Raw genomic sequence first — 72,089 nt, 5'->3', positions numbered from 1 at the left:
GGTACAGTATAGGGAAAATTTCTGTCCTTGAGGACAGGAGCTTCTGTTACAACATGGAAAAAAATCTATCAACAGTCCTGCCAAGTCTCTCCCCATGACCTCCATCAACTCAACCAGTCATTCAAAAGCCAAAGCAGTTCAAAGACTTTCCAGGGGCAAGATTTTACTCCAAATCACAATAATTATCTGCAAATTCTTCAGTGAGAAAAGAACAAAAAATGACAATAAAGTTAACATGTGCCTAGTGCTTTATATAGTCTCTTAGCTTTTTCATATGCATTTTCATTTAATCATCAATGCACTCTGTAAGGGAGTTTATTTAAAGAACTTTCTTCTTTTTTGATATTTACTTATTTGGCTGGGTCTTAGTTGCAGCACACATACTCTCTAGTTGTGGTATATCAGTTCTCTAGTTGCAGCATGCAGGCTTAGTTGCCCCTTGGCATGTGGGATCTTAGTTCCTTGTCCAGGGATCAAACCCACATCCACTGCACTGCAAAGTGGATTTTTAACCACTGGACCACCAGGGAAGTCCTGGAATATACTTTAATTTTATGAGATGCAGGCACTGAGATTTAACAAAGCATAGTAACTTCTTAAAACTGACAGAAAGAGGAAGTAGTAAACTAGGACTTGAACTGAGACTTTCTAATATGAAATCCTATACTTTCCACTATACTAGGCCTATTGAGAAAGGCCTGGAAGAACTGACTTACCAGGACTCTGAGACAACTAAAAAATAGTAAAGAGAGAATAAATGAGCCAACACTATTGAGAGTGCCACACTATAATTGTGTTGTGGGCTAAGAAAATCTCCCAGCAAGGGCTGGTTTTAATGAGGACAGTCAAAATGTCCAAAACAGTGTCAAGGGGGCATGGGGAAAAAATTGGACAAACAGGTTAGTGATGGACAAAATCACACTGCAAATCATACTGCCTATCTTACGGTCAGAAAGACAATCATTTTTCTTATGCAATGTTCCAGGAGGACCCAACTGACGAACTGGGTATGGCACAACAGAATCCAATCAGTGAATCATACTGCCTAAGTCACATGAAACTGCATGCACCATACTTTTAACAGAATTATTTACAGCAATGTATTGTAGTTCTGAGCAGAACCTTCATCCGTGAGAGCAACTAGGAAAGGATACAGGGCAGGGTTAACTCCATGAAAACCATGACAGTCAGAAATGATAAAGCTCAACAGGTGCCTCTAGTATACCCATAGCATGTTAAATATCAAATCTGATGGCCACTATAACTTCATTCCAGAACAACCTCTTCCCTACTTCATAATACTGTTATTCTTTCTCGCTCCAGAAAGAACTGGCTCAGGGACTGGAGCAAACTTAAGCCTGGGTTCATCAGGAGATAAAGGTACGTAAAATTTTAGAGGGCAAATGGCTGGGCAGCAGGGAGGGTAAAAAGGCAAGAGATGACTAGATCATGCTAATCAAAAAAGGAATTTCCAACTTGATTCTGGTGAGGAAATACATCCAGCCTCATCCAGGGCACTAAACTTTAGAGACTAAAGGGTAGAATTATACTCACTCTGAACAAACTATAGCAGTAAGAGGACTATCTCAAAAAGCCACAACTCAGTCCTCTCAATCAACTGCACATTGTATAAATGTTTCAATGAATTTGGTATTTTATTTCTTTCACACACCTATAAAATGGAAGGTCAAAAACCAAACTCAACTCGTCAATTCATCCAATCCTACCCCTAAGTATCTGTATAGATTTACAAAGTCTCTGTATAAGTTTTACTCTCATTACATCCTCTTACCCATTGTAGCTGAGCCCTGTTGCTCGACTGAGTCTTTTATTCAGCTGAAATCTGGTTTTAGTTACCACCATATCAAAGGCTATTTCTATCTAAGTACTTAATTAACTTCTGTTTACATAGTGTTAACACATTAAAAAGCAGAGACATTACTTTGCCAACAAACGTCTGTCTAGTCAAGGCTATGGTTTTTCCAGTGGTCATGTATGGATGTGAGAGTTGGACTGTGAAGAAGGCTGAGGGCCGAAGAATTGATGCTTTTGAACTGTGGTGTTGGAAGACACTCTTCAGAGTCCCTTGGACTGCAAGGAGATCCAACCAGTCCATCCTAAAGGAGATCAGTCCTGGGTGTTCATTGGAAGGACTGATGCTGAGGCTGAAACTCCAATACTCTGGCCACCTGATGCGAAGAGCTGACTCATTAGAAAATAACCCTGATGCTGGGAGGACTTGGGGGCAGGAGGAGAAGGGGACGACAGAGGATGAGATGGCTGGAGGGCATCACCGACTTGATGGACATGAGTTTGGGTGAACTCCGGGAGTTGGTGATGGACAGAGAGGCCTGGCGTGCTGCAATTCATGGGGTCGCAAAGAGTCGGACATGACTGAGCGACTGAACTGAACTAAACAATGCACTAGGCACTGAAGACAGACTTATCTAAGCCACTTGCCCAGTAAATTCACATCTAAATCAGACCAGAAATAATAATACATGGAAAGGCTGGGAATGCAATAAGTAGACTATAACAACACAGTTGGAAGGTTAAAATGGGGTTAGCTAAGCTGAGTGTATTAAAGCAACTCTTACCAAACAAGTCTTTGAAGGAAGAAAAAAGTCTAAGTTGATTCAACTGTCTCTTTAGTTTCTTATCTCTACACTATTGTAAACTCCACACAATATACATAAAATAAAACTTGCCTGCAAAAGAGGTCAAATGTTTAATGAAATCAAACGAATGATGGTTAATTTTCCACACAAGATATCTTTAGCCTTTCCATTCCTAACAGAATGGCCTAGTTATTTAGAGGATTGCTAAGCAAAATGTCATAAATAATTAAGCATCTTATGAACTGCCTTCAATGGTGATAGAATAACACAGAAGAGTCTTATCTGAGCCCATGTACATTTCCAAATCATCACGAGAAATATACAGTATCATCCCTGGTGACAGTATTGCTATCCCTGTGGGCCATATGAACGAAATAGACATGTTTAATTCAATAAGCATTTAATGATAATCAAGTATTTTGTTAAACAAACCAAGAATAATGTAAACAAGACACAGTTCCCTCCCTTGAAGAGTTTAAACACATTTCCACTCAAGATATGTGTATATACAGGTATCAATCAACCAGCTATCCAGAGCTGTAAGTCACCTTAAAATTCTACTAACACACTCTAATTTTATAATTGATTAAGTTATAATTTTATAATTAATTGACCTATCAATGATTTTATCACTGATACAGAGAAGTGACAATTTTATAACTGATATAGAAGGCGGCCAAGATAAAAGCTATTAGCACAGCATGAACAAAATCCACAACTGTACTTCCTGCTTTGGCTGGTGTCTATGTCTCCTCGTAAAATTTAATACAACAAACATTCACTGAATGCTTAATATTAGGCACATACTAAGCATCATCCTGTTGGGTTTCCCTTGTGGTTCAGCTGGTAAAGAATATGCCTGCAATGCGGGAGACCTGGGTTCGATCCCTGGGTTGGGAAGATCCCCTGGAGAAGGCAAAGGCTACCCACTCTAGTATTCTGGCCTGGAGAATTCCATGGACTATATAGTCCATGTGATCACAAAGAGTTCCTTTGGCACTAAGCAACTTTCACTTCACTCAAGCATCCTGTTAGGAATACAAAGATGAGTGAAACTCTACACTGTCAAGTACATCACACTGTTAAGAGAAATTAAAAGGAGAAAACTTACAATATAAAATAAGTGCTGTGAGTTCAAGATGCTATGGGAGTATAAAGGAAGAATTAAGTAACTACCCATTTGAGAGTTGGGATATAGGGATGGCAGGATAGACTTCACTGAGGTGCTATCTAAGGTGGGTCCGGAAGGATCACTTAGAGATTGCCAGGCAACATGCCAAACACAGGGAGAAACATACAGGTGTAGAAATTTCAATAGGTTCAAATAATCATAAGCGACTATGTATGGCTGGAGAAAAAAAGTAAAAAAAAGTTACAGAAAACACAATTAGAAAGGTATATAGGGACCAGAGCTTGAAACACATTGTATGGCATATTAACAAAATTCAATGCTGTTAGTTATACCATCTCTTTATTTCATAAACCATCTTATTTCTACCTAATATGCGCATGCCAGGTGACTCCAACAAGACTATCAACAAGGTTTCTGCACAGGCCATATGGAAGCTGTGCTCATGACACATGGCACTCTTGGGACATATCCTAATAACTCTGTCATTCCTAATCTAAGGATATTACTGTGGCATTTAAAGGAATGGGAACAAATAGTTCAGGGAGGCTTTCAAATGAATAAAGTCCTCTGAGATTCAATGAAAGTCAATTATCTTGAGTGTGTTCTCCTACTAAAATTTTCAGTCTAGATTTGCAGTCTAAAATATTTCAGTAATTTTGGATACCGATTATATACTGAAATAATATTTTAGATATGTGGGGCTAAAAACATGGCACCAAAATTATTATTGTATTATTTAAAATAACTACCTGTTTCTGCTTTTTAAATGTGGCAACTAGAAATTTTTAAATTACATTTGTTCAGTTCAGTTCAGTCGCTCAGTCATGTCCGACTCTTTGCGATCCCATGGACTGCAGCATGCCAGGCCTCCCTGTCCATCACCAACTCCCAGAGTTTACTCAAACTCACATCCATCAAGTCAGTGATGTGATCCAACCATCTCATTCCCTGTTGTCCCCTTCTCCTCCTGCCCTCAATCTTTCCCAGCATCAGGGTCTTTTCCAATGAGTCAGTTCTTCGCTTTAGGTGGCCAAAGTATTGGGAGCTTCAGCCTCAGCACGAGTCCTTCAAAATTTAAATATTCAGCTACCAATTACATTTGTAGCTCACACTATATTTCTATTGGACAGGGCTGGTCTAAAGTATATACTGTCATTATCTTCTGAAGATTTAATGATACAAATTTTTAATATCTATCAATACTACTTTAACAGTCATCACAGATTTAACAGAAAAAAAAAAGAAGTAAAAACTTGGATATGTTATTAGACCTCAATTAACAGCAGGAAAGGGAAAGCTTGATAAAGTTGCCATTCTTTAAGAAGAAATAACCCTCATATTGAGAAGGACAATTGGGCTAAATTATCTTGGTACAACTATTCAACAACACAAACTTTTTGCTATTCCCATGTTAAGTCAACTTCTACTGTATATGGTCCTGGTGCTTATCAAAATGAGGAACTTTTTCTTCCTGAATCAAGCAGGATCATTTTAGGAACTGCTCCCAGCCCAGTTGTTATTGTTTCTTAAGAATTTGGGCCTTTTAAAACCTGTCTTCCAAAAAGGAAATACTCTAGAAATAAACTGTTGAAACCTGGTTAAAACACACTTTTTAATCTCAACAAATCCACTTCTAGATAATTTCCTCAAGAGAAATGAAAACTTAAATCACTTAAAACATATACATGAATATTCACAGTAATCTTATTCATAATATTCAAAAATATCCATCAACTGATGAAGAGATAAATTGTGGTCCAGTCATTAAGTAGAATGCTACTAAGCAATAAAAGAGATTAACTACTTACATATGAAATAGTATCAATGACTCTCAAAACGATTATGCTTAGTAAAAGACACCATAGAAAGAAAATACATACAGTATGATTTCATTTATAATCTGCAGTGAAAGAAATCAGAACAGTGGCTATCTGGGATAGAGGGTGGGGAGTCGATCGACAGCAAAGGAGTATGACAGACAGAATTCTCTGAGATGAAAATATTCTGTGTCTTGATTGTAATGGTGGCTACACAGGTTACATTTGCAAAAAAACAAACAAACAAACACATCAACCTATACACTTAAAATGTGAATTTTATTGCATGTAAATGACAACTCAAAGTTAATTCCTAAGAAAGGAATAAGAAAAGAAAAATGAAGGAGAAAGGGGAGGAGAGAGAAAAAAAGAGCAACTACTACAGAAACGAAATCCCTGCAGGCTGTAGGTCAGGAGCAGGATAGCATAGTGTGGCATTAAACTTTGTTCAACACCAAGAAGGCAGTTCAAAGGTGAACAGGAGGTTCATCCCATTTAACCACCCTCACCCATTTCCCTCATCCTTCTCCCCCAAAATTGTAACTATGTGAGGTGATAGATGCCTTAAACATTATTGTAGTAATCACTTTACAATATATACATATATAAAAATCACTATGCTGTATATCAAACTTACACAATATTATATGTCAATTATATCTCAATAAAGCTGAGGAGAAAGATGAATAGGAGGAATTGGTAACAGAAGTTCATATACAGAGAGCCTCAAGAGGCCTTCAAAGAGATGAACCAAATTCTAAATCTAGAGTTAAAGCCAAGTACAGAATAAGACAGTGGCCAGGCTTTGGAAACAGAAAATCAGGCAGGTTGAATAAGCATACTCAAGAGTACTTGAGCTCATCAATGAATTTGGTAAAGTTGCAAGATACAAAATGAATATATAGAAATCTCTTACATTCCTATATACTAACAACAAAAGATCAGAAAGAGAAATTAACGAAACAATTCCATTTATTATCCCATCAAAAGAAAAAATACCTTGGAATTAACCTATCTATGGAGGCAAAAGACCTCTACTCAGAAAACTATAAGATACTGATGAAATCAAAGATAACACAAACAGATAGAAAGATTTACCATGTTCTTGGATTGGAAGAATCAGTATTGTGAAAATGACTATATTACCCAAAGTAATCTACAGATTCAATATAATCGCTATCAAATTACCAATGCCAGTTTTTCACAGAACTAGAACCAAAAAAATTTATATTTTGTATGGAAACACTAAAGACCCAGAATACCCAAAGCAATCCTGAGAAAGAAAAATGGAGCAGGAGGAATCAGGTTTCCTGACTTCAGACTTATCCTACAAAGTTATAGTAATCAAAACAATGTGGTACTAGCATAAAAACAAATATAGATCAACAGAAAAGGATAGAAAGTCCAGAGATAAACCCACACACCTAAGATCACCTAATCTATGACAAGGGAGGCAAGAAGATACAATGGAAAAAAAGAACCTCATCAATAAGTAGTGCTGGGAAAACTGGACAGCTACATAAAAAAAAATGAGATCAGAACACTCTCTAATACCATACATAAAAATAAACTCAAAATAGATTAAAGACCTAAATGTAAGACCAGATACTATAAACCTCTTAGAGGAAAAGAAAGGTAGAACACTCTCTAACATAAACCACAGAATGATTTTTTTGATCCATTTCCTAGAGTAATGAAAATAAGGACGAAAATAAACAAATGAGACCTAATTAAACTTAAAAGCTTTTGCACAGCAAGGACTTCCCTGGCAGTCCAGTGGTTAAGACTCTGCGCTTTCAATGCAGGGAGTGTGGGTTTGATCCCTAGTCAGAGAATTAAAGATCCCACATGCTGGGGAGCAGCCAAAAAAAAAGGAATCCATAAACAAAATAAAAAGACAACACATTGAATGGAAGAAAATATACGCAAACCAAACGACCAATAAGGATTACTCTCTAAAATATACGAACAGCTCATGTAGCTCAATATCAAAGAAACAACCTAGTCAAAAACTGTACGGAAGACCTAAATAGACATTTCTCCAAATACAGAGGCTAAGAGGCACATGAAAAGATGCTCAACATCACTGATTATTAGAGAAATGCAAATCAAAACTACAATGAGGTATTACTTCACACAAGTCAGAATGGTCATCATCAAAATATCTACAAACATTAAATGTTGGAAAGGGTATGGTGGGAATGTAAATTGGTAGTCACTATGGAAAACAGTATGGAGATTCCTTAAAAAGGCAAATATAGAGCTACCATATGACCCAACAATCCCACTCATGGCCATATATCTGGAAAAAAACATAATTTGAAAAGATACATGTGCCCCAATGTTTACTACAGCACTATTTACAATACCCAGAGGTCATGGAAGCAACCTAAATGTCCATCAAAAGAGGAATGTGGTTATATATATACACACACAAACACACATACAGAGGAATATTACTCATCAAAAAAAATAGTAATAATAATTTCATCTGCAGCAAAATGGATGGACCTAGAGATTGTCACACTGAGTGAAGTCAGAAAAAGATAAATAACGTATGATATTGCTCATATGTGGAATCTAAAAAAAATGGTACAAATGAACCTATTTACAAAACAGCAATAGAGTCACAGATGTAGAAAACAGACTTTTAGTTACCAAGGGGGAAAAAGGGGGGAGGGATAAATTGGGAGACTGGGATTGACAGATACACACTACTTTATATAAAACAGATAACTAAAGAATCTACTATATAGCATAGGAAACGCTACTCAGTACTCTGCAGTGACCTGGGAATAGAAACTAAAAGAGTGGATACATATGCATATATAACTGATTCACTTTGCTATAAGCAGAAACCAGCAAAACACTGTAAATCAACTATACTCTAATAAAAATTAATTCAAAAAATAAATACTTTTTAAAAAAGCATACTCAGAGCTTGCTGCCTAATGAATTCATGTCAGTCTTAAGTTTTTAATAACATAACATTCTGCCCTTGGCTCTACTCTATTTAACAATTTTATCAATGATGTGCATGAAGAAGTTGAGAGAGAAACAGACAGGAAATAAGAGACAAGATATAATCAGAAACAAAAATTAAATCCCCAATTACAGAATGACATTAATGTAAGAAACAAAAAGTCCTGCATTTAAGTCTCTGAAACTAACTCTACCAATATATGACAGTCAAAATGTAGCTTAATATAAGCACGTATTAAAAAAAGACTGAGGGTCTTCTGGGGACCAAAAGCTCAAAATGAGTCATTAGTATGGTGTGATTGCCAGCTCCCAAAAAAAGGAAAAAAAAATTCAATCTTAGCTATAACAGTATCTAACGACAATAATGATCATTTCTAAATCTAAAGCAAAAGATTATTTTGACCTTATCATACTGAATCGAGAGAATTGTGTTCTGTTCTGTGTACCATACTTTAAGGAATAACATGAAAAAAACAGAGCATGTTCAGAGGACAGCACACAAAATGATGAGAGGACTAGAATCCACGTAACATGAGGAATGACTAAAAGAACTAAAAATGCTGAATCTGAAGAAGAGACATGCAGAAAAGGAGCTACAATTATTTAGACACGAGTATAATTTAGACCAATTTCTGTTCCTTTTTGACCTTGAAACTGACTAGAATTGTCGATATAAAAAGACAGATGTTATGTCAATTCTCCCTGAGAAGAAAATAAGCTAAGCCATCATATGGCCTTTTGTGATCCATTTTTATAAAACTTGACTGAAAAGGTTATGCACACAGAAGATAAAACTCAAATGAAAAATAAATATATGAAAATATACCCAACTTTGCTACTTAACAGATATGCAAATTAAAACATCCATGTAATACATTAGAGCAATCTAAAACATTAGAGCAAATGGAACTGGCTGAGGAGTATCTAAGAACTCTCTGTACTCTCTCTGTAACTACTCTGCAAATCTAAAACTGTCCTAAAATAAAATGTTACTTAAAAACAACAACACCCTTCAATCATGCACAATTTTTTAAGTCTGACAAAAGCAAATATTAGAAAGAACAATAGGGAAAGAGAAAGGAAGAGGCAGTATAAATTGTTCAACCTACTTTTGACAACGATTTGACAATATTTGTTAAGTTAAAGATGCTTATAGCATTTCACCCAGCAGTTCAAATTCTTAATTGCAATCCAGCACTGCCACTACAGGGTAGCCACTAGCCATATGAGACTATTGAGCACTTGAAATGTGGCAAGTCCAAAATGAGACATGCTTTAAGTATAAAATACATACTAGACTTCAATGATTTTGAATAGAAAAGAAAAAGAATGTAAACTATTTCATTAATAATTTTTATATTGATTACATGTTAAAATGATAGCATTTTGGATATACTGAGCTAAATAATTTGTATTGTTAAAATTAATTTCATCTGTTTAAGCTTTTTTAATGTGGTACAAAAACACAAAATTCTTTACATTTGCACTATGTTTCAATTGTACAGCACTGCCCTAGAGCTTCATCCACTAGTGTTCAAGAAATAAATGAGTCATAACCAACATTTACATTTTTAAAAGAAAAAGCATAGAAAATATTCAAAAAGCATAGAATAGAAAATATTACATACACATGCACTGTATGTAATAAGGGTAAAATGATTTCATTAAACTTTTGATACAGTGTGTATATACCAAGATGTGATGGAAAATACATTTCCTTTCCATAGGTGTTGGTGGTAGTCAAAAATGTTTGAAAGCTCCTGATAAAACTCTTCAAAACACAATGCTGTAATGCTGTTGAGATTAGATAAATAAATTCTGGTACACTTATAGTCAGTGTAATAATACTAATAAGCAGTGTAAATAAATGAACTAGAGCTAAAATATCTGTATGGGCAAATATCCAAAATATAATACAGAGCAAAAAAAAAATACAACTTGCAGGAAAAAAATCATACAAAATGATGCAATTTATGTAATATTTCAAAGATGAAAAAAAGGCACCTTAATCTTTTAGAGCATCGTTGGGGGCTCAGATGGTAAAGAATCCACCTGCAAGGCAGGAGACCTGGGTTCAATCCCTAGGTTGGGAAGATCCCCTAGAAAAGGGTATCGCAACCCACTCCAATATTCTTGCCCAGAGAATTCCCACGGACAGAGGAGCATGGGGTCGCAAAGAGTCGGACAAAACTGAGCGACTAAGCACAATCTTTTAGAAGTATGTGGCAAAATGTGAAGATTCAACAAAACTTAGTGGTAGTTTTACAGGTCTTCACTGTATTCTTAAACTTTTCTGTGTGCTTCAGATATTTATGTAAATACCAGGTCTCAAATACAATATATTTAAAAGTAATAATCCCTATTCAATGTTTTTAATCCTTAAGATGAAAGTGAAAATCACTCAGTCGTGTCCAACTTTTTGTGACCCCCATGGACTATACAGTCCATGGAATTCTCCAGGCCAGAACACTGGAGTGGGTAGCCATTCCTGTCTCCAGGGGATCTTCCCAACCCAGGGATCGAACCAAGGTCTCCCAAGTTGCCGGCGGATTCTTTACCAGCTGAGCCACAAGCGAAGCCCTAAAATAGCATATCCTAAATTAAAACTTAAGGTTAAGTGGTAGTGGGCTTTGTTGTTGTTGTAAAATGATAAGCATTAACAAAATACTGACCTAAACTTTTTAAAATCACAGATTTGTAGCCAATCTGGTTATGACGTATTTCATTATTATATGAACATGAATGCAAATGTACCATAGCTCTAATCATGTCCCCGCAAAAAAGAAATATGGTAAACTCTCCCATACCTGGCATGGTTGCGAAATCTGGTTTTCTAGTCAATTGAACTGCTTTTTTAGCTAAGAATTCCCACAAATAACATCCATTGAGTACCAATTTTCAAAAGAATTAAGATACAATAAAATGCACTTAAACCTAATGCTACACAAGATATAATTTATTTTTCACTGATGATTATGGACAGGTACTTCAGGATCTAGCAGTAATTTTTTTAATGTCCTTTTAACACAGATTTCTATTTCAGATTAAACCAGTGTTACTACGCACGTACAACAATCCCGAGAAAACAAGCTATAAATTGTGAAATTCTATTTCCCTACACTAGTTTATAAAAGGATTCCAGTATCTTAAACATTAACATTGTTTTCCAATACGTAAATGAGAAAACTTGGAGCTACGGATACTCTGAAGAGACAAAATTAGGAAACAAAATATATTCAGATAATCTTAGATAAGGCAGCAAATAGTTAAACATTTTCTTTACTATTTTTACATTTTCTAGTGTAAAGCTAGATACCTTTAAAGTCCATGAAACGAAAATCATTGCTGTCCATTTTGGAATCTCTGGCTCAGGCCTATGAAATAAGAAAATATTTTAATATTCTGTCCTTTATTCTCCAGCGTCGCAATAAATTTCTTTTCAAATTTTTCCTCTCAGTTATGTTCCAAAAGAAAAAATGCTGAGGAAATTTTTAAACCCAGAAAAAGTTAACGAAGGCCAGGGTCAAGCTCCTGCGACGTGAACTCGGCTGAGAAAATTTTCATCTCCAGTCTTCGGACAATCTGCCCCGCGACACAAAAACCGCCCTCCCTCTCCGCCCCGGGCTCGGGTTACCCTGTGATTGGTCTGTCTTCTTGTTGCCTCCTCTAATTGGTTCAAAATCTCCCACTCTTGCTGCTCATACCTTCAAAGCATCCAATCACTGACCATCCTTTTTCCCGCTCTCGGCAGACCCAGCTAGCGCCTCAGCTCCCTGCCCCCAACGGTCACGAGCCACGAAGCTCCCTGCCCCCAACAGCCACGAGCCACGAAGCTCCCTGCCCCCAACGGTCACGAGCCAGGAAGCTCCCCGCCCCCAACGGTCACGAGCCAGGAAGCTCCCCGCCCCCAACGGTCACGAGCCAGGAAGCTCCCCGCCCCCAACGGTCACGAGCCAGGAAGCTCCCTGCCCCCAACGGTCACGAGCCACGCAGCTCCCTGCCCCCAACGGTCACGAGCCACGAAGCTCCCTGCCCCCAACGGTCACTAACCATGCAGCTTCAACCAAATTTTAAGTCCTTCACATTCGAACTACAATAAGTATCTCCCACTTTCGGTGGCCCCACACCACTGTCCATACTTCATCCATGTCCCCAAACCCTGCCTTTTGCCCACCTTCCTTCACCCACGAGTCAGTTCCATAGTTCAAAATCACTACCTCAGAACCACTTTAAAAAGTATTTGCCTATGGCCGATTCATGTTAATGTCTGGCAGAGGCCATCATAATATTGTAAAGTAATGATCCTCTGATTAAAATAAATATTTTTTTAAGTGGTAACCTAACGGCAGCATCTCCTCGCTAATTAGAAACCACCCAACTAACTTGTACCTGACCCTCCTCTAGCACTTCCAACCAAAAAAGTCACTCACATCAGCCGGCACAGCCGACGCCACCGTGCTCCTCCGAGTCCACAGTGCGAGTCGAGTCGTCGAAGAAGAGAACAAGAGACGCTAGGAAAGCTCCTCCCCCAAAGTGACGTAAATCAAAGGACGTAAATCGTAAATCGCAGAGCCGTCGCAGAACGGATGTAGAGCCTGAGCTTCCAGGCACAGTCTGTACATGAAGTTCTGGGAATGCAGTTCAGAGGGCTGGGTAAGAATCACTGAGAGTGAGGGAGTATAGTGCAACACTAAAACATACTGCAGTTACTACGGGAAGAGTGCAGATGGTGAGGGTTACAGAAAAGAGGAGAGCAGGTCTTCGAAAGAAAAAAAAAGGAGAGAGGAAGGAAGGAAAGAAAAGTAAAATAAACAATGTTGCCCACTGATATTCAAGAGTAGCAAAGGTCAGAAATATCAGAAGTTGAGGAGACTGAAAAACCCTGAGTTCCAAGATATGTTTCTGCTGCCCTGCCCTTGTCAAGTCTTAAGAAAAATACCGAATGACTCCCCTGCAGGTTCACAGCAAGGGCATGGCACCTACCCATCTCCAAACAAATGATTTCATTGATGGTGTGTAATATATATATATGAATATGTTTGATTCCAGCTAAATCTATGGGTGATGCTTGCAAGGAAGGAATTGGCCTCTGCTGAAATCTCCACTCAGAGACAGCAGTGTTAAGACATGATGTCTCCATATTTGGAGACACCCCATATCAAAACATTAACAAGCCTCCCACCTCTTGCCTCACATACCCATTTTTTAAGCCCTGTGCATCTCACTCAAGCCAGATGCAGAGCTGGCTAACAAGATGAAGAGAAGAGATTATGGCTTCAAATCTGGGAACACTAAGAGCTTCCTCGCAACCCTGAGAGTCTCAGATTAGTCATTATTTACTATGGAAAAGATGAGATTTCTAAAAATAATTTCTTTTCCCTCTTCAAAATTTTCTGCATCTAAATCACATAGTATCACGAAGAAAAGGGGTAAAACAGGAAGTACTGCTGTTAAATACTTTTCTTTTGGATCCTCCTCTATTAAACCCTGGTATATAATTCACAATCCTAGATTGCTAAATTAGGGGAAGAAATATGGTAGAAAAGAGCAATGTGTGTGTGTGTTCAGTTGCTTAGTTGCGTCCAACTCTTTGTGACCCCATAGACTGTAGCCTACCAAGTTCCTCTGTCCATGGAATTTTCCAAACAAGAATACTAGAATGGTGTTTCCTCCTCCAGGGGATTTTCCTGACGGAGGGATCAAACCTGCATCTCCTGCATTAGCAGATGGATTCTTTGCCACCTGGAAAGCCCAAAAGCAGTAGAGTATCCCATAATTGACTGAATATGCACTACATACTGTGTGACCTGGAGCTAGCTACTTAGAATCTCAGTACGTCAATTTCCCCATCTGTGAAAGCGAAAAGTGAAAGTGAAGTCGCTCAGTCGTGTCCGACTCTTTGCGACCCCATGGACAGTAGCCTGCACCAGGCTCTTCCGTCCATTGGAATTTCTAGGCAAGAGTACTGGAGTGGATTGCCATTTCCTTCTCCAGGGAATCTTCCCGACCCAGGGATCGAATCCAGGTCTCCTGTGTTGTAGACAGACGCTTTACCGTCTGAGCCACCAGGGAAGTCTAATAAAAATCATTCGGAGAAGGCAATGGCACCCCACTCCAGTACTCTTGTCTGGAGAATTCCAGGGACGGGGGAGCCTGGAAGGCTGCAGTCGATGGGGTCGCGAAGAGTCAGACACGACTGAGCGACTTCACTTTCGCTTTACACTTTCATGCATTGGAGAAAGAAATGGCAACCCACTCCAGTACTCTTGCCTGGAGAATTCCAGGGACGGGGGAGCCTGGTGGGCTGCCGTCTATGGGGTCGCACAGAGTCGGGCACGACTGAAGTGACTTAGAAGCAGCAGCAGGCTTCTGGTTCAATGGAATAGTGTACATATTAACATCTAAAACAGTGGCTGGCATTTGGTAGGTACTCCCTGGTGGCTCAGACGGTAAAGCGTCTGTCTACAATGCGGGAGACCTGGGTTCAATCCCTGGGTCGGGAAGATTCCCTGGAGAAGGAAATGGCAATCCACTCCAGTACTCTTGCCTAGAAATTCCAATGGACGGAAGAGCCTGGTGCAGGCTACTGTCCATGGGGTCACAAAGAGTCGGACACGACTGAGCGACTTCACTTTCACTTTCACTTTATCAAATATAAGTTCCCATTGTAATTCCCTATTTCCTGGTTGGCAGTTAAGAGCTCCCAACTTCCATCATCCCACCCAAGCTCCTGGCTGTAGCATAACTCCTTTGTTCATGGATGAACTAATGAACAAACAGGACGATAATTAGACCTCAGTTCTCAAGCCTACAGTGGTCCTTTGAGAGCTTTTAGTTTCTAATAATGTCTATAATAGAATGGCTATTATATTATCCAAGATTATATAAGGCATCTAGGAATCAAGTGACTCAATTGATCAATACTGACTGCAAATATGACTCCAAAGTCAGGTCTACTTACTGAGCTGACACCACTGCATTGAAAGGCCCAGTGAAAAAAGGAAAATATGCAGAAATATGTTGTACGGGTATCTCCAATGTTTTTTTTTTTTTTTTTTTTGGTCTCGATAGCCTCTTTAGATGTTGCAAGTAAGTAAGATTAAGAGAAAAAAAAGTAAAAGAGAGAAGAGGAAAGGAGATAAAAGAAGCTGGTGTATGTTGAAAAGGACATGCAAGAGTGAGCAGTGAAATACCATTAAGCAGCACTCAACTGTCTGTAAATAATCTTCCCTTTCCCCTAGCATAAACTATAAATTTTCCACTCCAACCCTTTAACAAATTAGTGCAGAAATGGTGAGATAAGTACATAAGGCAGGTGAACAGCTTGGACTCTAATAAGAGCTTATTAAGACTCTCATTAATAGAGTGGATTAAAAGAGAATAAGCAACTGAGAATACAAATTAGTTAATAAGCATTACACCTTGTCAAAAGAAGAAAAAGACCTCTAGAATAAATATGTCAGTATAGGCTGGAAAATTCCAAAAAACAAATTAATAATGAAGCAAGGAATGGGCTTATTCTACTAGATATTAAAACTATCATAAATAAAATTGTATGGTAATAGTACATACAGAGAAATGGAACAAAATAGAGTCCAGAAATAGGTCCAAGTATATATAGAAAGGATTCAAATCAGTGGAGAAAAGAGTCAGGAAAAAGTACTGAAGTGCGATAGCCATTTAAAAAATATAATGAAACCAAATCCCTGACTTACTTCATATATCAAAATGAATTCTGAATTAATCAAAGGCTAAATTGAATCATAAAACTTCTAAAGGAAGTTTGAGTGAATATTTTAAAAACACAACAAGATTTAAACATGATCTGAAACCAGAATCAAAATGGAAAAATAATAAGTTTTACCACATAAAGATTAAAATCTTCCTAATGGTACTATAAGCAAGGTTGAAAGACAAACCAAAGATTAGAGAAAGGTACTTCCAACATATATAATAGATAAATAGTTAACATATCTAACATAAGTGCTCTTAAAGTTAAAAAAAAAAACAAATGTTCTAGCACATAAATCACCAAAGGACTTGATCAGACAGTTTGCACAGGAAGAAATATAAATAGCCAATAAACACATGAAGAGATATTCAGCCTCACCAGTAATCAAAGAAATCCAAATAAAGCAAGTGAATTTTTTTTCATTTATCAGATTGGCAAAGGTTAAAAAGATTAACAAAACTTCAAACTGATAAGATGTACAAAAGACCCACTCTTGTGCACTCTTCATAGGAGTATGAACGGGTATCAAAATCTTAAAAGTGGGGGCTTCCCTGGTGCTCCAGTGGCTGAGACTCCCATGTTCCCAATTCTGGGGGGTCTCAGGTTCAATCCCTGGTTGGAGAACTAAGATCTCATATGCCACAACTAAGACCCAGCACAGCCAAATAAATAAATGAATATATCTTTAAATCTTAGAATATATATACCCTGTTTCACAATTCCTCTTCTAGGAATTTTCCTAAAGAAATTGGAAAATTCTGCAAAGATAGATTAACAGAAATGTTCACTGACACATTGTAAACCTCTTAAATGTTCACCTAATTGAATCTAGACTATTTATACAGCCTAGTGTACATTAATACCATATAGTGGAATACTTATACAGCCTTTAAAGACACTGCTGAGAAAACAATCTAAATGTATAAGATGGGAAATGCCTGTATCCTACCATTGAATTTTAAAAAGAAAGAAGTTACTAACTGCTCAAAAAGGTGTAATTTTATAGATTTGAATAACTACAAAAACTATTATACAGGGAGTTCCCTGGTGGTCCAGTAGTTAGGACTCAGCACTTTCATTGCAGTGGCCCCAGGTTCTATCACTAGTTGGAGAACTAAGATCCCACAAGCTGTGCGGTGTGGCCAAAAAAAAAAAAAAAAAAAACTACTATACATACTATAGATATGCAACAAAGATTTACTGTATAGCACAGGGAATTATACCCAATGTCTTGCAATAACCTATAAATGGAAAAGAATCTGTAACAAAGCTGAATCACTATGCTGGACACCTGAAACTAACACAATTGTAAATCAAGTATATGTGTGTGTAGCTGCTAAATCATGTCCAACTTTTTGTGACCCCGTGGACTGTAGCCCGCCAGGCTCCTCTGTCCATGGGATTCTCCAGGCAAGAATACTAGAATGGGCTGCCATGCCCTCCTCCAGGGAATCTTCCCAACCCAGTGATCGAACCCAGGTCTTGGGCATCTCCTACAATGCCAGGTGGGTTCTTTACCAGCTGAGCCACAAGGGAAGCCTTAAATAAAAATAAATAAATATTTTAAAAAATAATAAATAAACTATTGGGATGGTTTCTGTCTGAGTATGAATGGAAAGAACATACATGGCTACAGGGACCAAGCAATCCCACTAATACATAAATTGAAAAAAGAAAACAGTTCACAGAAAGATAAACACTTATGTATGTATATTTTAACAAAAATGTGTGATGTGAAAGAATATTTACCAAAATATTAATGTTTATCTTTGAGTGTTGGGATTTGGGATTCTTTATATCTTTCAGTTTTTAAGTGTCCTACAATGAACACACTTTTATTATTAGGGGAAAAAAAGAAAAGCTATTTCCATTTTTAAAAATCCACAGGAAGATGAGGAAGTTTTTATCTGATGGGCATGTGTTTTTGCAATAAAGTATGAGACAAAGTCAACAGCAGATAGTAGGAGGGAGAGATCTGAAGAACATGAATAAGGTAAGAAATAGTTGTTTCAGAGAGCAGGGCAATCAGAGAGAAAAAGAGGATTTCCAGCACATTTGAGGGCCTGGTCAAACTTGATCGTTAACCCACCCACCTGTGTGATTGCCACCAACAATCTTGAACTACAGAGGTGAAAGTATGAAAAAGATGTTTGGATTCCTCTGGGTGGGGTAGAGAGTACTCTGGAGTATTGCCTAGTGAGATAAAGATATTCACAAGAATGATAATGATAATAAATTCAGAAATGTACGTGGAAAAGAGAACAAGCAAAGATTGGAGGAAACTGATAAAAAGAGAGAAAGTATATCTGGAGAACTGGGGAGTAGTGAATTGGAGGATTCATGAGGTCAGAATTGTAGCAGTGGGGTTACTTGGGCAAATGAGCTATAACTTGAGAAGATGTATACAGAAAAATTGATTTAAGTATCTGAGGTGTATGTAATTCACTGAAACAAATCACAGACCCACTCTCACCTTCACTTATTATAACACTAATCCACACACTTCCTGTCCTTTAGTTACAGGCCCTGGAATTAACTGAGTTCAAGAGTGACAGGAATCTACCTCTCCTTCTTTCTTTATCCACTTCAGTACTTCAAAATCCTAGGCTCTGGGGAAACAGAATTAAAAACTTTCCCATCTTCTTGCCTTTGGCACAACGTTCCCTCCTCCTGAAATGCTCTTCCATCATATCTGGGAGATACATATTTTATCCATCCTTTAAACCAGTTTAAAAGCTTCAACCTCCAGGAAGATTTCACAGAACTCCCTCATGTGACTGGTACTTCATGCATACCTCTTGATACTTGTTATTTCCCACTTTGTGTCTATAATTATTTGGGGCAATTTTCTCTGACTCTTTGAAGAGATTGATTAGACCATGCTTAAAGAAAATTTCTACTCCAGCTTCAAGCATAGCATCCTACAGAGATTATTCACTTTGTTACCTGTTTCCAAAATATGGTGTAGGCCATTATTTTAGGTAATGCACAGCCAAGCATTTCTTCATAGTTGGATATTTTAATGTATATTAGAAAAATTTTATTTTCCACTTATAACAGTGGTAAAATGTTTTCTTTTTTGATTAATTAATTTATTTTTCAGCTGTCCTTGCTCTTGGTTGCTGCACACAGGCTTTCTCTAATTTCAGCAAGTGGGGGCTACTCTCTAGTTCCAGGGGATGGGCTTCTAACTGTGGTAGCTTCTCTTGTTGTGGCGCACAGGCTTAGTTGCCCCATAGTATGTGGGATCGCCCCGGATCAGGGATTGAACCCATGTCCCCTGCATTGGCAGACGGATTCTTAACCACTGGGTTACCAGGGAAGTCCCCAACCAGTTTTTTTAAAGTATATTTAATCTTAAAAATGGTGTTTTTTAAATAAATTGTATATAGCACTTACACAAATAGAGAAAAATTCATTAAGTAACCTTATCTGTCTGAGATCTGGAAACACTGCACTGAAAGAAAAAAGACGTAGAGAACCAAATCAAAGATGATTTGTTTAAACAGTAGTGCCGGGAGGTATTGTGTTCTCTCCATTGACAATCTCTTTTAAGCATATAAATACAAGAATTGCTCATCTAAAAGAAAAAAAAAAGGAAATCTCTCCCTCAACTCCCTCCAGCTGTGCCTTGAAATGTTCACCTATAGCACACATCCTCCTCACCTTCCATTCAGGATCCACTGCAATCCCCTCTCCCCCACATCTGACCGTGCTCTTAAAATGATCAATTACCTACTAACTAACAAAATCAACGAAACCTTTCTGTCGTCATCTTATTTAACTTGACTCTCTAAGGCAGTGTTTGGCATTGTTGACTGCTCCTGAGAAGTTTCTTCCTCCCTCGACTGCCACATCACTCTCCTGTCTCCTCAGTCATTCCTTCTCCATCTCCTCCTGCACCACGTCCTCCTCCTCCTCCATCCCTTCAATGTTAGTTCCTCCAATTTTTTACTATGATTATAAAAGGAATTTTAAAAGTAATGTTTGTAGCTAGTAAAAAACTGAAAAAGTACATAAGAGAAATCAGAGGTTTCTGGCTAATTTTTCCACACACACACAAAATATATATAGATGCATTCTCTTTTGTTCTTTCACACAAATATTTTGCACCTTGGGGGTCTTTGTTCCATTTTGTTCTGTCTCTGCTTAAAATGTGTCTTGGATCTCTGTCCATCCATATCATCTCTTGGCACATATAATTCTATCTCATCTTTTTTTAAGTAAATACCATACTGTTTCATTTTATTTAGATTTATAAGCTTTATATTCAGAAAAGCAAGATCTTCTACCATGCTCTCTCATCTTTCTAATGGCTGTATTAAGTATTCCACTGAATTAATGTAACTTAACTATTTCCTGGCTGGTGCACATTAGGTGGTTTCCAACTTTGACACTATTATGAAAAATGTCACTGTAAATATCCTTATATATGTAAAATTTTAATTCCTATCAATGAAATTATCAGATTAAAAAGGAAGTGATTTTAATTCTGGTATCATCAAATTACCCTCCACAAGTCACAAGAATGTATATCCCTATCATGCATAAGACTGCCTTTTTACCCTCACTTTTCCCAGTACCTTGTCATTGAAATTTGTTTTGCCAGTCTGTAAGAACTGAATTCTCATGATTGTTTTCATTTGCATTTCTTTGATAAGTGAGGTTGAGTATCTTCTTTATATTTGTTTGCATTTTATATTCTTTTTCTGAAAACTATATCCTTTCTATCAGGTTATTCATCTCTTATTGACTTTTTATGAGTTCTTTGTATATAAAGGAAATTATATAATTTGTGCTTCAATTTTTTTGTTTATTTCACCCCAAGGCAATCTTTAGCCCCACACAGCTTCCATTACATACTCATCTGTTCTCTGAGTTCAGTTCAGTTCAGTCACCCAGTCAGTTGGTGACTTCTAAATCTGTAACTCGAGCTTAAGATTCTGGCCTAGCTCCAAGTTCCAACTGGTGATTATGTATCTTCACCTATATGAAGCTAAACTCCTGTACATGTTTATAAACTCAGCGTATATGGAACTGAATTTGAAAAGTGAAAGTTAGTCACTTAGTCGTGTCCAACTCTTTGTGACCCCATGGGCTGTACCCCACCAGGCTCCTCTGTCCATGGAATTCTCCAGGCAAGAATACTGGAGTGGGTTGTCATTTCTTTCTCCAGGAACTGAATTTATCTTTAACCCCAAATATGCTCTTCCTCTTATGTTTTCCATGTTGGCTAATAATTTGATCATTCACCCAGAAATCTAAATCAGCCACTTTTCTTACCTCACTCATCCACATGACCAAAATTCTTGAAATATTTTGCCCAAATGACTAAGATGCTCTTCTAGTTACTGCTAGCAATGTCATACAGTGGTTACAGAGTACACACTGCAGAGTCAGAACTGAGTTTGTATCCTGGCCCTAATCATTCCAAGTTATGTGACCTACAGCATATTCCTTACCCCAAACCTGTTCCCTTATCTGTAAAAAATAATTATCATAACATCTACTTCATTGGGTTATTGCAAGAACTAAGAGATTTATTCACACTATCTGGCCTATAATAAACACTCAAAAAATGGCAGCTATTATCACCCTGCTCTAACTTCCCCCGCCCTCTTCCAAGCTATTCTCCTTGCTGCTGCCAGACTAATAAATCCAACCACCTCTTTGGCTTGGAATCATTCAGTGACAACACCCCCTCCCCTACACACACACACACACACACACACACACCCATTTTAAGATAACATCTGAATTCCTAGGTAGGGTACACAAGGTCATCCGCATGTTCTGTTATCTTTTACCACAACCCCATACATGCTGCCCTTCAGCCACATTAAACTATATGTCATACTCCCAATACAGCATGCCTTTTCACACTCCCACAGCCTTGTGCACACTGTTCACTGGCAGACAAGCCCTCCCCTCAGTCCACTTCATAAACACCTACTCAAGGGAATTCCCTGGCAGTCCAGTGGTTAGGACTCTGAGCTTTCCTTGCAGAGGCCCCGAGTTAATCCCCATGAGGCACACTCAGGTCAAACACATCCTTTTCCAGCTTCTGCAGCATTCAGCACTTACCTCTACCCTGGGACAAATCACACCATATCCTGCTGACCTGCTTGTCTCCACCACTAAATGATGAGTTGCTTGAGAGCAAGGACTATGTCTTATTCACGTTGGTATCCTCAGCACCCAGCACAGGGCCTAGCATTTTATAGCAGCTCCTCATATGCTTGTTGAGTAAATGGATGAATGAATAGTTCTTGGTCTGAGCAGCTCTAACCTGTTCCCTTACAACAAGTATCTATAACATATACAGTCCTTTACCCACTCTCTCCTGCTGTCCCCTCTTCTTCCCAGAAGTACCAAACACCCCAGCCAAAATTTCTGTTGTCCAGGCAGTCACAGGAGTCTGGGACTGGTCCAACTAGAAGGAGTGGAACAGAAGACAATGGTCTCAGTGTTGGCCTTGACCAATGCCAGTGTTGAGATCAGAGTCCGCCCCCAAATCCCAGAGATGAGGGTTATTGCCTATTTATTTACAAACTAACCTTTAGTGTAGCAAGGGGAAAGTATATCTCAAGTTTGTTCCCTGAAGTGTGATTAGACCTGATGCTACTTACACCATCCTACTCAAACCCCAAGCCAATAAGAAGCACACACAGGCACAGAGGATACTTTTGTGCTGACAGAGCAAACAAAAGACACTTGTCTGAAGTTCTCCACACCGAAAGTCAGGCTCCATATCACCTCTAACAAACAAAGAACAAAACATAGATTCTTTTTCTAGTTTCTTTTAATAATAATTTTTTAAAAGTTGGTTAAGCAACTACAGATACAATTAAAAAGTAAACGAATGAAAAAAAAAAAAAAAAGATGAGAAACAGCAAAGACACATCCTTGACTCCACAATAAATACAGAGCTCTATCTGTGTTCCCCCACCAACATCCCATGGGAAGCCTAGCTCAGTGTGGTCAGGAGTACACTCCATTATTGTGCAGGGAGACCAGACAGCATTCAGGTGTGATGATGTCAAATCGAATGCACACAGGCACTGCTGAGGTCCAAATCTACAGTTCTGGCCCTAGACTTGAGTGAGGGTTGGTCACTCTTAACCTCTTCCAGGCTGTGCCGCATCCCATAGCCGAAGTAGATAGCAAATCCTAGTGGGAAAAGGTAGCTATGAGGTAGAGAAATAGTGGTCTGCAAAGGCTTAATAGGACTCCTACTTGAGACCAAGACAGAAAGGAGGTGGGAGAGGACCCAAGAGGCCTACTCTTCCCAAGAATACCTACCAATCAGCATCCAGACCCCAAATCGGGCCCAGGTGCCAGCTGTCATCTGCATCATAAGGTAAATATTCACAAAGATGCTCATTAGTGGAAGAAAAGGCAAAGCAGGTACCTGGGAACAAAGCAAAATCTTCTTTGTACAGACCACAAGGTAAGATAGAAGAGATTCCTAACCTTTTTTAGCCAGGAAAGGGAGAGTCTGGCTCCTACTCATGCTATGTGTTTCAGTGCCTGCTCATGCAGTGTACCTCAAATGGGACTCAAGAATATGCAGAGTCTGGGGAAATGGAACAGGAAAGAAATAAGGATCAGATAAGATGTTTTGGCCTAGGTATCTCCTATATCTTTCCCTTCTTGTCCAGTTAAAGAATATGTGAGACTGTGAGGTATCTAGAACCTATTCTTCCAACATGGGTTACTTGTGGGGAAAGAAAGAGGTCATTTACCTTAAAGTGAAGTTCAGCAGAGCTCTGTGGCTGTCTCCAGATGACTCCAGTGATCCCAGTAATGAGCATCAGGAGCAGCACAACCACTGCAATCCACACTGGGTCTCCAGAAAGCAGTGGAATGGACCACTGGGCCAGTACTAGGCAAAGGACACTCAGCAGCAGAGCTTCAAGAGTCAAGTTGAAATGCATCAAAACCAGTTCTTCAGAGCAACGTGTTAAAACATCAGGCACCCCATTCCAAGGAGAGCCACCCTCTCTCCAGTTCACATCATGCTGACTCAAGAGAAAAATTCCAATGCTCACCAAGCAGTGAGGAACAAACATAGACAACTTGGCCAGAGACTGGAGTAGGGATGGAGTTGAGTGGACAAAATAGTCCCTGCAGGGTCAGTTTCTCTGCTTCAGGGATCTTCTCCTCCTGCAACTCCACTTCATCTTCCTCATTCCTCATCTCCCGGTCAGGCTGATACCTGAGGCAAGAGGAAGATGGGAGTATTAAGAACAACCCTTAACCATCTTCTCCCAGGCAGGTTAACCTTCGTCGTCACCACTAAGGGTAGTCACATTTTTTCGCAGGGAGGGATAGCCATACTCCTCGAGGAGAGTCAGGATGATGAAGGCAGAAAGGGGAAGAGAAGCAGATCCCCATCACTCCTCATCTAAGAATTAAAACCCAGACGACAGTATGCAGAGGAAAGGAGCCTCACCTGAGGATGAGAACACAAATAGCCACCAGGGAATAAGCAAGCAGGGTTCCAATTGACATGAGGTCCACCAGATCAGTGAGTTCAAAGAGGAATGCCATGAATGCTGAAATTGATGGGCAGAAAACATGAGCGAAGGCAAGAGCAAAGTGAAGGGAGTTGGTGAAACAACAAGGGGAATGGCAAAGAGTTTTCACCTGCAATAATGCCAGAGACCACAGTGGCCACGATGGGAGTGTGTGTGCTGGTGTGGATCCGGGCAAGGCCACGAAACAGGAGGCCATCCTCTGCCATCGCATAGATCACTCGAGGCATGGGGAACATAGAGCCCAAGAGGCTGGAGAGAAGAATGCCCAAAGCGGTGTTGACCAGGTATCTCTTTCCTCCAAAATGTGAGCTTAAGGAGCCTCCACTTTCTGCTCACAGGCTTTTTAAGGGCTTTTAAAGGGCCTTTTAGGGCTTCCCAGGTGGTGCTAGTGGTAAAGAACCCACCTGCCAATGTAGGAGATGCGAGTTTGATCCCTGGGTTGGGAAGATACCCTACAGGAGGGCATGGCAACCCACTCCAGCATTCTTGCCTGGGACATCTCATGGACAAAGGAGCCTGGGTCACTGAGAGTCAGACACGACTGAAGCAAATTCGCATGCAGGCAGGCATGCAAGGGCCTTTTTAGGGGTAGTCTCTGGTATGGAACACTATCACCAGAGACTCTGGTAGCAGAGGAGAACAAACATTTGACACTGACCTGGTAGAAAGAGCACAGAGGGATCCAATGGCTACAACATAGCGGGCTGGGGCCCACCCAGTATAGAGAAAGGCCTCAGGCAAGGGACTCTTGGGTTGAAGCTGGTAGTAAGGCATCATGAGCGTGAGCGCCGAAGAGATCCCAAAATAGGCCAAAAAACAGACGAAGAGTGAAATCACAATGCCTGTGGGGATGGAACGCTGAGGATTCTGGGCCTCTTCCCCTGCAGGAAGGGGCACAAGGTCTGAATCAGAGAAGCAGGCTTGGTTCTCTACCCTTCCCCCAACCCGCAACACCACCTGAGCACAACAAGGTGCACAAGCCCCGACGGAATGGAATGACTATTACCAGTGGTAGCAATACAGTCAAAACCAACGAATGCGTAGAAACAGGTCGCTGCTCCACGGAGAATCCCCTCGAAGCCAAAAGGCACAAACCCTCCAGAGCCCAGAGGGCCCAAGCTAAAGTGAAAGAAGAGACAGAAAAGGTAAGGGCATGTTCAGCCAACTCTTCTTTCTCTCTGAAGCCCAGCTACTCAGCTGGGTCTTCAAGGCCTAGGTTCCCACCCCCACCCCCACCCGCACCCCCACCAGAGGCCTCAGTGCAGATCCCCTGCTCTCCACCATGCTCCCAGCTCTGTGTCTCCTCTCCTAACCTAGAGGTGTCATTGAGTCCGGCCACGGCCAGTTTGTAGTCCTCTTCTGTAAGCTTCCAATTGTGCAGATCTCCCTTAACGAAGCCAGAGATGATGACAAAACCAAGAACTAAAAGATTCACCACCGTGAACACCTTGGTAACTAGGGCTGACTCACTAGCCCCCAGAGCCAGCAATCCTGTGGGAAAGAGGCATTCAGGACTTTAAGAAAGGCCTCAGTCCCAGCTCTGTTTCCCTGCCTCTAGATGCAGACCTTTCCTCCCCAGCTTCTCTTCTTTCTCACAGCTACCACCTCCACAAGTTCCCAAGCCTAGTCCCCACTAGCCCCACCCTGGTCACTGTCCCTGTCCCTTGCCTCACCAGTGAGCAACAACACAAGGCCCATAGCAAAAAAATCTGGATATTCTGCGAGGACACGGGGAACGTGCAGTGAGATGCTCCCCTGCAGGGTCTGAGAGATGTGGTTCCCAATCAGGTTGTCAAAAGCTGAGCTCCAGGCCCGGGCCACACTGGCTGTACCTAATGGAGCAGAGGGAGAAATACGGGGTCAAGTTTCCTCTCTCATCTCCTTTCCTCCCTCTCCCAGACCAGTGTCATAAGAACCCTGCTATTTTCACCCATTCTTACCTTTTAAGAACCAAAACCAGCCAATTAAGGAAGCCAGGACAGAGGTAAATAGAATGAACAATTTCTCCACACCTTCAACCCACCCAGCCCCCCAACAAATACATGCATTTATGAATATTTAATGCCTGTGAATAATGAATATCTTGCTTCACCATTCCACCCAGATTTCCTGACTCCAAGCCCCTTCACTGGCTGCGTAAGTGCCCCCCTGCCCCACCATCTCACCGATGACATAGGAGAGGATGAGGTTCCAGCCAGTGGTGAAGGCCCAGAGTTCACCTACAGTGACATAGCTGTAGAGATATGCAGAACCAGAACGGGGAACCCGAGCACCAAACTCAGCATAGCACAGCCCAGCCAACATAGAAGATAGGGCGGCCACCAAAAAGCAGATCACAATGGATGGTCCTGCTTTATCTTTGGCCACCTCACCAGCCAAGACATACACGCCTGCACCCAAAGTGCTGCCCACACCTAGGGCCACTAAATCCAGAGTGCTCAGGCATCTGGCAAGGCGAGTCTCAGCCATGCCTGGCTCCAGCGTACGTCTGCGTACCAGCTTTTGACCAAATCTGCAAAGCGCCTGCCACAGCATTCTAGCTGGAATTGAAGAGGATGCTAGGAAGGATCTGGTGAAAAACAAGACAAAAGACCTTCAATAGGGCTCATTATCCCTAAGCTCTAGGAGTGAATTACAATACCCACGCCACCAAGTAAAAGAATTGTGGGGGGAGGGGAGGAGGATGTTGAGGGGACAAAGGCAAGTCACTCTTCCTCTAACCTCAGTTTCTTCATTTGCAAGTAGGAATAACAATACCTCACATGTTTGTGGAAGGACAATTTCAGAAAAGGCACGTGAAATTTCCCATCCTTCAGTGGTCTGGCACCTTGTAGGTGCTCAATCAATATCAGTCTCTTCTTTCTTTGGCGGGGAAACTATTGAGCTTATCCTAGACCCCAACCCAGGAGCCAGGGAAGCTCATTTGCCTCCGTCCCCTGGCCTGTGGCTCTTTGGGAATTAAACAGAACTCAACCCAGGAGGGGCCAGCAACTCTGGGGAGAACCTCCTTCTAGCACCCAATATCCACATTCCTTTCCGGGGCTCACCCCCAGGGCTTCAAATAAGTATGGTTCCTAGATCGCCCAGAGCGACGGGAGACCAATCTCGGCCACAGATCAAAAGTGAGCACCGACTCAGTTCCATCCCTCATCTCCAAGCCCTCACAGGCACTGCCGTCGCCCAGGGGAGTAAGCAAAAGCTCCCCCACTTCCTCCCGCCCCGCAAGGCTGACCAGCAAGCATCAACAGCGAGGCGGGGCTTCGACATCTGAGGATTAGAAGATACCCACCCCCCGCGAGAGGGGCCCCTGAGCAGCCCGAAATTGCTAGCACCCGAGAGGAGGTGTTCCGCCTTATGCCCCCCGACTCAGCTCCCAGTTTCTTATGCTCTCATCTAGAAAAGGTCTGGGGCTGAGATGCAAATGGGAGCCTTGGCTCCCGGGACTGGGGTCTCGCCTGCAACAGGTCACGGCCGCGTTGATGCAACTGCATGCCATGGTTGCCAGAGAATCCTAGGTATGCCCAGACCCTGGCTCGTCCCCTCCGACACACGTGTCGGCCTTCAAGGCTTACCCGGGAGCTGTTGCAAGCCCAGGGCGCGGAAAATCTCGGTTAGGATTCCGCGAGGCTGAGTTCAGCCGAGTTGGGTTGGGGCTACCGAGTTCGGTTGCTCAGGCTTCAAAGCTGCTGCTTGGGGTCGTTGCGCGCCAAGCGCCCCTTATATACACCGGGAGGCGGAGCCGCTAACGTCATGGAATCCCACCCCCAATCCTCTCCGCTACACACCACACACACCACAAACACACATACACACACCACACACCACACACACACACACACACACACACCACACACACACACACACACACACACACACACACACACACACACACACACACACACACACACCTCTCTCTCTCTCCCGCTTTGCAAAAGGGATTGCATGGGGCCTGACACTGCTTTCCACTTGCAAAAGCAAGACCGGTGTGGCAGGGAGCGAGAAAGGGGGGAGGGTAGCCTTTTCCTATTCTTCGCTAGGCATCCGAGCTGGACAATAAGAGGCTTCCTGGCCTGAGACCCCCAGGGGATTTTCTACCTTTGTGCTAGATAGTCAGAATCGGGGATTGACAGGAGTGGGGGAGGGGTGAGAGTTGGAGGGGAAAACAGCACAGAGGGATCTCCAACTCAACTCTCTCCTTCCCGAGCTTTCTTTCCTACATGAGGTTACCTGAAATTAACTGAAATTAACCTGAAATTCTATGTGAGCTTTCACCCCTGAAATCTTTCCCAAGGACCCTACCAGATTGTGGATAGCCAGCTGACTCCAACCCCTCAGTTCTCACCCTCAACTGTCGTGTTATTGTAATGCAGTCAACAGGAGAATGGAAGATGATTTCAACAGTTAATTAATCCCATCTAGATGTATAGGCCCGAGCTTCTCCATAGTATACCTCCAACTACCCATTAATTAATAAACTAAATATTAACTATGGCTCTTTGGGAATTAAACAGAACTCAACCCAGGAGGGGCCAGCAACTCTGGGGAGAACCTCCTTCTAGCACCCAATATCCACATATTAAACTAAGTATTACCTATGAAATTATGACAATATTGAAATATTAGAGGAGAAGGCTTATTTAATTCCATTTTACTGATGAGTAAACTGAGGCTCAGAGGCATAACTTGCCTGACATAATAACACACTTATTTGTTGACTACCTTACTGATAAAACCTGGCATATTGGACTTTAATACCTGCCTCTATAAGTGCCATGGTGGTGTGTGGTGGTTTAGTTGCTAAGTCATGTCGGACTCTTGCAACCTCTTGGACTACAGTCCCTATGGACTATAGCCTGCCAGGCTCCTCTGTCCATTGGATTCTTCACACAAGAATACTGGAGTGGGTTGCCATTTCCCATTTCCCACACAAGAAAAGGAGGGGTGTAAGAAAGCAATTTAACTTGCTTATTTAACTTATATGCAGAGTACATCATGAGAAACACTGGGCTGGAAGAAACACAAGCTGGAATCAAGATTGCCAGGAGAAATATCAATAACCTCAGATATGCAGATGACACCATGCTTATGGCAGAAAGTGAAGAGGAACTCAAAAGCCTCTTGATGAAAGTGAAAGAGGAGAGTGAAAAAGTTGGCTTAAAGCTCAACATTCAGAAAACGAAGATCATGGCATCTGGTCCCATCACTTCATGGCAAATAGATGGGGAAACAGTGGAAACAGTGGCAGACTTTATTTTTCTGGGCTCCCAAATCACTGCAGATGATGACTGCAGCCATGAAATTAAAAGACGCTTACTCCTTGGAAGGAAAGTTATGACCAACCTAGATAGCATATTCAAAAGCAGAGACATTATTTTACCAACAAAGGTCCGTCTAGTCAAGGCTATGGTTTTTTCCAGTGGTCATGTATGGATGTGAGAGTTAGACTACAATAATGCTTTTGAACTGTGGTGTTGGAGAAGACTCTTGAGAGTCCCTTGGACTGCAAGGAGATCCAACCAGTCCATCCTAAAGGAGATCAGTCCTGGGTGTTCATTGGAAGGACTGATGCTGAAGCTGAAACTCCAGTACTTTGGCCACCTCATGCGAAGAGTTAACTCATTGGAAAAGACTGTGATGCTGGGAGGGATTGGGGGCAGGAGGAGAAGGGGACAACAGAAGATGAGATGGCTGGATGGCATCACTGACTCGATGGACATGAGTCTGAGTGAACTCCAGGAGATGGTGATGGACAGGGAGGCCTGGCGTGCTGTGATTCATGGGGTCGCAAAGAGTCGGACACGACTGAGCAACTGAACTGAACTGAAGCAAGCAAAGCCAAACCAGGTGAAGCACTAGCGTGGAGACAGACCCTTTTAGGCTAGGAGTTTCTAGAAAACAGAAGAGATGCAGAAGAATCAAAGAAGGATCACACCCTAATCCCATTTCAGCCTAATCAGTTCTTAGAAAGAAGCAACCAGCTTTGTGAAGGTATGGTTCTCTTCCATACACATCTCAGGCATTAAGGAAGGACCTAAATACCCTTGTTTCCTTTAAGTAATCCGTTCTGAATAGATTACCAGTGAATCTATCTAAAATATAAATCCATTTTGGAGTAACTGGTAGTTTCAGCTAGCTACAGCTACTGGCTTTAAGTACCCATTGAGGACTATGTGTATAGCAGTTAGCATACACAAAGCAGAGGAAAGAGAAAATCAAATCCTTGCCCTCCTAGTCTTAAAAATCTAGTTAGGGAAAGAAAACATATACAATACAATTGAAACTGTATTATTAATACCTAGTGGTTAGGAGGGCAGTCTTTGGAATTCAGTTCAGTTCAGTCGCTCAGTCGTGTCCGACTCCATGAATCGCAGCATGTCAGGCCTCCCTGTCCATCACCAACTCCCGGAGTTCACTCAGACTCACGTCCATCGAGTCGGTGATGCCATCCAGCCATCTCATCCTCTGTCGTCCCCTTCTCCTCCTGCCCTCAATCCCTCCCAGCATCACAGTCTTTTCCAATGAGTCAACTCTTCACATGAGGTGACCAAAGTACTGGAGTTTCAGCTTCAGCATCATTCCTTCCAAAGAACACCCAGGGCTGATCTCCTTTAGGATGGACTGGTTGGATCTCCTTGCAGTCCAAGGGACTCTCAAGAGTCTTCTCCAACACCACAGTTCAAAAGCATCAATTCTTCGGCGCTCAGCTTTCTTCACAGTCCAACTCTCACAACCATACATGACCACTGGAAAAACCATAGCCTTGACTAGACGCACCTTTGTTGGCAAAGTAATGTCTCTGCTTTTGAATATGCTATCTAGGTTGGTCATAACTTTCCTTCCAAGGAGTAAGCGTCTTTTAATTTCATGGCTGCAATCATCATCTGCAGTGATTTGGGAGCCCAGAAAAATAAAGTCTGACACTGTTTTCCTCTGTTTCCCCGTCTATTTGCCATGAAGTGATGGGACCAGATGCCATGATCTTCGTTTTCTGAATGTTGAGCTTTAAGCCAACTTTTTCATTCTCCTCTTTCACTTTCATCAAGAGGCTTTTTAGTTCCTCTTCACTTTCTGCCATAAGCATGGTGTCATCTGCATATCTGAGGTTATTGATATTTCTCCTGGCAATCTTGATTCCAGCTTGTGCTTCTTCTAGCCCAGCGTTTCTTTGGAATTAGACCTATGTTAAATTTCCAGCTCAGACACTGGTCTTGAGCAAATTATCTAACATACCTGAGCCTCAGTTTTTGGATACATGTTTCAAGGGGGCTTCCCGGGTGGCTCAGTGGTAATGAATCCACTTGCAGAGCAGGAGTCAGGGATCCGATCCCTGGGTCGGAAAGATCCCCTGGAGGAGGAAATGGCAACCCACTCTAGTGTGGTTGCCTAGGAAATCCCATGAACAGAGGAGCCTAGTGGGCCACAGTCCATGGGTTGGCCAAGACTTGGACATGACTTAGCAACTAAGCAGCAGCAGCATACACGTTTCACAGGGTTGTTGCAATGCTTAGATGTGATTATGAAGTCAGTTCTTCCTGCCTGGCACATAGGAAGTATTCAACAAAAACTTAATACGTATTTAGAATAATATGCATGTGTCTGATAATTATTTGGTTGCTTAGATTAGGTGATTGATTCAATTATGAGACTGACAAATTGCTATTGTAAATAATTCAAGGAAATAAGTCATTGGTACAGACTGGAATATATTGATATAAAGAAGGCCTGTTAGTTGGTAAGGGGTTGAGGCATGAAGTAAATTCAGGAGCCCCTGTAGAGAGTAGTCTAGCACGTGCAGATTAACAGTGGATTTAATAGACCTTCAATTGAAGGTGGCCCCCCAGGTGGCTCAGATGGTAAAGAATCCACCTGCAGTGCAGGAGACCTGAGTTCGATCCCTGAGTCAGGAAGATCTCCTGGAGAAGGAAATGGCAACCCACACCAGTATTCTTGCCTGGAGAATTCCATGGACAGAGGACCCTGGCAAGCTACAGTCCATGGGGTGGCGAAGAATCAGACATGACTGAGTGATTACACTTTCACTTTCACTTTCACTTTATTCAATACAAACTTGATCAGTTAATTAGAAGCATCAGGAGGTACTCTCCAATTCTAGCATTTCAAGATTTTATGCAGCTCTTCTCATTCACTTACCTATCTCTTTCATGAGCGTGTAAGTTCAACCATATTTCCTTCATCAGCTTTTATTTTTTCTAGAAGTTCCACGGTATCCTCCATCATTATGGACTTTCTCCAATTTCATTATCTCTTACTTGTGGTATAATGGCCAGGGGCAAAACAATGAATTTTGTGTGTTTTTATTATAAAACAATTTAATACTAATGAAAACTGTCCTCCAAACCACCAAATATTATTATATAATTTTGCCTATTTCTTTTTTCATGATCAAATATTTTTCAAATTACTTCTAATACTCAAAATTATCATTGCTAGTGGTTGTATAATACTCCATAGTACTGATACACAATTTTTTATGTAACCATTTAAACTTTTATTCAGGTTGTTTCCAGTTTTCCTTCATTCTAAGAAATACTTTCATTAATACAATGTCTATATTTAGTTGAATTACTTTCTTAGATTTCATTCCCAGGATTGGGATTATTGATAATCAATATCAAAGATAAGAAACATATTTATAAACTTTGATACTTGTTACAGTGCTTTCCCAAAGGATTTTTATCAATTTACAGTGCTATTAGCCATGTTAGAGTAAACCAACCTTTACAATCTCAACAGCGTGTCTACAATTTAAATAAGTCATTTGCTAATAAAAGTAGAAGGAAGTACATTCTGTTTAGAATTAATATTTCTTTTGGAAATTGCTTATTCATATCTTTTCTTTTCCCCAAACTTAGTTATTTGGGTCCTTATGCTTTCCTTATATATTAGAATGTGAGATCCAACCAGTCCATTCTAAAGGAGATCAGTCCTGGGTGTTCTTTGGAAGGAATGATGCTAAAGCTGAAACTCCAGTACTTTGGCCACCTCATGTGAAGAGTTGACTCATTGGAAAAGACTGTGATGCTGGGAGGGATTGAGGGCAGGAGGAAAAGGGGACAACAGAGGATGAGATGGCTGGATGGCATCACCAACTCGATGGACATGAGTTTGAGTGAACACCCGGAATTGGTGATGGACAGGGAGGCCAGGCATGCTGCAATTCACGGGGTCACAAAGAGTCGGACACGACTGAGCGACTGAACTGACTGAATATATAGATATTAAACTTTCTTCTATAATATTTGATTCAAATATTTTCCAATGTCTGTTGCTTTTATTTACAAAGTTTAAGCTTTTTAAACTTTTTATTGAGGTATGATATACACAGAGAAATGTGCACACTGGTATCATAAGTGTACAGCTCAATGCATGTTCAGAAAATGAACACACTCATATAACAGCACCTACATCAAGAAACAAAACATTATCAGTACCCCAGAAATCCCTTTCATGCTTCCTTCTAGTAACTACTTTCCCTTCCCACAAGGGCAACCTCTGTCCCAACTGCTAACAGCCTAGATATTTTTTGTTTGTTTCTGTTCTTTATATAAATGGAAGCATATAGTATGTACTATTTTGATAATTGAGATAAAATTCACATGCCATAGAATTCAACCTTTTGAAATGTACAATTCGCTAGTTTTTAGTATAGCTACAGAGTTGTACCTCCATTACTACAATCAATTTTTTGTATATTCGTTATCCCCCAAAGAAACCCTGTTCCCATTTCCAGTCATTCCCTGTTCCCTCCCAATCCCCTCATTCCAGCTCCAGGCAACCACAATTCTACTTTTGGTCTCCATAAATTTGCCTATTCTAAACATTCACCTAAATGGAAGCCTGCAGTATGTGGTCTTTTGTGAACCTGCTCCTTTCATTTAGCATAATGTTTTCAAGGTTCATCAGCTTTGTACCATATATAAGTACATACTTCATTCCTTTTTTTATTGCCAAATAATGTTCTATTGTATGGAAAAAAAACACATTTTATTTATCCATTAATCAGCCAGTGAACATTTGGGTTGTCTCTTTTCTTTCCTTCTTTTTTGGCTATTATGAATAATGCTGCTATCACCATTAGTATACAAGTTTTCCTGTGGACATATGTGTTAAATTCTTTTGAATACATACCTAGGAATAGAATTGCTGAGTCATGTGGTAACTATTTTTAACCTTTTGAGAAACTACCAGACTGTTTTCCATGAAAGCTGCACCACTTTATATGCCCACCAGCAGTATTATGAGGCTTCCATTTATTCCACCTTCTCACCAACACTTGTTATAATTCATCTTTTTTTTTTTTAATCCTAGCCATCCTAAGTGTGAACTGTTATCTTATCATGGTTTTAAATTGCATTTCCTTAATGATTAATGATGTTGGATATCTTCTCATGTGCTTATTAGCCATTTGGCTGTCTTCTTTGAAGAAAAATCTATTCAAATCCTTTGTCCATTTTTAATTGATTGTCTTTATATTGTTGAGTCTTAAGAGTTCTTTATATTGTCTAGACACTAGACTTCTATAAGATAAAAGATTTGCTAATAGTTGTCCATTTTATGAGCTGTCTTTTCACTTTGTTCATAGTGTCTTTTTTTAAGATGTATGCTTTTTTTTAAATCTTGCATTTATTTATTCTTTTGGCTCCACTGCATGGCATTTGGGATCTTAGTTCCCTGACCAGGACTCAAACCCATGCCCCCTGCAGTGGAAGCTCAGAGTCTTAACCACTGGACCATCTTGGAAATCTCCTTCATAGTGTCTTTCAATACATAAAAGTTTTTAATTTTGATGAAGTCAAATTTATATATTTTTTATTTTATTGCTTCTGATTTAAGTGTCATATGTAAGAAACCATTGCCTAATTCATGGTCACAAAGATTTATACCTATGTTTCCCACCAGTTTTATGGTTTTACTTCATGTTTAGGTCTGTGGTCCATTTTTTAGGTAGTTTCTGTGCAAGGTGTGAGGTAGGAGTCCAAATCCATTCCTTTGCATATGGATATAAAGTGTCCCAATACCATTTGTTGAAAAGACTATTCTTTCCCCCATTGAATTGTCTTGGCACCTCACCAAAAATCAACTGTCTGAAAATGTGAGGGTTTACTTCTGAACTCTCAGTTCTATTCCACTGAGTTACATGTCTGTCCTTACACCAGTCCCACACTTTTTTATTTTAATATCTATTTATTTGGATGTGCTGGGTCTTAGTTTCAGCATGTGGGATCTAGTTTCCTGACCAGAGATCCAACCCAGATCCTCTGCTTTGGGAATACATAGTGTTAGCCAATGGACCACAGGGAAGTCCTCCACACTGTCTTGATCACTGTAGCTTTGTAGTAAGTTTTGAAATTGGAAACATGAGTCCTTTAACTTTGTTCTTCTCTTTGAAGATTTTTTACTATTCCGTGATCCCTTGAATTTCCATGTGAAATTTAGGATCTGCTTGCCAATTTCTACAAAGACAGCTGGAATTTTGAGGGATATGGCCATATATCCATACATTAATTTGGAAATTGTTACCATCCTAACAGTATCAAGTCTTCTGAACTGTGAACATGGATGTCTTTTTATTTTTTTAAGGTCTTCTTTCAATTTGTCAACAATATTCTATAGTTTTCAGAGAGTAAGATTTATATTTCTTTAGATAAATATATTCTCAAGTATATTACTCGTTTTGATATTGTAAAAAAAAGTTTCCTTCTTTTCTTCTATAGAAATATAATTGATATCTGTATTTTGTTTCTGTGCCTTGCAACCTGGCTGAGCTCACTTATAAGTTCTAATAGTGTTTTAATGGATTCCTTATAACTTTCTATATACAAGATAATGTCATCTACAGAGATGGTTTCACGTCTTCATTTCCAATCTGAATGCCCTTTCTTTCTTTTCCTTACCTAATTGCTCTAGTTCAAACTTTTAGTACGATATTGAGTAAAAGTGGTGAGAGTAGACAACCTTGCCTTGTTTCTGATCATAGGGGAAAGTATTCAGGTTTTCACCATTAACTATGTTGCTAGCTGTTGGTTTTTAGTATATACCGTTTACTAGACTGAGGAAGTTCATTCAACATTAACTTTTTGAGATTCATCCATATTGTTGTGTGTCATTGTAGATCATTCATTCTTAGCTATATAGTATTCCTTTGTGGGACTATCACAATTTATTCCTTCTACCTTGTTGATCACTTTTTGGTTATTTTCCAGTTTAACTACTGCAAATAGTACTGCTTTGAACATTCCAATACATATTATTTGCTGAAAACGTGTACATTACTATTGGGTATAAACCTATCAGCATGGGCTTCCCTGGTAGTCCAATGGTTAAGAATCTGTCTTGCAATGTGGTGGACATGGGTTCGATCCCTGATCCAGGAAGATCCCACATGCCACAGAGCAGCTAAACCCGTCTGTCACAACTACTGAGCCTGCACCCTAGAGCTCATGCTCCACAACAAGAGAAGCCACCACAATGAGAAGCCTGTGCACTGCAACTAGGAAGTAGCTCCGCAACTAGAGAAAGCCATGTGCAGCAACAAAAACCCAGTGCAGCCAAAAATAATTAAATAAATATTTTAAAAAACTATCAGTGGACTTCCTGAATAATAGAATGTGGATATATTTGACTTTTGAAATTTTATATTTGAAGCTGTCAAACTTAGTTTCAAAAGATATTGAAGTATTTTTTGATATTTATTCGATGCAAGTAAAATGTTAGTCCTTCAGTCATGTCCAACTCCAAGCAAGAATACTGGAGTGGGTTGCCATTTCCTTACTGAGAGGATGCATAATTTCATAGTGATGCTTTTAAAGGGCATGGGGAAGCTCTTCTTTATAGAAGAACACCAGCTAACAAAGACTTCCCCAGTGGTCCAGTGGCTAAAACTCCATGCTTCCAATGCAAGGGGCCCAGGTTCTATCCATGTTCAAGGAAATAGATCCCACATGCTACAACTAAAAGATCCCGCATGCTGCAACTAAAAAAAGGTCCCACATGAAGATCCTTCATGCTGCAACTAAGACCTAGTGCAGCCAAATAAATAAATAAATATATATTTTTTAAAAAAGAACACCAGCTAATAAATCTATAAGAAATGCTAGAATTAAAAAAAAGAAATGCTAGAATTCAAAACTCACCATTTTGTACTCACCAAAAAAATAACTGATTCAGACAAAGATAACCAATAGATAATGCTTGAGTAATGGAAAACACAACATTCACATGATCTCAAAGTAGCACCTCACCATTTACATATTAATTACAAAAGGAAACATACCTATATTAGTTTTCTATTTCTTCAGTAAAAAATTACCACAAATATATTGGCTTAAAACAGCACAAATTTATTATTCCACACTTTATAAAGGTCAGAAGTCTAGCACTGAGTGGCTGGATTCTTTGCTCAGGGTCTCACAGGGGTAAAATCAAAGTATCTGCATTCCTATTTAGAAGCTCTGGGGAAGAATTCACTTCCAAATTCAGTCACGTTGTTGGTAGAATTTAGTACCATGCAATTGTAGGACTGAAGTCTCATTTCCTTAACATATAATCTTCTCCATTTCTAAGCTCCAATGCATCAAATCCATCTGCTTTGAATCTTTCTGACCTCCCCTCTTCTACTTTTAAGGGCTTCTGTGATTACACTGGGCCCACTGAGGTAATCTAAGATAACCTTCCTGTTTTTGGATTGGTAACCTTAATTTTGATTGAAAACTCAGCATTCAAAAAACTAAGATCATGGCATTCAGTCCCATCACTTCATAGCAAATAGATGGGGAAACAATGGAAACAGTGACAGATTTTCTTTCCCTGGGCTTCAAAATCACTGCAGATGGTGACCAAAGGCAGATGGTGCAGATATACCAAATACAGACTCAGAACTAGGCAAATCAAAATGATTTGCCAAAGGAAACCTGGAAGAAATGCCCCATATGAGTGACTCAAACTACCACAAAGGCATGACTCTCTCTCTCAGTCCAGCCATGTGTCTATCCACACATACTGTACTCTTTTCCTCCTAGAAACACTTGGTTCATTATTTCCTGTCTTTGTGGGAATTCTCTTCTGAAAAGCTGAAGGGCCAGGACCTTGTCACTGACCACTGGTCTAGTGGCTAGGATTCAGCACTCTCACTGCTGAGACCTGACCTCAATCTCTGGTGGAGAACTGTAACCCTGCTTCAAGGTGCTGCAGGCCAAGGCCACCTGGAGATCATATGTGGTTCTGAAACCTGGGAATTCAAGGTAAACTGCGGACTTCACAGCCCCTGACTCAAGTCAGCTTGAGGCCCCTTTTCAAGACTCACAAGGCATAACCTCTGTCTGCCCACAGCACTATGGCTTCCCCCAGCATTGGGAGTGGCAGGGGGGTTCTTTGAGCCTTGCAGATTCCAAATAATGCTTGGGTGACAGCTGACGCTGTCCTCTGGGACATGGTGGAAACACAATTTCCAACCATGCAAGAGCTCAAGTGATCTCTCTCACTCTCTTTCTCTCACTGTCCCATGTGGAACCCTCCACTATGCTTTTCTTTCCCACCTTACTCGCACAACAAAGTCTCTTTCTAACTTCTTATCTCTGCATCCATTTAGGGAAGGATTTCCTGGACTTCATTCCTAAACTGCGTCCATGCAACTGCCAAACTTGGTGCTGTGTCAGACAGAATCATCAGACGATTCCCAATTCTATCTTAGCTGCCAGACAAATAGGGCAAGGGATTTGGGATTCTTCTGCTGTCCAGTCTCTCATCTCACTCAATGCCCAAAAAATTTACTATGAGAATTTCTCCACCTTCCAGCACTTGAGTCTTGAATCTGTGCCATCTTCCATAGTACCCAAATCCAATTTCTCCAAGGGTCCCTCTTTGCATTTATCAGACCCCTTCACTCCAGTCCTTGGCAGCCTCCACAGTGCTACCGACAAGGCTGCTTGCTACCCAGAAGCCCAAATTATAAACTTTCTTGATGCTCAGTTGTGAGGAATAGACAGACCCCAGCACAGGAAAACTCATTACAGGAGATAAGCTCTATAGACAAGGGATCTCTCCAAAGGAAAGTCTGGCAACTGGTCTGCACTGGTTCAAATGTCCTCCCCTGGCCATGTGGGGGGACACCTTGTGTTGTTGTTGTTCAGTCGCTAAGTCATGCCCAACTTCATGATCCATGGACTGCAGCACACCAGGCTCCCCTGTTCTTCACTACCTCCCTGAGTTTGCTCAAATTCATGTCCATTAAGTCTGTGATGCTATCCAACTATCTCATCCTCTGCCACCCCCTTTTCCTTTTGTCTTCAATCTTTCCCAGCATCGAGGTGGGACCAAGGAAGACTAGAGACATTTGGTCAGGAATCAATGGGCGAGTAGAGGACACTTGAAACTTCATCCAGTTTAAAGGGAATTTAGGGGGCATCCTGAACCCCTTTAAGCTAAAGCCTCCTGGTAAATATTTCCGGGACACCAGATTTCATTTCTAGGAGCACTCTTTTGTTCTTTGTTGCAAGTTACCCAACATGGGAGGGCTCCCCATCCCCACCCCACTCCGCCCCTACAAACCAGAAGCAGCACCTCTGGAGTGTATCCTAGGGAACTGGAAATTGTTTAAAATAAAAGGACTGAGAAAGGAAAAACTTAAGCTCTACTGTAATGGTGCCTGACCTTTGTATAAGTTGGGGAATAGAGAAAAATGGCCTGAAAATAGGTCTCTAAATTATAATACCATTCTGCAATTGGATCTTTATTGCCCCTTTCTTGTTGTGCCTCAGTATCCTACTCCTTTCCTTGGCAGGGACCTTCTGAGCTCCCTTGGGGCCACCCTCCAGTTAGGAGGCCCCAGTTCAGTTCAGTCGCTCAGTCGTGTCCAACTCTTTGCAACCCCATGAATCGCAGCATGCCAGGCCTCCCTGTCCATCGCCATCTCCCGGAGTTCACTCAGACTCACGTCCATCGAGTCCGTGATGCCATCCAGCCATCTCATACTCGGTCGTCCCCTTCTCCTCCTGCCCCAATCCCTCCCAGCATCAGAGTCTTTTCCAATGAGTCAACTCTTCACATGAGGTGTCTAAAGTACTGGAGCTTCAGCTTCAGCATCATTCCTTCCAAAGAAATCCCAGGGTTGATCTCCTTCAGTGTTGAAATGTTCTTTTGAGGAATTTGTGAGGGAGAAAGTGGTCTTCACGTCCTATTCCTCCGCCATCTTAGGACCGCCCTCTCTGATCTCCTTCAGAATGGACTGGTTGGATCTCCTCGCAGTCCAAGGGATGCTCAAGAGTCTTCTCCAACACCATAGTTCAAACGCATCAATTCTTCGGCGCTCAGTCTTCTTCACAGTCCAACTCTCATATCCATACATGACCACAGGAAAAACCATAGCCTTGACTAGACGGACCTTAGTCGGCAAAGTAATGTCTCTGCTTTTGAATATAATATCTAGGTTGGTCATAACTTTTCTTCCAAGGAGTAGGCGTCTTTTAATTTCATGGCTGCAGTCACCATCTGCAGTGATTTTGGAGCCCAAAAAAATGAAATCTGACACTGTTTCTACTGTTTCCCCATCTATTTCCCATGAAGTGATGGGACGGGATGCCATGATCTTCGCCCCTTATTTTGACTCTGCTAAGACAGACCAGCCAGAAGAGCAAGATTCTATTCCCAGCCATATTCTACAAAGAGTCGACTCTTCCATATGGGATAAAGGAATCCCTGGAAGGGCCACAAACGCCCAACCTGTAAGAATTAGCCTTGGGCCAGAAACTGCCTGTCCTAACAAGAGACAATATCCTATAAAGTTGGAAGCAAAGAAGGGCTTAAAACCCGTCGTAGATAAATTCTTAAGGTAAGGCCTCTTGGTTCCCTGCAGTCTCTGTGCAATACTCTTATTCTCCTAGTTGTTAAGCCAAATTGGGAATATAGGATGGTACAAGACCTTAGAGCAGTCGGGCACGACTGACCAAAGTGATCTGAACTGAACAGGATCTTACATATTGATAATTACCTTAAATATAAATAGATTAAATGCACCAACCAAAAAACAGACTCACTGGATGGATGGAAACATGTGCAAGTATGCACTTCCACTTACCACATCACTCTGCTTGATCCCCCCAAATTGTATGTAAATATTTTATATTGATAATTTAATCAAGTTCTCATTATGGCTTGCAATTGTAATTATCTCTAATTTTTATCTGGCTATTGATTATGAAAACTGATAAATATATTTTACTATTGTGATTATGTAACTATTACTTAATACCATTGTATCTTGATTGTTCAACAGAAAAATAATAGAACTGTATATCACCCAAACTAGGAACTAATAGAAAAACCTGTAATCACTTTTTAAGATCAGATGCATATCAGAATTATCTTGAAATTTTTTTGAAAAGCACAAATGCTCAGGTATTGCTTTTTCCCAGAGCTCCAGATATGTTTCTAATGAGCAGTCGTGTTTGAAAACAACTGGACTATATGATGATCTATTACTTTTATCCAGTTTGTTTCACTTTTTCTATTTCATATTCAGTGCTCCCATTTCATTTAGTTGTGTTCTGCAATTTCTCGATCTCTTTTTTTTATGTTCTTTCTCAAGCCTTTATCAAGTGTAGTAGCAAAGCTTTTGTGTATATGTATGTGTATATATATATATATATATATATATATATATATGCAGAGTATATCATGAGAAACGCTGGGCTGGAGGAAGCACAAGCTGGAATCAAGATTGCTGGGAGAAATATCAATAACCTCAGACATGCAGATGACACCACCCTTGTGGCAGAAAGTGAAGAAGAACTAAAGAGTCTCTTGATGAAGGTGAAAGAGGAGAGTGAAAAAGTTGGCTTAAAGCTCAACATTCAGAAAACGAAGATCATGGCATCTGGTCCCATCACTTCATGGCAAATAGATGGGAAACAGTGGCTGACTTTATCTTTCTGGGCTCCAAAACCACTGCAGATGGTGATTGCAGCCATGAAATTAAAAGACGCTTACTCCTTGGAAGGAAAGTTATGACCAACCTGGACAGCATATTAAAAAGCAGAGACATTACTTTGCCAACAAAAGTCCGCCTAGTCAAAGCTGTGGTTTTTCCAGTAGTCATGTATGGATGTGAGAGTAGGACCATTAAAAAAGCTGAGCACCATAGAATTCATGCTTTTGAACTGTGATGTTGGAGAAGACTCTTGAGAGTCCCTTGGACTGCAAGGAGATCCAACCAGTCCATTCTAAAGGAGATCAGTCCTGGGTGTTCATTGGAAGGACTGATGTTGAAGCTGAAATTCCAATACTTTGGCCACCTGATGCAGAGAGCTGACTCATTTGAAAGGACCCTGATGCTGGGAAAGATTGAAGACAGGAGGAGAAGAGGACGACAGAGGATGAGATGGTTGGATGGTATCATTGCCACAATGGACATGGGTTTGGGTGAACTCCAGGAGTTGGTGATGGATAGGGAGGCCTTGCATGCTGCATTTCATGGGGTCGCAAAGAGTCAAACACAAATGAGCAACTGAACTGATATGTATAATATATATATTTTAGAAAACTTAAAAAAAAACATCCCAGCACCTTATAATGGCCCCCTCTAAGTCAGAATTCCAGCTATGTACTTGTGCTCAAACCTTAACTTGCCCCCCATGGAAGAAGGATCCACACAGGAGAAGCAGATACCAGGATGGACACAGGTGAAACAGGTTGGGTTTGCAGCTGAGAACATTTCCATAGCTGTAGAACTGGATGGCTAGTTTTTATTTTTTTCCAAACTAGAATTCTATGTTTGGTGAAAATGTCCTTCATATGTTATGTCAAATAAAGCTAATTTAAAACAGAGAAAGAAGAGAGAGATTAATTGTGTCTAGTGACGTGCACTTTAAGAAATGTTAAAGACTATTCTTCAGCTGGAAGGAAAACATTACCAACAGTTCAGTTCAGTTCAGTTACTCAGTCGTGTCTGACTCTTTGCGACCCCATGAATCGCAGCACACCAGTTCTCCTTGTCCATAACCAACTCCCAGAGTTCACCCAAACTCATGAGCATTGACTTGGTAATGCCATCCAGCCATCTCATCCTCTGTCATCCCCTTCTCCTGCCCCCAGTTCCTCCCAGCATCAGAGTCTTTTCCAATGAGTCAACTCTTCACACGAGGTGGCCAAAGTATTGGAGTTTTAGCCTCAGCATCAGTCCTTCCAATGAACACCCAGGACTGATCTCCTTTAGGATGGACTGGTTGGATCTCCTTGCAGTCCAAGGGACTCTCAAGAGTCTTCTCCAACACCACAGTTCAAAAGCATCAATTCTTCGGCGCTCGGCTTTCTTAACAGTCCAACTCTCACAACCATACATGACCACTGGAAAAACCATAGCCTTGACTAGATGGATCTTTGTTGGCGAAGTAATATCTCTGCTTTCCAATATACTATCTAGATTTGTCATAACTTTCCTTCCAAGGAGTAAGTGTCTTTTAATTTCATGGCTGCAATCACCATCTGCAGTGATTTGGGAGCCCAGAAAAATAAAGTCTGACACTGTTTCCACTGTTTCCCCATCTATTTGCCTTGAAGTGATGGGACTGGATGCCATGATCTTCGTTTTCTGAATGTTGAGCTTTAAGCCAACTTTTTCACTCTCCTCTTTCACTTTCATCAAGAGGCTTTTTAGTTCCTCTTCACTTTCTGCCATAAGGGTGGTATCATCTGCATGAAAGTGAAAGTGAAAGTGAAGTCGCTCAGTCGTGTCCGACTCTTTGGGACCCCATACTGTAGCCTATCAGGCTCCTCCATCTATGGGATTTTCCAGGTAAGAGTGCTGGAGTGGATTGCCATTTCTTTCTCCAGGGGAATCTTCCTGGCCCAGGAATCGAACCTGGGTCTCCCACATTGCAGGCAGACGCTTTACCGTCTGAGCCACCAGGATATCTGAGGTTATTGATATTTCCCCTGGCAATCTTGATTCCAGCTTGTGCTTCTTCCAGCCCAGCGTTTCTCATGATGTACTCTGCATATAAGTTAAATAAGCAGGGTGACAATATACAGCCTTGACGTACTCCTTTTCCTATTTGGGACCAGTCTGTTGTTCCATGTCCACTTCAAACTGTTGCTTCCTGACCTGCATATAGGTTTCTCAAGAGGCAGGTCAGGTGGTCTGGTATTCCCATCTCTTTCAGAATTTTCCACAGTTTATTGTGATCCACACAGTCAAAGGCTTTGGCATAGTCAATAAAGCAGAAATAGATGTTTTCCTGGAACTCTCTTGCTTTTTCCATGATCCAGCAGATGTTGGCAATTTGATCTCTGGTTCCTCTTCCTTTTCTAAAACCAGCTTGAACATCAGGAAGTTCACGGTTCACATATTGCTGAAGCCTGGCTTGGAGAATTTTGAGCATTACTTTACTAGCATGTGAGATGAGTGCAGTTGTGTGGTAGTTTGAGCATTCTTTGGCATTGCCTTTCTTTGGGATTATAATGAAAACTGACCTTTTCTAGTCCTGTGGCCACTGCTGAGTTTTCCAAATTTGCTGGCATATTGAGTGCAGCACTTTCACAGCATCATCTTTCAGGATTTGAAATAGCTCAACTGGAATTCCATCACCTCCACTAGCTTTGTTCGTAGTGATGCTTTCTAAGGCCCACTTGACTTCACATTCCAGGATGTCTGGCTCTAGATGAGTGATCACACCATTGTGATTATCTGGGTTGTAAAGATCTTTTCTGTACAGTTCTTCTGTGTATTCTTGCCACCTCTTCTTAATATCTTCTGCTTCTGTTAGGTCCATACCATTTCTGTCCTTTATTGAGCCCATCTTTGCATGAAATATTCCCTTGGTATCTCTAATTTTCTTGAAGAGATCTCTAGTCTTTCCCATTCTGTTGTTTTCCTCTATTTCTTTGCATTGATTGCTGAGGATGGCTTTCTTATCTCTTCTTGCTATTCTTTGGAACTCTGCATTCAGATGCTTATATCTTTCCTTTTCTTCTTTGCTTTTTGCCTCTCTTCTTTTCACAGCTAGCTCCAGTGGCACAGGCTAAATTCTTAGTGCTTGAGGCTAAGACATCAAGGTTTCCCTCCTTCCACCCAGCTCCCAGTCATAGAACAGAGCCTCTACCCAGGTGCCCCAGGACAAAATGATTGCAGTTCCTAAGGCCCTTGCCCAGCCAGCTTGTAGGGCAGAGGTTCCACACTGGCAAGCCAAGAAGACCAGAGGCTACCAGCCCTTTTCAGTGGCCAGCTCATAAAACAGGGGTGTCACTTTAAAAGGCCACTGTCCCTACCCTGATCTCCAGAGTAGAGGCTCAGAGATGTAGCACAGGAGGAGAGGTAGGTCTCAGGAACTAGAAAAAAAATCCACAGGTAACATCATACTTGGGGCTTCCCAGGTAGCTCAGTGCCAAGCAAGAGAAGCGGGTTTGATCCCTGGGTCGGAAAGATCCCCTGGAGAAAGAAATGGCAACCACTCCAGTATTCTTGTCTGGAAAATCCCATGCACAGAGGAGTCTGGTGGGCTACAGTCTATGGCCTCACAAAAGAGTTGGACACAACTTAGCGACTAAACAACAACAACAACAACAACAAGGCAATACTCATCAAAATTCCAATGGGCTTCTTTGCTAAAATTGACAAGCTGATTCTAAAATCCATATGGAAACTCAAGAGACTCAGAATAGTAAAAATTAATCTTGAAAAGAAACAAGAAAGTTAGAAGACTCATACTTCCCAATTTCAAAACTTACTACAAAGTCACAGTAATCAAGAGAGTATGATACTGGCATAAGGACAGATATAGAACCCAATGGAATAGAATAGAGAGTCCATAAATAAACCTTCACATTTATGGTCAACTGATTTTTGACAAGAGTGTGAAGATAATTCAGTGGGAAACAGAATAATCTTTTCAACAAATTTTGCTGGGACAGTTAGATAGTCACGTGCAAAAGAATGACTTTGGATGCCTCACATCATATACAAAGATTAACTCAAATTGGATCAAAAACCTAAATGTAAAAGCCAAAACTATAAAACTCTCATAAGAACACATAACTGTAAATCTTCATGACCTTGGAGTAAGCAATGGATTTTAGATACCACACCAAAAGCACAAGCAACAGAATTAATAAATTGGATTTCATCAAAGTGAAAAACCTTTGTTCTTCAAATGACACCTTAAAGAAAGTGAAATGACAACCCATAAAACAGTGGGAAATATTTGCAAATCATTTATCTGATAAAAGATTTGTATCCAGAATATAAAAAGAAGTCTTATAATTCAATAATAAAAAGATAACCATTTCACATCCACTAAGATGACTATTATTTAAAAAAAATAGAAAATAACCAATTTTGATAAGAATATGAAGAAGTTGAAATCCATGTGACTTGATGGTAGGAATGTAAAAACAGTACAGTTGCTGTGGAAAACAGTATGGTGATTCCTAAAAAAAAAAAATTAAACATAAAATTATACTATGCTGCTGCTGCTGCTGCTAAGTCGCTTCAGTCGTGTCCGACTCTGTGCGACCTCAGAGACAGCAGCCCACCAGGCTCCCGTCCCTGGGATTCTCCAGGCAAGAACACTGGAGTGGGTTGCCATTTCCTTCTCCAATGCATGAAAGTGAAAAGTGAAAGTGAAGTAGCTCAGTCGTGTCCGACTCTTCACAACCCCACGGACTGCAGCCCACCAGGCTCCTCCGTCCATGGGATTTTCCAGGCAAGAGTACTGGAGTGGGGTGCCATCGCCTTCTCCCAGAATTATACTATATGATCCAGCAATTCCATTTCTGAGTTATTTACCCAAAAGAACTGAAGGCAGGGACTTGAGTAGGTATTTGTACCCTTATGTTCATAGCAGTATTATTTACAATAGCCACAAGGTTGAACAACTCAAATGTCCATTGACAGATGAATGGATAAACAAACTGTGGTACATACATACAATGGAATACTATACCACCTTAAAAAGGAAGGAAATATTGACATACGCTACAACTTAGATGAACCTTAAAGACATCACTCTAGGGGAAATAAGTCAGTCACAAAACGGCAAATACAATACCATTTGTATGAGGTTCCTAGAGTAGTCAAATGAACAGAGATAGAGTAGAATGGTGGTTTCTGGGGTTGGGGAGACGTGGGAATGGAGAGTTATTATTTAACAGGTACAGAGCTTCAGCTGAGGAAGATGAAAAAGTTCTGGAAATGGGTAGTGGTTGTTCCACAACACTGTGGTGTGCTTTATGCCACATAACTGTACACTTTAAAATGGTTAAATTCGTAGATTTTATGTTATGTATATTTTACCACAATAAAAAAAAAACAAGATAAACAACTTAACTTTAAAATGGGCAAAGGATCTGAATAGACATTTCTCCAAGAAGATATGCAAATGGTCAAAAAGAATGTAACAAGATGCTCAACATCACTAGCCAGCAGAAAAATGTGAATCAAAACTACAATAAGGTGACTTCTCTGGTGGTCCAATGGTTGACTCAGCACTGCAAGGGGCACAGGTTCAATCCCTGAAAAAAAACACATACAATAAGATACCACTTCATACTCACTAGGATGGCTATGATCAAAATGACAGAAAATAACAAGTATTGGTGAAGATGTTCAGTTCAGTTCAGTTCAGTCGCTCTGTCGTGTCCGACTCTTTGCGACCCCATGAATCGCAGCACACCAGGCCTCCCTGTCCATCACCATCTCCCAGAGTTCACTCAGACTCACGTCCATGGAGTCAGTGATGCCATCCAGCCATCTCATCCTCGGTCGTCCCCTTCTCCTCCTGCCCTCAATCCCTCCCAGCATCAAAGTCTTTTCCAATGAGTCAACTCTTCACATGAGGTGGCCAAAGTACTGGAGTTTCAGCTTTAGCATCATTCCTTCCAAAGAAATCCCAGGGCTGATCTCCTTCAGAATGGACTGGTTGGATCTCCTTGCAGTCCAAGGGACTCTCAAGAGTCTTCTCCAACACCACAGTTCAAAAGCATCAATTCTTCGGCGCTCAGCCTTCTTCACAGTCCAACTCTCACAACCATACATGACCACAGGAAAAACCATAGCCTTGACTGGATGGACCTTAGTCGGCAAAGTAATGTCTCTGCTTTTGAATATGCTATCTAGGTTGGTCATAACTTTTCTTCCAAGGAGTAGGCGTCTTTTAATTTCATGGCTGCAGTCACCATCTGCAGTGATTTTGGAGCCCAAAAAACTAAAGTCTGACACTGTTTCTACTGTTTCCCCATCTCTTTCCCATGAAGTGATGGGACCAGATGCCATGATCTTCGTTTTCTGAATGTTGAGCTTTAAGCCAACTTTTTTCATTCTCCTCTTTCACTTTCATCAAGAGGCTTTTTAGTTCCTCTTCACTTTCTGCCATAAGGGTGGTTTCATCTGCATATCTGAGGTTATTGATATTTCTCCTGGCAATCTTGATTCCAGCTTGTGTTTCTTCCAGTCCAGCGTTTCTCATGATGTACTCTGCATATAAGTTAAATAAGCAGGGTGACAATATACAGCCTTGACGTACTCCTTTTCCTATTTGGAAGCAGTCTGTTGTTCCATGTCCAGTTCTAACTGTTGCTTCCTGATCTGCATACAGATTTCTCAAGAGGCAGGTTAGGTGGTCTGGTATGATGTAGATTAATTGAAACCCTCATACACTGCTGGTGGGAATATAAAATGGTGCAGCCTTTGTGGAAAATAGTTTGGCAATTTCCCCAAAGATTAAATATAGAATCACTATATGACTAAGCAAATGTACACCTAAATATATACCCAAGAGAAATGAAAATGTATGTCCACAAAAACACTTGAGCACAAATATTGATAGCAGCATTATTTATAGTAGTCAAAAAACAGAAACAAATTGTCCATCAATTGATGAATAGTAAAATAAAGCGTGGTATGTCCATAGGTCCTTCGATCAATTGATGAACAGAAAAATAAAATATGGCATTGTTAGAGGAAGCACACTGACTGAAACTGCCCACCCTGGCCAGGCCCTTTAGTAACCATTTGCATGAGCTGTTTTATGACAGGAGATCCTGGTAAGGAATACGGAACTAATAAGCTGCCACCAACCGGAAGAGTTCAGGAAAGGTCAAAAGGAGACACCACGTGTCCGTCCACTTCCCAGAATCCCTCTCGCTAGCATTCATCTTGGGTGAGAGGTGCATGTGCCACCAGGAAAGACTGAATTAGAATGATTGGCCAAAGACCACCCAGAAGCTAATCCCATCACCATAAAACCCGAGACTGTGAGCCAGGTGGCAGAGCTGTTCTCCTGGGTTCCCTTACCCTACTGCTCTCCACCCGGGTGTCCTTTCCCAATAAAATCTCTTGCTTTGTCAGCCAGTGTCTCCTTGGACAATTCTTTTCTGAGTGTTAGACAAGAGCCCGCTCTTGGGGCCCTGAATGGGAGGCCTCCCCCTTCCTACAACAGTATATCCATACAATCAAATATTATTTATCACTATAAAGAAATGAAGCTCATGCTATAACATGAACCTTGAAAACTGTTTGCTAAGTAAAAGAAGCAAGTCACAAAAGACCACACATGGTTAAGATTTCCTTTATATGAAATATCTAGAATAGGCACATTTATAGATACAGAAAATAGATTAGTGGCTGCCAGGGCTGGGAGGATTGAGAGGAAATGAGGGATGACTGCTAAACTCTGTGAATATAATAAAACCCATTTAAATAAGTGAACTATATGGTACATGAAACATAGCTGCATCAAGCTGCTTTTTTAAAGATATAGGTGAATTTTTTTAAATAAGGGATATCTTTAGGTTTGTGGATGTATACAAACATATATCTATCTAATAGATAGAATAGATTTAGATAACATACATAGATCTCCAATACATATGGTTATGTGAATAAAGACAGATGCAAGACAGCATATAAGATGACATCATTTCTCTAAAAAAGAAAAATTATATATAAATATATGTATATATATGCATAGCTGCTTATATATATATATATATATATAGTTATCTCTACATCTTTTCTCAACCAGAGTTCAGAGATTAAAGCCCTATAGAAAAATTTTTTGTGTGAATATTCCTTTAATTTTCCCAAGAACATCACGTAACTAATGCCATTCTAGATACCTGGTGGTAAGTTTATTAATTACATACGATAGGGCTGGGCTACAAAGGGATAGCAGAAACTGAAAACCCTGGTTCCCACTGGGATGGGAATGGGAAAGAAATTTTTCCTGTATGCCCTTTTATAACTTTTGAATCTTGAACCAAAACAGAAATAACAATAAAAGTTTAAAATTGTTTGTCAAAGAAAAAAAGAATTAAGTTTAACTAAAGCTGGATATAGAATTAATGAAGCATATCTTTTTCTCATAATACAGTAGATTCTAAAGCATGTTTACCTGCTGAGGGCAAGAATCTGTGATGAAGACAAAAAAGTTTAAGAGATAAGAAAGAGAAGTAATAATATTGGCCAAGGACCCTTTAAAGATGTGAGGTTATAGGACTTTCCACACATGTAGAAAATTAGCTTTTCACAAAGGGAGGTAAACAGGAAAGTAGAGGAGCTGGTATTTGGCTTCAGTTTTCTTTATGAGGGGAGGCAAGAACATCTTCAGAATGGGAGGGAACTGAGATGGAGAAGGCAATGTGAGAAGAGAGGTGAGGAAAGGTTTAAAATAGCATCTACTGGGAATGCGAGCAAGAGCTAGCTAGTAATAGTAAAGAAAAAAAGAAAAAAAAAAAGATTGCTGGGTCTTTGTGGTTCCTTTAGGGGACATTGTGAATTTCCCTTGGGGCTCCACATGCGAGGAGGCCTCTGCCAACTACATGTAAGTTCAGGTCAAGGCAACCACGATGGGAAACCTTTCTGGAAACCTTGTCATATGAGGACTGGCTGAAGAAGCTAGAACTATTGAACTTAAAACGAACCTAAAATGGGCGGGTGGAAAAGGAGCCACGAACAATGGTCAAATGTGATGGTTTGCCACATTAAGAAAAGGGCAGAATTAAGAAATCTTCTAGTTCTAAGATACTGTGATTTGCTCCATACTATTGTTATCTTCCCAGACCACCACTGGAGTGATGGGGGTTAGAATGTAGTAAATTAAAGGGTGAATGAAAGGGGAGGAAAGTGAGACAATAAACACAGACTGTTCATTTTAAAAGCAGGGTTATGAAGGAAAAGAGAAAAATAAATTGAGCTAAAGAAAAATGCAGGATTTATGGGGTTTCCCTGGTGGCTCAGAGGTTAAAGAGTCCGCCCGCAATGCGGGAGACCTGGGTTCGATCCCTGGGTCGGGAAGATCCCCTGGAGAAGGAAATAGCAACCCACTCCAGTACTCTTGCCTGGAGAATCCCATGGACAGAGAAGCTTGGTGGGCTACAGTCCACGGGGTTGCAAAGAGTGGGACACAACTGAGTGACTTCACTTCACTTCACTTCTTCATGAAAGACACAATGAGAGCAACTAATACCATTTAATTGATCAAAAATTGCACTTTTCTTCATGCTTTTAGCATTTCTAAAATCGGCGTGCAGTTTATAACTAATGGAATCTCACAATTACTGTTGGCCAGGAAGATCCCCTGGAGAAGGAAATGGCACCCAACTCCAGTATTCTTGCCTGGAGAATCCCATGGACAGAGGAGCCTGGTGGGCTACAGTCCACGGGGTCGCAAAGAGTCGGACATGACTGAGCGACTTCACTTTCACTTTCACTTTCAGGCAGCAGTTATGATGTAACTGTCATTGTCTGACACCTTCTGGTAAGATCAAGAAACAACCGGCATCAAAACTTGCAAAATGGCAGCAGCAACATGGACGAAAACCTTGGATGGACAAAAGTAGAACACTTCGCCCACACCCCTCCCCCCACTCCCCTGTCACCACCAGAAATAATTCGTTTCTAATGTTGTTAATAACAAAGAATAATATTATGTGGAAAATTCAGAACATATTGACTGAGCCAAAAAGTAATTCAGAAGAGTCAGATTCCAAATGTGAAGATGTTTTATTTTTTAAAATATAAACTTATTTATTTTAATTGGAGGTTAATTACTTTACAATATTGTATCGGTTTTGCCAATACATCAACATGAATTCGCCACAGGTATACACATGTTCCCCATCCTGAACCCCCCTCCCTCCTCCCTCCCCATACCTCAGTGCACCGGCCCCAAGCATCCAGTGTCATACATCGAACCTGGACGAACCAATTTATTTCATTTCAGAGTTCTTTGTAGCATATATAAAAGAGTTATAATATGATAAAAATCCTTTTCTAAACAAGTCTTAAAGAACACTCCCAATAATTATAAAATATAAATTATAAAAGCTAAAATGTATTGTGTTATTTAATTGGCTGTATTTTTCCTTCTGTTTATTTTTTTTATTGAAGTATAGTTGATTTAAGGGAGCATTTTGCCCAAAGATGGGCACAATAAAGGATAAAAATGGTCGAGATCTAGTAGACACTGAAGAGAGCCAGAAGAGATGGAAAGAATACATGGAAGAACTGTATAAAAAAGATCTTAATGAACCAGATTACTATGATGGTGTGGTTAGTCACCCAGAGCCAGACATTCTGGAGTGCAAAGTCAAGTGGGCCTTAAGAAGCACTGCTGTTAATAAAGCTAGAGAATGCAATGAAATTCCAGCAAAACTATTCAAATCCCTAAAGTATAATGCCATCAAGGTTTTATATCCATTATCTCAGCAAATCTGGAAGACCCAGAAGTGGCCACAAGATTGGACAAGGTCAATCCTCATCCCAATTCCCAAGAAGGGTAGTACCAAAGAATGTGCTAACCATCAGACAATTGCACTCATCTCACATGCTAGTAAGGTCATGCTTAAAATCTTGCATGTTAGGCTTCAGCATTATTCGAAACAAGAACTTCCAGATGTCCAAGCTGGGTTTAGAAAAGGAAGAGGAACTAGAGATCAAATTGCCAACATTCTCTGGATTATAGAGAAACCAAGAGAATTTCAGAAAAACACCTATCTCTGTTTCATCAACTATGCTAAATAAAGCCTTTGACTGTATGGATCATGAAAAACTGTGGAAAGCTGTTAGAGAGATGGGAATACTAGACCATCTTACCTGTCTCCTGAAAAACCTGTATGCAGGTCAAGAAGTAACAGTTAGAACCCTGTGTGGAACAACTGATTGGTTCAAGATTGAGAAAGGAATATGACACGGCTGTCTGCTATCACCCTGTTTTTTAATCCTATACACTGAGCACATCATGAGAAATGCCAGGCTGGATGAGTTACAAGCTGGAATCAAGATAGGTGGGAGAAACATTAATAACCTCAGATATGCGGATGATACCACTCTAATGGCAGAAAGTGAAGAGGAACTAAAGAGCCCCTTGATGAGGGTAAAGGAGGCAAGTGAAAGAATTGGCTTAAGACTAAATATTTAAAAAACTAAGATCATGGCATTTGGCCCCATTCAGTTCAGTTCAGTTCAGCTCGGTCGCTCTGTCATGTCCGACTCTTTGCGACCCCATGAATCGCAGCACACCAGGCCTCCCTGTCCATCACCAACTCCCGGAGTTCACTCAGACTCACGTCCATCGAGTCAGTGATGCCATCCAGCCATCTCATCCTCTGTCGTCCCCTTCTCCTCCTGCCCTCAATCCCTCCCAGCATCAAAGTCTTTTCCAATGAGTCAACTCTTCACATGAGGTGGCCAAAGTACTGGAGTTTCAGCTTTAGCATCATTCCTTCCAAAGAAATCCCAGGGCTGATCTCCTTCAGAATGGACTGGTTGGATCTCCTTGCAGTCCAAGGGACTCTCAAGAGTCTTCTCCAACACCACAGTTCAAAAGCATCAATTCTTCAGCACTCAGCCTTCTTCACAGTCCAACTCTCACATCCATACATGACCACTGGAAAAACCATAGCCTTGACTAGATGGACCTTAGTCAGCAAAGTAATGTCTCTGCTTTTGAATATGCTATCTAGGTTGGTCATAACTTTTCTTCCAAGCAGTAAACGTCTTTTAATTTCATGGCTGTAGTCACCATCTGCAGTGAGTTTGGAGCTCCAAAAAACAAAGTCTGCCACTGTTTCCACTGTTTCCCCATCTCTTTCCCATGAAGTGATGGGACCAGATGCCATGATCTTCGTTTTCTGAATGTTGAGCTTTAAGCCAACTTTTTCACTCGCCTCTTTCACTTTCATCAAGAGGCTTTTTAGTTCTTCTTCACTTTCTGCCATAAGGGTGGTGTCATCTGCATATCTGAGGTTATTGATATTTCTCCTGGCAATCTTGATTCCGGCTTGTGTTTCTTCCAGCCCAGCGTTTCTCATGATGTACTCTGCATATAAGTTAAATAAGCAGGGTGACAATATACAGCCTTTATGTACTCCTTTTCCTATTTGGAAGCAGTCTGTTGTTCCATGTCCAGTTCTAACTGTTGCTTCCTGACCTGCATACAGATTTCTCAAGAGGCAGGTCAGGTGGTCTGGTATTCCCATCTCTCTCAGAATTTTCCACAGTTTATTGTGATCCACACAGTCAAAGGCTTTGGCATAGTCAATAAAGCAGAAATAGATGTTTTTCTGGAACTCTCTTGCTTTTTCCGTGATCCAGCGGATGTTGGCAATTTGATCTCTGGTTCCTCTTCCTTTTCTAAAACCAGCTTGAACATCAGGAAGTTCACGGTTCATGTATTGCTGAAGCCTGGCTTGGAGAATTTTGAGCATTACTTTACTAGCATATGAGATGAGTGCAATTGTGCGGTAGTTTGAGCATTCTTTGGCATTGCCTTTCTTTGGGAAAAAGTGGAAGTAGTGACAGATTTCCTGTTTTGGGGCTCCAAAATCATGGTGGACAATGACTGCAGCCATGAAATCAGAAGACGACTGCTTCTTGGCAGGAAAGCGATGACAAACCTAGACATTCAACCTGTGTTGAAAAGCAGAGACATTACTCTGCTGACAAAGGTCCATATAGTCAAGGCTATGGTCTTCCCAGTGGTCACATATGGTTGTGAGAGCTTGACCGTAAAGAAAACAGAAGGCCAAAGAATTGACGCCTTCAAACTGTGGTGTTAGAGAAGACTCCTGAAAGTCCCTTGGACAGCAAGGAGATCAAACCAGTCAATCTTAAGGGAGATCAACCCTGAATATTCACTGGAAGGACTGATGCTGAAGCTGAAGCTCCAGTATTTTGGTCATCCAGTGCAAACAAATGGCTCATTGGAAAAGTCTGTGATGCTGGGAACGATTGAGGGCAGGAGGAGAAAAGGGCATCAGAGGATGAGATGGCTGGACAGCATCACCAATGCAATGAACATGAACTTGGGCAAACTCCAGGAGATGGTGAGGGTCAGGGAGGCCTGGTATGCTGAAGTCCATGGGGTTGCAATGAGTCAGACAGGACTGGATGACTGAACAACAACATAGTTGATCTGCAATGTTGTGTTAGTTTCTGGTGTACAGCAAAGTGAATTTTTTTTCTTTCTTACTAGTGCATAAAACAAGAGAATATCTTATAGTCAATGATGTTTCAGATTAGATTAAATCCAAATTCTATATCTTGAGAAGTACCTATTAGAGTGGACTTCCCCAGTGGCTCAGCAGTAAAGAATCTACCTGCAATGCAGGAGAAACAGATACATTGGTTTGACCCCTGGGTTGGGAAGATCCCCCGGAGACAGAAATGGCAACCCATTCCAGTATTCTTGCCTGGGAAGTCCCATGGATAGAGGGGCCTGTTGGGCTACAGTACATGGGGTCACAAAGAGTCAGACACAACTGAGCAATTGAGCACATATGCACCTATTAGAGTGCAATACTATTAGATGCAAAAAAAAATGCTTATTTATCGGGCATTAAAAATGTATTAATTCGTTCATTCAAGAAATAGTTACTGAGAGTTTATTACATGCCAGGCAATGGACACTGAATATAGAATGGTGAATAAGACAGATATTGTCTTCACTCTCATTGAGCTTAGTTGCTAGATAAGACAGCAGTTCCCAAACTGGTACCTCAAAATTAGCTCCTTAAGACAGTCCAAGGAAAAACAATAGCTCTGTGATCAGATTAGTTTGGGAAATGTTGCACACTAAATTCACTTCTTCACAATGTACATTATCACACTAAAAGCTTTTTATTTTTTTTCATTTTCTTTTTTTATTATTTATTTTTTTACTTTACAATATTGTATTGGTTTCGCTATACATCAACATGAATCTGCCACGGGTGTACACATGTTCCCAATCCTGAACCTCCTCCCACCTCCCTCCCCATCCTGTGGTAAAGAAGCTTTTGTTTCACTCTGCACACCCCAAATGTATTCTGTAAACCCAGAGTCAGAATTGTGATGCATAATATAAAAAGAACTCCCACAAATCGACTTGAAAAAGACAAACAATATGGGCAAAGGACATCAGCAGGCAACTCACAGAAGAAACTGGTTAATGAAAAATACATCCAAAAAATGCTTAACCTCACTCATGTTTAATAAACACAAATTAAAACAATGAGAGGACAGACTTCTGCTCATTTGAATGGCAAAATGGAAAAAGATAAATGATAAATAATTTTTAAATAGTGTTGTGAAAGTAGGATCCTCTATGACTCACCTCCCAAAATACTGGAAATAAAAGCAAAAATAAACAAATGGGACCTAATTAAAATTAAAAGCTTTTGCACAACGAAGGAAACTATAAGCAAGGTGAAAAGACAGCCTTCAGAATGGGAGAAAATAATAGCAAATGAAGCAACTGACAAAGAATTAATCTCAAAAATATACAAGCAGCTCCTGCAGCTCAATTCCAGAAAAATAAATGACCCAATTAAAAAATGGGCCAAAGAACTAAACAGACATTTCTCCAAAGAAGACATGCAGATGGCTAACAAACACATGAAAAGATGCTCAACATCACTCATTATCAGAGAAATGCAAATCAAAACCACAATGAGGTACCATCTCATGCTGGTCAGAATGGCTGCTATCCAAAAGTCTACAAAGAATAAATGCTGGAGAGGGTGCAGAGAAAAAGGAACCCTCTTACACTGTTGGTGGGAATGCAAACTAGTACAGCCACTATGGAGAACACTGTGAGTGAAGTGAAGTTGCTCAGTCGTGTCCAACTCTTTGCGACCCCATGGACTGTAGCCTACCAAGCTCCTCTGTCCCTGGGATTTTCCAGGCAATAGTACTGGAGTGGATTGCCATTTCCTTCTCCAGGGGATCTTCCCGACCCAGGGATCAAACCCGGGTCTCCTGCATTGTAGACAGACGGTTTGGAGAACAGTGTGGAGATTCCTTAAAAAACTGGAAATAGAACTGCCAAATGACCCGCCAATCCCACTGCTGGGCATACACACAGAGGAAACCAGAATTGAAAGAGACACATGTACCCCAATGTTCATTGCAGTACTGTTTATAACACCCAGGACATGGAAGCAACCTAGATGTCCATCAGTAGACGAATGGATAAGAAAGCTGTGGTACATATACACAATGGAATATTGCTAAGTCGTTTCAGTCGTGTCCGACTCTGTGCAACCCCATAGATGGCAGCCCAGGAGGCTCCCCCATCCCTGGGATTCTCCAGGCAAGAACAGTGGAGTGGGTTGCCATTTTCTTCTCCAATGCAGGAAAGTGAAAAGCGAGAGTAAAGTCACTCAGTCGTGTCCAACTCTTAGCAACCCCATGGACTGCAGCCTACCAGGCTCCTCCATCCATGGGATTTTCCAGGCAAGAGTACTGGAGTAGGTTGCCATTGCCTTCTCAGCTATTAAAAAGAACACATTTGAATCAGTTCTAATGAGGTGGATGAAACTGGAGCCTATTATACAGAGTGAAGTAAGTCAGAAAGAAAAACACCAATACAGTATACTAATGAATATATATGGAATTTAGAAAGATGGTAACGATGACCCTGTAAGCCAGACAGCAAAAGAGACACAGATATAAAGAACAGTCTTTTGGACTCTGTGGGAGAAGGCGAGGGTGGGATGATTTGAGAGGGTAGCATTGAAACGTGTGTATTATCATATGTGAAGCAGATCGCTGGTCCAGGTTCAATGCATGAGACAGGGTGCTCAGGGCTGGTGCACTGGGATGATCCTGCAGAATGGGATGGGGAGGGAGGTGGGAGGGGGATTCTGGATGGGAACACATGTGTGCCTGTGGTTGATTCATGTCGATGTTTGGCAAAAACCACTAAAAAATTAATAAATAGTGTTGTGAAGATGTATGGGGAAAATACTCTCATTCACTGGTAGTTGGAGAGTGATATGGGTCTATGTTTTAAGAGCACAATTTGGCAATATCTACCAAATTTACTTCTGGCCAAGTCCCTTCACTGTTCACTTGAAACTATCACAACATTGTTAATCAGCTGTACTCCAATATAAAATGTTTTCAGTGTTTAAAAAGAAAAAAGTACTTGCCCAAAAATGTATGCACAAAGGATGTCTACTACAGCATTGTCTGAATAGTGGAAAACTGGAAAGAACCCAAATGTCCATCAATTGGACATTTAATAAACTATATTACATCCATACAAAGGTCCACCATGAAGCCATTATAAAGATAAGAGAGTTCTAATTGAAGATGTCTGACTAAAGATATGTGCTTATCTCCTCCCTTTTGACATTCATTAAAATGGTAATAAAGGAATAAGCCCTTAACAGTGGAAAAAAATGGGCTTAACAAATTTCTGGAAGATTGGAAATGTGTCAACTGATGAAACAGAATGGAACAAGCCAATGGACCTGGCAGAATCCCAAAAAGGCTCCCATTTTAGAGCTGGCAAGTATTCAAGGTCAAAAGAAGAAGGGAGTCTGAAAACTGTGAATTGAATTAAAAGCCTGTCTATGAAACAAAGGTCCCCATTGGCTCCCCATGATCTCCTCACCCATCATCCCCAAATTCTGCATAGTTAACCCAATTCTTACCTCCCAGCAAAAAAAAAAAAAAAAAAGGAATTGAAAGAAAGCAAAAAAAGAGAAAGGAAGAAAGAAAAGAGAAAAACAAAAGGAAAAAATAAAAGATGAGGACTCAGTAGAAATAGAATAAACACGTGGAGAAAACTGAAGGGTAGTACAGGTGTTGGTGCCCAAGAACAAATGAAAACTCTTCTTAATCCAGCATCTGGGGTCCCCTAGCCTAAAGTCAACTTCCAAACACAAGTCTAAAGAGAAGGTTGTTATGCACAAGTCCTGACAGCTACACAGACATCTAGTCCAATCCCCTATTTAGAGAACTATGAGAAAATGGATCTACATACATTAACTATATCAATTACCTATCCTTTCATTTATAAATATGAAGAGACAACCAAAGACCATCAGAAATATGAAGAAAAATAGCATGATGAAAAGAAAGGTCAAGATAAACAAGCAGAACTAACCTCAGAGGAAACAGATAATTCAAATACAATTTTAAGGGTCTACTAAGATCAAAGGGGAAAAAAGACCCATACTTAAGACACTATATCATTTTATATGTCAAAAATAAAGAAAAATGATAATACTTCCAGAAAGAAAAAGCAGGCTACCTATCAAGAAACACAAATCAGTTTTCTCATTAGCAACACTAAATGCTAGAGTAACACTCAAAAATTCTGAGGGAAAAGTATTATGCACCTAGAATTAAAAATCTAGCCAAATCACCAATCAAGTATGAATACAAAAAAGATATTTTCAGAAATGTAAAGACTCAAAGAATACTTTCTGCAGTCTTTCTTAGTTTGTTATTCTAAAGTGTACTTCAACAAAACCAGGGTAAATCCCACAAAGAAAAAGACATGAGAAACAAGAAATAAAAGACTTAACTCATCAATCCATTGAAAAAACCCCTCCAGGATGACAACTGTGAAGCAGGCCTGGAACCAGAGGGATGGTATGGGGAGGGAGGTGGGAGAGGGGGTTCAGGATTGGGAACATGTGTACAACCGTGGCAGATTCATGTTGATGTATGGCAAAACCAATACAATATTGTAAAGTAAAAAATAATAATAATAAATAATAAAAGGAAAAAAAAGAAACCAGCATGCTACAGAAAGAAGGTCTTCAAAAAGAAGCAACTAGATTCTAAGTGATGGATAGAAAATATTAATGATTAGAAGAAGTGATATCTTTCCTCAAAATGAAAATATAAAAGGCAATTAAAAACTCCAAGAAAAACAAGCAAACACTATACCAGAAAATAATGATAGAAATATGAAGCAAATTTTCCATTCCTGGTTATATGGTAGACTAGGTATTTGAACCAATCTTCCAACAGAAAACCACTTAAAGAGACTGGATAAAACAGAAAGAACTCTATTAAAAGCATCCAAAAACTGGTATGATAAAAAAGTATTAATAAGATAAAATAAAAGGGAACCCATATAGACATGTGATAGACTGAAGCTGCTTTGCCCTGGGAGCATCTACAAAAACCTGGTGACCTTTGTGGATTCCTAGATCCCTCCAAGGTAGGGAAAAGCCTTCTTCCTGTACTCCTGGAATTTAGCTGAATCCTGAAAGGGCCACAACCCTAAGTAAGGGCAAATTAGAAAGTAATCTCACCAAACCCTGCATCCTCAGCTCCAGGGAACTGAAAAAAAAAAAATTGCCTTGGTTCTCTCTTATAGAAGGGAGAATCAAGGACTTGAGAAACTGAACAAAAAGCTGGTCCTTGCTCAAGTTTATAGCTGAAATACACGCCATCTGGTGGTAACACACACACACACACACACACAAAACCTTGATTTAGTTTACAGTCCCAGATATTGCTCCTAAGTGCCTAGCAGAAGCAAACATAGAAACTTTCTGAAAGAATGTTCTTTCACCCTACTACTCAAAAAATTCCCACAAATAATTTCCTAAGGAAAATGAGCAGCTTGTTGTTAAAAATGAGTAAAACATACTTTTCTCTCACTAGAAAGGTAATTTTCTCATTTATTGAAAATACCAATTTTGACAAGAATGTGGAGCAATCTGAACACTGATAATTACTAATGGCAGTGTTAAATTGATATAAGCAATTTGGAAAACTATTTGGCAGGATCTAAAGCATACATATACTTTACAACTCAGCAATTATACTTCTTAGGTAAAAATTCAACAGAAATTAATGTACATATCCATCAGAAGACATGTATAAGAATATCCATAGCAGCTTTATTCATAAAAGTCAAACATTATAAATCCATCAACAAGAGAATAAATGAATAAACAGTGGCATATCCATATAAAGGAAAATACTTTGCATTAAAAAGAAACAAACTTGATACAGGCAACAACATGACAGAATTTCATTATAGTGAGCGAAAGAATCCAGACACATAAAACTACATAATGTTGATATCATTTATATGCCATTCTGAAAAAGCAAATCTATAGTAATGGAAAGCAAATAAATGATTGTCTGATGCCATGAGTGAGAAGGATTGACTGGAAAGGAACTCAAGAGAACTTTCTGGGATGATAAAAATGTTTTCTCTTGAAGGAGGTGGTAAGTTACACAGGTATATTTATTTGCCAAAACTCATCAAACTATACATGTAAAATAGGCACATTGTATTATATCTTATTATATGTAAATGATGTTTCAGAAAGTTGATTAAAACTTTTAAAACATAAAAATGAGGGATATAATAATTGCCATTAAAATTTAATGTAATGTACACGGTGATTTCTGGAAGTTGATAAGGTGGCAGTTTTTCAATTGCCCCAAGTTCCTCTATAAAAAGAGAAAATAGGATAGCAAACCCAAAACCTACGGACAATATCTGCAACAAAAATAGGTAATAAGATACCCCTGTGAACCCCGAAATATGAGGAAAGGGGACAAATTATCAGCACCTATAAGACATATATGGGTTTCAGCAAAAGGAAGCAGAGGGAAGCAATGGGGCATCCAACAGACCAGAGAATCCCCAAATAGCTAGTTACTCAGTGGAAAGCTCAGAGAGCCAGTTTAAGGAGAGCAGCTAAAACTGAGAGAGGTTTTGCATATGCTTATAGAGGTCCCTAAGAGTCAGACACGACTGAGCGACTTCACTTTCACTTTTCACTTTCATGCATTGGAGAAAGAAATGGCAACCCACTCCAGTGTTCTTGCCTGGAGAATCCCAGGGACGATGGAACCTGATGGGCTGCCATCTATGGGGTCGCACAGAGTCGGACACGACTGAAGTAACTTAGCATAGCAGGGCAGTGGTAAGACCTAAAGAAGCTGGAACAATCTGGGCCTGGGGTAGAGTGAGCCTCGAACTATCGAAACCAACCAGCTAAAGCTCCATTCTAGGACAAAGCCCACCCTGAGGAGAAACTTCTGGGAGTAGAATCCAAACTAGGCAGTGCAGCAAGAGAAGGTCCAGACGAAAATAGGAGAGCACCATATCATTTGTTTTAATGTTACACAAAAGCGACAGAAGAGGGCGCTCAAAAGCCATGAAATTAAAAAAAATACTCAACCCAAATTTCTTTTAAAATTAAAACCTTTTCATGCAAAAATGAGCAACAGAAAAGGATCAAGGTTTATTACAGTGAAAAAATAAGGCTAATAACATCCCTTGACAACAAAATCATGGTAGATAAATAACACTACAAAATATAAAAACTATAAATCAACTGTTTTAAAGCAAGTAAAAGGACATTAAGGAAATTATACAAGATGTGAAAGAACAATACAAATCAGAATTAGAAAAACTCAAAATTTAGGTGACAGAAGTAAGGAAAGAATTGGAAATAAAAGAAAAAAACAGAAATGAATTCTAAAGTAGAAGAAGCACAAGAGCAAATAAACTCAACACACAATTCCTTAAGAGAAAAAGAAAATAAAAAGAAGAAAAAAATTTAAACTAAAAACCAGAGATAGATTCTGAGAAAAAGTGATAAATTCAGAAGATAGAGAAAAGTCAACATACATAGAAGAAAACCAAAGCAAGGGGAAAAGGATGAATAATAAAGACTATAAGAAAGTTTTCCTAAAATAACTTTCAACAGACTTGTAAAAAACATTAAGAAGGGAATTTGTGAAACTGAGAAAATTAACCCAAGATGATCATATTATAGTAAAATTACTGGACTTTAAAGAAAAAGAATCTTATGTATCCTAGTAAAGAGAACGAGGGAAAGAAAATCAACCAGTTATCAGATGTATTGACAGCAATGGCTTATGCCAGAAGAAAATAAATTTACATGTTCAAGATATACAAGGAAAGAAAACGTGGGCTAAAGTTTATCTCTAGCCAAACTGACTGGTGTGGGCTGAATCGTGTCCTTCCCTCCTGACTTGTAGTGTTCTTATGCTGAAACCCAGTATCTCAGAATGTGAACTGTATTTGGAGACAGGACTTTTCAAGATGATAAAGTTAAAATGGGACCATTTTTAGGGTGGGCTGTAATTCAGTCCCACTGTCATCATAAGAGGAAATTTGAAGACCCAGAGAGAAACCAGGAATGTATATGCACACAGAAAAGATTACGCAAGGACGCAGTAAGAAGCTGGCCACCTGAAAGCTGAGGAGAAAGGCCTAAGAAAGAATCAAACTTGCCAACACCTAGATTTTGGACTTCAAGCCTACAGAACTGTGAGAAAATGAATTTCTGTTGTTTAATTCATCCAGTCTGTGATATTTTGTTACAGCAACCCTAACTAACTAATATACCAACTTTCTAGATTAGAGGCTACAAACTATTATCAACAGGTAATCATTCAAGAAAGATTGGTTTTGTGACCCCCTACGTGAGGAATCTACTAAAGAATAAACTTCAGAAAACCAAAATAACTAGAAAGACATTGCCATAAGGACTGGTGTGTGCTTCGTAGCTCAGTCATGTCCAACTCTTTGTGATTCCATGGACCAGGCTCCTCTGCTGAGGAGGATTCTCCAGGCAAGAGTACTGGAGTGGGTTGCCATGCCCTCTTCCAGGGGATCGTCCCAACTCAGGGATCAGGTTCAGGTCTCCCACATTGCAGGCAGATTCTTTACTATCTGAGCCACCAGAGAAGCTCAAGAATACTGGACTGGGTAGCCTATCCCTTCTCCAGGGGAATTTTCCAATCCAGGAATCAAACCAGGGTCTCCTGCATTGCAGGCAGATTCTTTACTAGCTGAGCTACCAGGGAAGCCCATAAGGACAGATAGTGAGCATTAAATAAATAACAAACACACATACACACACATGTAGAACTAAGATTCAGTGAAGGTTCTAAGTAAAAGTATAGTATATAATTGCTACTAAAGGGGGGAAATGGAGAGATTACATGCAGAAATGTTTAACTGTTTTCATTATTATATAGGTGGTGGTAGTATTAATACTGCCATTTTGAGACAGTTGTGTATGTTAGTAGGATAAAGCAAATGAGTAATTATGTGATATTCTATTATTCCCTATATCTACGGGAACCATACTGGGCCTCAGGAAACATTACTAGGAACAAAGCTAATGGAGGTGATGGAATTCCAGCTGAGCTATTTCAAATCCTAAAAGATGATGCTGTGAAAGTGCTTCACTCGATATGCCAGCAAATTCGGAAAACTCAACAGTGGCCACAGGACTGGAAAAGGTCAGTTTTCATTCCAATCCCAAAGAAAGGCAATGCCAAAGAATTTTCAAACTACCATACAATTGCACTCATTTCACATGCTAGCAAGGTAATGTTCAAAATCCTTCAAGCCAGGCTTCAGCAGTATGTGAATCAAAAACTTCCAGATGTACAAGCTGGATTTAGAAAAGGCAGAGAAACCAGAGATCAAATTGCCAACATTTGTTGGATCATAGAGAAAGCAAGGGAATTCCAGAGAAACATCAACTTCTGCTTCATTGACTACACTAAAGCCTTTGTGTGGATCACAACAAACTGGAAAATTCTTAAAGAGATGGGAATACCAGACCATGTTACCTGTCTCCTGAAAAACTTGCAGGTAGGTCAAAAAGCAACAGTTAGAAGCAGACATGGAACAACGAACTGGTTCAAAAGTGGGAAAGGAGTACGTCAAGTCTGTGTATTGCCACCCTGCTTATTTAACTTACATGCAGAGTTGTTGCCATTCAGTTGCTCAGTCGTGTCCAACTCTTTGCGACCCCAAGAATTGGAGCACCCCAGGCTTCCCTGTCCATCACCAGCTCCCGGAGCTTGCTGAAGCTCATGTCCATTGAGTTGGTGATGTCATCCAACCATCTCATCCTCTGTCGTCCCCTTCTCCTGCCCTCAATCTTTCCCAGCATCAGGGTATTTTCTAATGAATTGCTTTTCGCATCAGGTGGCAAAAGTATTGGAGCTTCAGCTTCAGCATCAGTCCTTCCAAAGAATATTCAGGGTTATTTTCCTTTAGAATTGACTGGTGTGATCTCCTTGCTGTCCAAGGGACTTTTAAGAGTCTTGAGCACCACAGTTCAAAAGTATCAATTCTTTGGTGCTCAGCCTTCTTTATGGTCCAACTCTCACATCACTCTTCTCAGGCTGGATGAATCACAAGCAGGAATCAAAATTGCTGGGAGAAATATCAGCAATCTCAGATATGCAGATGACACCACCCTTATGGCAGAAAGCAGAGAGGAACTAAAGAGCCTCTTGATGAAGTGAAAGAGGAGAGGAGAACAGTGTGGGAGATTCCTTTAAAAAACTGGAAATAGAACTGCCATACGACCCAGTAATACTACTGCTGGGCATACACAATGAGGAAACCAGAATTGAAAGAGACATGTGTACCCCAATGTTCATCACAGCACTGTTTACAATAGCTAGAACATGGAAGCAACCTAGATGTCTATCAGCAGACAAATGGATAAGAAAGCTGTGGTACATATACACAGTGGAATATTACTCAGCTATTAAAAAGAACACATTTGAATCAGTTCTAATGAGGTGGATGAAACTGGAGCCTATTATACAGAGTGAAATAAGTCAGAAAGAAAAACACCAATACAACATATTAACGCATATATATGGAATTTAGAAAGGGTAACAATGACCCTATATGTGAGACAGCAAAAGAGACACAGATATAAGGAACAGACTTTTGGACTCTGTGGGAGAAGGTGAGGGTGGGATGATTTGAGAGAATTGCATTGAAACATGTATATTACCATATGTGAAATAGATGGCCAGTCCAGGTTCGATGCATGAGACAGGCTGCTCAGGGCCAGTGCACTGGGATGACCCTGAGGGATGAGAGGGAAGAGGGAGGGGGGTTCAGGATGGGGGACACATGTACACCATGGCTGATTCATGTCAATGTATGGCAAAAACCACCACAATATTGCAAAGTAATTAGCCTCCAATTAAAATAAACAAATTAATTTTTTTTTAAGTGAAAGAGGAGAGTGAAAAAGTTGGCTTAAAACTCACCATTCAAAAAACTAAGATCATGGCACCTGGTCTCATCATTTCATGGCAAATAGATGGGGAAAAAGTGGAAACAGTGAGAAATTTAATTTTCTTGGGCTCCAAGATCACTGAGGATGGTGACTGCAGCCATGAAATTAAAAGACACTTGCTTCTTGGAAGAAAAGCTATGACAAACCGAGACAGCGTATTAAAAAGCAGAGACATCACTTTGTCAACAAAGGTCCATATAGTTAAAGCTATGAGCCACCAGGCTCCTCTGTCCATGATATTTTCCAGGCAAGGATACTGGAGTGGGTTGCCATTTCCTTCTCCAGGGGATCTTCCAAACCCAGGGATCGAACTTGGGTCTCCTGCACTGCAGGCAGATTCTTTACCGACTGACATGTACAGATGTGAGAGTTGGTCCATAAAGAAGGCTGAGCACCGAAGAATTGATGCTTTCAAACTGTGGTGCTGGAGAAGACTCTTGAGAGTCCCTTGGACAGCAATGAAATCAAACCAGTCAATCCTAAAGGAAATCAACTCTGAATATTCATTGGAAGGACTGATGCTGAGGCTCCAATAATTTGGCCACCTGATTCGAAGAGCCGGCTCATTGGAAAAGACTCTGATGCTGGGAAAGATTGAGGGCACAAGGAGAAGGGGTGACAGAGAATAAGATGGTTGGATGGCATCACCGACTCAATAGACATGAGTTTGAGCAAACTTCAGGGGATAGTGAAGGACAGGGAAGCCTGGGGTGGTGCAGATCATTGGATCACAAAGAGTCAGACACAACTTAGCAACTAAACAACAACAATGGGGACCATGATTCTCAAGTTTGAAAGAAAGGAGATTCAAATACAACATAGGCGTTAAGTAAAATCCCATAGGCTTGACTTTGAATTAAAGTATCTGTGGGAACTCATGAGGCATTTTTTCTTAAAAGGCTTAGAAACAGTGACCAGCCCTGTACCTATGAGCACTGCTAGCATCTAGACTGTGACCTTAAAATACCTTTTTCCACTAAAGAGAAACCAGGGCTTTTTGGAGAAGTGGCTGATTCCAGATTTGGGACAGGAAATGTACATGGTGAGTCTGAGATATCAAATATATTCAAATCCATGAGTTCAAAATGAGTGAATTTTTGTTGAAAAATAAGTGAAATCATACATGTCAGCAGTATCCAAAGGGCCCCTGTAAAAGTACAGCAAATACACAGCTTATCTCTTGGGACTAGGATCATAGAGAATTTTTCTTTCCAAGCCACAACTCTCTGGTTGTTTGTTTAAAACTTAACGAGCATACATTATTTCTGTGACTAGCAAAAGCAGTGATTAAAGAAAAAATTTTAAAGACTGATAATCACATAGTTTCAAGAATCAGTTTATAAAATGAAACATTCCCATTGACGTAATCAAAATTGAGCAATGACTAACACTAGGCTTTGGTAAAATAAAGTTTCCTAAACTCACTTTTAGAATGTTTTTATATTATTGTTCAAAATTCATAGTTTTGAATAGCTAGAGGACTATTGTTATTGATAGAAATTCATATATGCTCACAAATGGATTTCTGATCAGGCGGTTCAGTAGTCTGAAAAAAAAAAGTGGAATCCTGCTTTAAGTTTTTTTTAAACATTTCTTTCCTTCTGCTTTGGTGGAATATGAGGATCAAAGGGAAAAGCTTCCCACGGACTTTCTTATCTCTCACTATTTAACCTATGTGGCATGGATCTCAAAAGTGGTCTCTAGACCAGCAGGCACCAATTCTCAGGCCCCATCCTGACCTACAGAAACAAAACCATTGGGAAGTGAGGCCCAAGCTGTGTTTTAATAATGCCTTCGAGGAAAGTTTACCAGATAAAATACAAAATGGTCCAGTTAATTTTGAATTTCAGATAAACAACAAATAATTTTTTGTTATTGTTCCCTGTTGAGTTGCTCAGTCATGTCCAACTCTTTGCGACACCATGGACTGTAGCATGCCAGGCTTCCCTGTCATTCACCATCTCCTGGAGCTTGCTTAAACTCATGTCCATTGAGTTGGTGATGTCATCCAAGCATCTTGTCCTCTGTCATCCCATTCTCCTCCTGCTTTCATTCTTTCTCAGCATCAGGGTCTTTTCTAATGAGTCAGCTCTTCATATCAAGTGGCCAAAATATTGGAGCTTCAGCTTAAGCATCAGTCCTTTCAATGAATATTCAAGATTGATTTCCTTTAGGACTGACTGGTTTGATCTCCTTGCAGTCCAAGGGACTCTCAAGAGTCCTCTCCAACACCACAGTTCAAAAGTATCAATTCTTCATCACTCAGCCTTCTTTATGGTCCATCTCTCACATCCATACATGACTACTGGAAAAACCATAGTTTTGTTGGCAAAGTAACGTCTCTGCTTTTTAATATGCTGTCTAAGTTGCTCATAACTTTTCTTCCAAGGAGCAAGTGTCATCTAATTTCATGGCTGCAGTCACCATCTGCAGTGATTCTGGAGCCCAAGAAAATAACGTCTCTCACTATTTCCATTGTTTTCCCATCTCAGTCAGTTCAGTTCAGTCGCTCAGTCGTGTCCGACTCTTTGTGACCCCATGAATTGCAGCACACCAGGCCTCCCTGTCCATCACCAACTCCCAAAGTTCACACAAACTCATGTCCATCAAGTCGGTGATGCCATCCAGCCATCTCATCCTCTGCCGTCCCCTTCTCCTCCTGCCCCCAATCCCTCCCAGCATCACAGTCTTTTCCAATGAGTCAACTCCTCTCATGAGGTGGCCAAAGTATTGGAGTTACAGCTTTAGCATCATTCTTTCCAAAGAACACCCAGGACTGATCTCCTTTAGAATGGACTGGTTGGATCTCCTTGCAGTCCAAGGGACTCTCAAGAGTCTTCTCCAACACCACAGTTCAAAAGCATCAATTCTTCGGCGCTCAGCCTTCTTCACAGTCCAACTCTCACATCCATGCATGACCACTAGAAAAACCATAGCCTTGACTAAACAGAACTTTGTTGGCAAAGTAATGTCTCTGCTTTTGAATATGCTCTCTAGGTTTGTCATCTTTCCTTCCAAGGAGAAAGCGTCTTTTAATTTCATGGCTGCAATCACCATCTGCAGTGATTTTGGAGCCCAGAAAATAAAGTCAGCCACTGTTTCCACTGTTTCCCCATCTCTTTCCCATGAAGTGATGGGACCGGATGCCATGATCTTCGTTTTCTGAATGCTGAGCTTTAAGCCAACTTTTTGACTCTGCTCTTTCACTTTCATCAAGAGGCTTTTTAGTTCCTCTTCACTTTCTGCCATAAGCATGGTGTCATCTGCATATCTGAGGTTATTGATATTTCGCCCAGCAATCTTTATTCCAGCTTTTGCTTCATCAAGCCTGGCATTTTGCATGATGTACTCTACATATAAGGTAAATAAGCAGGGTGACAATATACAGCCTTGAGATATTCCTTTCCCAATTTGGAACCAGTACGTCGTTCCATGCCCGGTTCTAACTGTTGCTTCTTGAGCTGCATACAGGTTTCTCAGGAGGCAGGTAATGTGTTCTTGTGTTCCCATCTCTTTAAGAATTTTCCACAGTTTATTGTGATCCACACAGTCAAAGGCTTTAGCATAGTCAATGAAGCAGAAGTAGATGTTTTTCTAACACTCTTGCTTTTTTGATGATCCAGCGGATGTTGACAATTTGATCTCTGGTTCCTCTGCCTTTTCTAAATCCAGCTTTAACATCTGGAAGTTCATGGTTCACATACTGTTGCAGCCTGGCTTAGAGAATTTTGAACATTACTTTGCTAGCATGTGAAATGAATGCAATTGTGTGGTAGTTTGAACACTCTTTGGCATTGCCCTTCTTTGGGGTTGGAATGAGAATTGACTTTTTCAAATCCTATGACCACTGCTGAATTTTCCAAATTTGCTGGCATATTGAGTGCAGCACTTTAGCAGCATCATCTTTTAGGATTTGAAATAGCTCAACTGGAATTCCATCACATCCACTGGCTTTGTTTGCAGTGATGCTTCCTAAGGCCCACTTGACTTTGCACTCCAAGATGTCTGGCTCTAGGTGAGTGATCACACCATCGTGGTTATCTGAGTCATGAAGATCTTTTTTGTACAGTTCTTCTGTGTATTCTTGTCACCTCTTCTTAATATCTTCTGCTTCTGTTAGGTCCATACCGTTTCTGTCCTTTATTGCACCCATCTTTGCACGAAATGTTCCCGTCTCTAATTTTCCTGAAGAGATCTCTAGTCTTTCCCATTCTATTGTTTTCCTCTATTTCTCTGAATTGATCACTTAGGAAGACTTTCTTCTCTCTCCTTGCTATTCTTTGAAACTCTGCATTCAAATGGGTGTATCTGCTTCTCTTCTTTTCTCAGCTATATGTAAGGCCTCCTAAGACAACCATTTTGCCTTTTTGCATTTCTTTTTCTTGGGGATGCTTTTGATCACCACCTCCTGTACCATGTTATGAGCCTCCATCCATAGTTATTCAGGCACTCTATCAGACCTAACCCCTTGAATCTATTTGTCACCTCCACTGTATAATCATAAGGGATTTGATTTTATCTTAAAAACAAATAATTTTAACTATAAATATTTGCCATATTTGGTACATAACTATATTCAAGTTAAAATTTAACTGGACATTTTGTTTTTGTTTGTTTGGTTTTTGTCTTATTATTTTTCAAAATCTGGCAACTTTACTGCCAAGGGATTCTGATCTATACTGAAGTTTGAAAACCATGGAGGGAAAGGTAAGAACCTGGGCCTTGGGTTCAGGTAGATCTGACTCCATCATTTTGTTAATAATTGGATGGAATCTCACAAATATGACTGGTATCTCCATGTGACAAAGGAAAACATCAGGGAGAGAGCCAACAAGCCTCAGGGACTAGAGTAGAGTTTGCTAGCAGAGAGGGCCTGGATTTTACCAGAAAGTTCAAAAACACCCTGAGTTGCCCAGGGGG

The 72,089-nt window shown here is 40.4% G+C and overlaps 1 protein-coding gene across 1 annotated transcript; it reads right to left on the bottom strand.

Annotated features, from left to right (window-relative positions):
- Positions 1-23,320: 23,320 nt before the first annotated feature.
- On the bottom strand, positions 23,321-27,356 carry SLC7A3 (solute carrier family 7 member 3). The gene is made up of 11 exons (XM_068962596.1): positions 26,987-27,356; positions 26,495-26,653; positions 26,135-26,312; positions 25,828-25,940; positions 25,480-25,702; positions 24,931-25,070; positions 24,737-24,839; positions 24,333-24,499; positions 24,027-24,193; positions 23,584-23,692; positions 23,321-23,451 (listed from the first exon to the last, which is right to left on the bottom strand). Exons 1-11 carry the CDS (start codon positions 27,354-27,356, stop codon positions 23,321-23,323), a joined length of 1,860 nt encoding a protein of 619 aa, XP_068818697.1.
- Positions 27,357-72,089: the final 44,733 nt, after the last annotated feature.

Source organism: Capricornis sumatraensis, chromosome X (genome assembly GCF_032405125.1).
Source record: "Capricornis sumatraensis isolate serow.1 chromosome X, serow.2, whole genome shotgun sequence".
Lineage (NCBI taxonomy): Eukaryota > Metazoa > Chordata > Mammalia > Artiodactyla > Bovidae > Capricornis > Capricornis sumatraensis.
This window is presented reverse-complemented; position numbering and strand designations above follow the sequence as displayed.

Excerpts from the sequence above, each read along its gene's own strand:
- SLC7A3 (XM_068962596.1), bottom strand. The coding sequence starts at position 27,356 with ATGCTGTGGCAGGCGCTTTGCAGATTTGGTCAAAAGCTGGTACGCAGA. Across the intron at positions 24,840-24,930 it reads GGTCTCTGGCATTATTGCAG|CATTCATGGCATTCCTCTTT; the intron begins GTGAAAACTCTT and ends CATCAATTTCAG. Across the intron at positions 23,452-23,583 it reads TGGGGTCTGGATGCTGATTG|GATTTGCTATCTACTTCGGC; the intron begins GTAGGTATTCTT and ends TTTTCCCACTAG.